Source organism: Oncorhynchus tshawytscha, linkage group LG13 (assembly GCF_018296145.1).
Source record: "Oncorhynchus tshawytscha isolate Ot180627B linkage group LG13, Otsh_v2.0, whole genome shotgun sequence".
Lineage (NCBI taxonomy): Eukaryota > Metazoa > Chordata > Actinopteri > Salmoniformes > Salmonidae > Oncorhynchus > Oncorhynchus tshawytscha.
Window position 1 is genome coordinate 76844901 of NC_056441.1, and position 72089 is coordinate 76916989.

The window sequence follows — 72089 nt, forward strand, 5'->3', positions numbered from 1 at the left end:
GATGACCACAGAGCTTATCCAGAACTCAGTTTGGAAGGTGTGAGCTTGAGAAATCTTGTTGTAACAAATACACAAGTCACATTTTCCATTCACGGAACCAACTTACGTCTAGAGGAAAATTTTTCTGGAACATGCTTATTCCTGACATTGTCTGGAAAAAAAGCTTGGTTGATGCCTTACAAATATTGTATACCAAACAAATTTAAGGAACTGCACTTTTAAGGTTCTACATAAGATATATCCATGTAATTCTATGTTGTCGAAATTTGTTGATATTGATGATATCTGCGTTTTCTGTGAAAAAGACGGTGAATTATCTGACTCACTTGTTCTATGAATGTAAATCTGTGATATATTTTTTGGAAAAACCTTGCAGTGTACTTATTTACCTTTTTTAACACTACCCATGTTTTTAACATGAAGGATATAATATGTTACTATTGCAATGATAACAAGACCATTGAAATGATTGTGATTCTTTTTATTCTTGCTGCCAAATACTTTATACACAAACAAAAATTCCAGAATTCTATACCAAAATTACAAATATCTTGTTAAGACATTAGCCATAGTGAATAACAAAAAGAATAGCATCTTGCTGAATCATTACAATGATACTTTTTTCTGAGTGAATACAATTGCACTAGAATTGTCATATTTTTAAAATATTTTTTGTATATATATTTTTAATGTTATTTATATATATTTTTTGTTGTTGTATGTATTTAGTATTTTCTTGTTTATACCCGTGTTTTGTTTTGTTAGACATGTTTGATGTAGGGATGTAAGTTGATCATTTTGTATAATAATAAATATATACAGTACCAGTCAAAAGTTTGGACACACTCATTCAAGGGTTTTTCTATATTTTTACAATTTTCTACATTGTAGAATAATAGGGAAGACATTAAACTATGAAATAACACATGAAATCATATAGTAACCAAAAGAAGTGTTAAACAAATCAAAATATATATTATATGGGAGACTCAAAGTAGCCTTGATGACAGCTTTGAACACTTTTGGCATTCTCTCAACCAGCTTCACCTGAAATGATTTTCTAACAGTCTTGAAGGAGTTCCCACATATGCCGAGGACCTGTTGGCTGCTTTTCCTTCACTTTGCTGTCCAACTCATCCCAAACCATCTCAACTGGGTTGAGGTCGGGTGATTGTGGAGGACAGGTCATCTGATGCAGCACTCCATCACTCTCCTTGGTCAAATAGCCCTAACACAGCCTGGAGGTGTGTTTTGGGTCATTGTCATGTTGATAAACAAATTATAGTCTCACTAAGCTCAAACCAGATGGGATGGCATATCACTGCAGAATGCTGTGCTAGCCATGCTGGTTAAGTGTGAATTTTTTTTTTTTTTTAAATCACACAGTGTCACCAGCAAACCACCCTCACACCATCACACCTCCTCCTCCATGCTTCACGGTGGGAACCACAGATGTGGAGATCATCCATGCACCTACTCTGCATCTCACAAAGACATTGGAACCAAAAATCTCAAATTTGGACTTATCAGACCAAAGGACAGATTTCCACCGGTCTAATGTAAAAAAAAATATATTTTTTGATTTGTTTAACACTTTTTTGGTTACCACAGTTGAAGCCGGAAGTTTACATACACTTACTTAGGTTGGAGTCATTAAAATGCATTTTTCAACCACTCCACAAATTTCTTGTTAACAAACTATAGTTTCGGCAAGTCGGTTAGGACATCTACATTGTGCATGACACAAGGAATTTTTCCAACAATTGTTTAGAGACAGATTATTTCACTTATCATTCACAGTATCACAATTCCAGTGGGTCAGACGTTTACATACACTAAGTTGACTGTGCCTTTAAACAGATTGAAAAATTCCAGAAAAGTACGTCATCAAATCAAATCAAATCAAATTTATTTATATAGCCCTTCGTACATCAGATGATATCTCAAAGTGCTGTACAGAAACCCAGCCTAAAACCCCAAACAGCAAGCAATGCAGGTGTAGAAGCACGGTGGCTAGGAAAAACTCCCTAGAAAGGCCAAAACCTAGGAAGAAACCTAAGGAGGAACCAGGCTATGTGGGGTGGCCAGTCCTCTTCTGGCTGTGCCGGGTGGAGATTATAACAGAACATGGCCAAGATGTTCAAATGTTCATAAATGACCAACATGATCAAATAATAATAATCACAGGCAGAACAGTTGAAACTGGAGCAGCAGCACGGCCAGGTGGACTGGGGACAGCAAGGAGTCATCATGTCAGGTAGTCCTGAGGCATGGTCCTAGGGCTCAGGTCCTCCGAGAAAGAGAAATAAAGAGAAAGAGAGAATTAGAGAGAGCATACTTAAATTCACACAGGACACCGGATAGGACAGGAGAAGTACTCCACATATAACAAACTGACCCTAGCCCCCCGACACAAACTACTGCAGCTGAGGCTGAGACAGGAGGGGTCAAGAGACACTGTGGCCCCATCCGATGACACCCCCGGACAGGGCCAAACAGGCTTAGACCCTTCATGGCTTTAGACCCTTCTGATAGGCTAATTGACATAATTTGAGTCAATTGGAGGTGTACCTGTGGATGTATTTCAAGGCCTACTTTCAAACTCAGTGCCTCTTTGCTTGGGAAAATCAAAGGAAATCAGCCAAGACCTCAGAAAATAATGGTGGACCTCCACAAGTCTGGTTCATCCTTGGGAGCAATTTCCAAAGGCCTGAAGGTACCACGTTCATTTGTGCAAACAATAGTACGTAAGTATAAACACCATGGGACCACGCAGCCATCATACCGCTCAGGAAGGAGAGGTGTTCCGTCTCCTAGAGATGAACGTACTTTGGTGCGAAAAGTGCAAATCAATCCAAGAACAACAGCAAAGAACCTTGTGAAGATGCTGGAGGAAACAGGTACAAAAGTGTCTACATCCACAGTAAAACGAGTCCTATATCGACATAACCTGAATGGCCGCTCAGCAAGGAAGAAGCCACTGCTCCAAAACCGCCATTAAAAAGAGCCAGACTACGGTTCGCAACTGCACATGGGGACAAATATTGTACTTTTTGGAGAAATGTCCTCTGGTCTGACGAAACAAAAAGAGAACTGTTTGGCCATAATGACCATTGTTATGTATGGAGGAAAAGGGGGAAGCTTGCAAGCCAAAGAACACCATCCCAACCGTGAAGCACAGGGGTGGCAGCATCATGTTGTGGTGTGCTTTGCTGCAGGAGGGACTGGTGCACTTCACAAAATAGATGGCGTCATGAGGATGGAAAATGATGTGGATATTTTGAAGCATCATCTCAAGACATCAGTCAAGAAGTTAAAGCTTGGTCGCAAATGGGTCTTCCAAATGTACAATGACCCCACGCATACTTCCAAAGTGGTGTCAAAATGGCTTCAGGACAACAAAGTCAAGGTATTGGAGTGGCCATCACAAAGCCCTGACCTCAATCCTATAGAAGATTTGTGGGCAGAACTGAAAAAGCGTGTGCGAGCAAAGTGGCCTACAAACCTAACTCAGTTACACCAGCTCTGTCAGCAGGAATTGGCCAAAATTCACTCAACGTATTGTGGGAAGCTTGTGGAAAGCTACCTGAAACATTTGACCCAAGTTAAACAATTTAAAGGCAATGCTGCCAAATACTAATTGAGTGTATGTAAACTTCTGACCCACTGGGAATGTGATGAAATAAAAGCTGAAATAAATAATTCTCTACTATTATTCTGACATTTCACATTCTTAAAATAAAGTGGTGATCCTAACTGAACTAAAACAGGGGATTTTTACTAGGATTAAATGTCAGGGATTGTTAAACTGAGTTTAAATATATTTAGCTAAGGTGAATGTAAACTTCTGACTTCAACTGTACATGATTCCATATGTGTTACATAGTTTTTGAGGTCTTCACTATTATTCTACAATGTAGAAAACTGTAAAACAATAAAGAAAAACTCTGGAATGAGCAGGTGTGTCCAAACTTTTTACTGGTACTGTATATATAAAGCATGCTGCATTCTCTTAACGCACATGTTCCCTCTTTGAGGAATGGGAACAGAGGAAGAAAATGTAAAATAGACAAATGTTGCTTTTGAAATGTAATTTGCCTTTTATTTTCTAAATACAAAATAGATTCTGTGGTTATTCTTATTTCCAATGTGCTTGAATCAGGAGAGACTTGAATGCATCCTCTGCTCAGTTAATACAGAGAGGCTTTCATCCCCCAAGTGTGGAGGTTCTGTCCTGGTCAGTCCTACAACCAAAGAGAATGGGTGCATTTGAGCGGGTGAAATGTATGCAATCAGTCTGGTGTGTGTGTGTTTCAGCAAGTGAGAAAAAGTGTAAATGTATCTCAATGTGCAAATTCATGAGTGAGCTTGTGGCTTTGTATCTCATCCCCATTATGATTGCCTGTAGCCTTGATTTCTGAGGCATAAGATTTTCTAATGTAACACAGTGGAACACCCCTAAACCCCCTGGAGAGAAGGAGACAAGCAGAATGAAATGTCATCTTCTTTACTCTTTCAACTCTTTGAGTGAATCTTAAACATGCTGCAGGCAGCTTGGGGCTCTGGCTCTTCTGCTCATCTGCCTATCATTGTCGAGAAAAGCTGGTTTATACTGTCACCTAGTGAGAAGGATGAGACATTGCATTTACATGTTATTTATTACATACCTCAGCACTTACTCTCAAAGCGTAGAACTTCCTACAATCTTTGCATCCAAGATGCATGGCCACAGCCACAAAAGCTTTTCATCATTAAGTCTGGAGGGTACTTTCACTGTCCTCTCCTCATTCTCTCGTCTTCACCACAGTTGGAGCCCCCCCAGCAGAGACTTCTTTAATGGACATGTTTGTTGTCATGTTGGGTTCGGTGAAATGAAAATATACAGCTAAGCCTAGAATAAAGGTGTCATTAAAACCTGAGAGAAAAACGTGCCCTGGAGGAACGGAAATGAATCTTCACACAGGAAAGAAGTGGCTGTTTTCCGATAGAGGGCGCTAGTATGGGTAATTTGGTAGTGGACGAGGGCAAATATTTTTCCTCCCACGTAAAACTACGGTCAGGGTGTGGACGCTGGGGACGTAGACAATCTGCTTCAATCCCAATCTAGCTAACTCTTTCTGTGTAATAATATATCCTGTTGAATCCATAGGGTAAGTTCAATTCAGTTGGCTTTTTTTTTTTACGCTGATGTATATTCACACTTAGAAATCATAATATGTATTGGGTTTGTTTGCTATCGAGATTGCTAGCTGCAGGCGTCCTTTCTGAAAGAAGAAGAAGAAGAGGAGGAAAAACGGCTCCAACTGTTTTCCCTCTTTACGGGGCTTGATAATGTAACTAAGTATAAATGGTTGTTGAACAAAGTTAAGTACCCTGCGCAGTAACTAGCCACAGTATAACTTTGGACTGAAAACAGTAGCCTATTATCAGTATTCAAAACTGCTGCTAAGTAACGCTAACTATCAAACTAGCTCGAAAGCCAGGTACTGTACTATAGTAGGAGTAGCGGGCCAGCTAACTTAGTTAGTAGCTAGATATGACATTCATGTTGGGCTGCCTTTGGCCAATGATTCCTGATTGTTGCTGTTAGTGTCTACAATGGTAGATACAGTATTTGTACTTTTTGTACATTTTTATTTTTTTACACAATAATACACTTTGCTTCAACACAGTAATTTACACAGCACCGAGTTATATTTGAATTAATCTCAAATAAATCATTCGTCACTAACTACTAGGCTAACTACCTAAATGGCTATAGCTAACTAGCAATTGTATTTTGGGAAAGAACCCTAGCAAGAAAATTTGCTCTAACTAACTGTCAGGTACTATAAATGAGCTAGTTTTATGCGATTAGCTAGTGAAATGTATTGTGGAATGCTCCCTGACAGCCACTGCTCATGCCATGGGTCTCATGGGCTATTTATGTGTGCATGTACGATAATATCCACCAATAGCACTAATATGACCATTGCTTGACTTTACAAATACATTAATCTATGAATTTCAAATCAGTCTAAACTAAACCCAAAATGAAAGTGTATGCCGTTTGTGTTCTAGCCCTGAGAAGCGTTCAGAAAATTGTTCAAACAGGGTTTTAACTCAACTCCGAGTAGTGGATTACTGCAGAGTTTGTCAAGGAGTGAGTCACGACCAGGCATTAGGTCAGGGTATCCCAAACCAGGTAATCGTGTTGGTTTTTGCCCTAGCACAGTACACTGCTGATTCAACTAATCATCAAAGTTTTATAATTTGAATCAGCTGTGTAGTGTTAGGGTAATAACCAAAACGTGCACCCTGCGTTTGGGGAACACTGTATTAGGTAAATCACAAACAACTTGGCTTTACTGCACACCCAATGCAGTTGATTCAGAGTTTGACTGGATTGCCCAATGCCTGAGAGGTCTCCTGTTGCAGTGCAACTAGACAGTCCTTGTGCTGCAGTGCTGTGAAACTAATCAGGGCCCTGAAAGCCTGCTGTGACCTCGTCAAAGTTTTTAGTCTATAGATTACATTGGTTGTTAGTCGGAACAGTGTTCACTGTCATGTTTTAGAATGTATTTAAGAACTGCGAGGAATCTTTGTCTGTAGTTCTGTTTGTCGAGCATCATACTTCTCGTGTTTGTCTTTTCAGGATTGTGTCACTGGAACTCCAGTGTAGCTGAACGTCTCCTGTCGGTGTCCCTGACTGTAGCTGTTGTCTCCTTGCTAAGGGACGAATGCACTCCAGGCCACCCCTGAATTCCTTTGGCTGCCTCCCTTGTGTATCCCAGTCCCATCAACATCTCTCAGAGTGTAAGTTAACAGAAGAAGCAGAGTGAGCCATCATGGATGATATTTTTACCCAGTGCCGGGAAGGCAACGCAGTAGCTGTTCGCCTATGGTTGGACAACACAGAGAATGACCTCAATCAGGGGTGAGTAACTTATCAGCACCTTTTTTTTACATAAACATTTTTGTGTCAGATGTTGAATTGTACATACAAGGATATTAATTCACCTGCTATCAGTATCAAGTCTCAGAATCATGCATGTAGGCAGGAGCTTGTGACCCGCTATCAGGAAGCCATGTCTCTATTGGACACACTCTTCGATGTTAAAATATGATATCACATCCAAATGTTGGACTGCTCAGTCATTATTCTACAGCGCAATACACAAATGATGCAGTTGCTAGGTGGAGTCATTCGATGGATTCAGATATTGGCAATTAATACTTTTACATCTGTTCTTTGCCAATCCCCTGTGATGTTATGACCCTTGAGTTGTGCATACAATTAGTTCCACACAGCTGAAATGGGGAAAACTTCCAGGAATGTACAGATACCCACCACATCATCCCATGTACAATGAGAGGACATGGATGTGTATTGGTTTACTCGTACATCAAAAGCTGATGGGTAACATTGCTGGGTAATTGCGCTGTTATTGTCTTTCTTTTGATGTGGTTGTTGTCTAGGGTTGATTGTTGCTGGAGTCCTAGCCAGCCCGACTCCCCAACTCTGTGTGATTGTGACCTGAGATTTGAATCCACTTCTTTCTGAACATGTGACTTGGCTTGGAATGTGAACTTAAAATGAAGCCAAGGATGGCAAATGTCTTGGAAATATGCACTGCCCTGAACATTTGTTTGGCTTGCCATTTATATCAGGTTACTGGGCAAAGACAGAGAGAAGATAAATAAAAAATAATGGGTGTTTCCTGCCTTAGCTTGTTTATGTGGCAGTTTTCATTTGACTCTATTGTAGACTGCAAAGCTATAGCCTTGCTCTAATGGTTGCATTTGGAGGTCCGTTAGGCTGCGTTTACACAGGCAGCCCAATTCTAACTGTTTTTTTTCTGTCATTTGACCAGTCAGATCAACTCAGAAAAATATCCCATGTGAAAAAATCTGATGTGATTGGTCAAAAGGCCAATTGTGGAAGAAAATATCACAATGGGCTGCCTGTGTGAACACAGCCTTACAAAGCAGGCTACATCATGCGTCCTGGCTTCCTCTCCTGTATGTATCCTTGTCACAACTGCTGGATCTCAGACATTTCTGGAGGAAGGTGACTTAAAAGAAAATGTACAACATTTTTTTTAACCTCATCTGTCCTATATTCAGGCCTGTTATCTCTGCATTCAGGACTATAGAGAGACACAATTGCTGCCCCCAGGGCATGCTGTCTGAAGCTGTTTTTCTCAGTCTCATGCAGAGGCTTGATTGTTGTTGATTACCTTGCTTAGACATTACAGAGCACTATGCATAGATTTTATTTACCAGCGATCATTGTTTCATTTTTAGTTTTGCATTCATACTATTGTGTGTACTTCACTGTAAGTAGCCTATGGGATACACATGCATGGATCTATTGTATTTGTGTGAGTTTGCACAGCCAGCCTAACACGTGTGACCCTTCTCCATTAGCCGATTCCCTGTCAAGTCCCACTTATCGGTTAGGTTGATGTATATTTTCCCAATGGGAGAAACACATCCCTACTGGGCCTTTCAGCCCCTGCAATAACTGTGATTACATGGGTTTTATAGCTGACTGTACAAACACCCACATCCACCCTGTTGAATCCTACCATATCCTATATATTCCTATCCCACACTTTCTCATTGATGGTTTAGTGAAGGTGATTGTGAGCTCGTTTCTCTGTGTGGATGCACAAATGTAAATGTGAGACAAGGACCGTAGTGGAATGCTGAATTCCCTTACAAGGAATAACACGCCAAAAATGAGCAAGAGAAAGGGGGAGGTGTAAACCAGGGAATTGTTGTGGGCTGGACGTAGGGTGTTAGGCAGCGTGTAGACAGGCGGCCCATTTCTGATCTTTTTTTTTCACTAGTTGGTCAATCAGATCAGCTTTGAAAAATATCTGATGTGATTGGTCAAAAGACCAATTAGTGGAAAAAAAGATCAGAACTCGGCTGCCTGGGCAAACGCAGCCTTAGTGTGTGCAAGGATTTGTGTGTGTGCCATTGAAATCCTTGTGTTGGCCGCTTGTGGATTTTCGGGACGCCTAAGTACAAACAGTTTAAAAAATACATTTCTGGGACGGTAAAATGCTTTCTGTGTAAATGACAAAACATATATACAGTATGTAGAAAAGATGATGGACCTATATATTTCTTTGAATAATCTTTGAGAACTAACAATTGCTAAAATAGAAGCTAGACAGTCACCTGACTTTAGCATTATTGTATTTTTTATCCATGGCAAACTGCAAGAAATTGCAGTAATTTTGTTTTTAAAAGGCAAACAATTATCTCTGAGGTAGAGTAGCTGCAAATTGGTTTTAAAATGGCAAGATTTCTCTACACTGCCAAGATGTGGGCCTCTAAATTGTTATCTTAAGCCCCTAAGGTCGATGTTCACGCCCCCGCAGAAGTCTAATTAGCGTAATAAAACAACTCGTCTGAAGGTCCCTGGTACCAGCTGAAAAAATGAATGGAAGTACATATGGAGACCTTTTAGTGCCAAAAATAAAGGGTTAAATACACATTAAATAAATGTAAAGGTTTCCTGATCTTTCCTGTCTCAGATATAGGTCAGACACTGCAGAACACACTTCCTTTAGATTTTGTTGGGGGACAATCTGTTCCATGTTGTGAATCTGTAATTCAATGCGTTTGTCTGGCAGTAAAGCAAACACAATGTTATTCACTTTTTTATATATTTTTGTATAAACTTCAAGGTGTCTTAATTCAATATGAAATAGTAAAATGATCCCTGGTTTGCCCTTGTTAAAACAATTCCATATAACGTAGTTGATGTTGGTTAATAAATCTATTTGTGCATAAAGCTCTTTCCACTGCCTTTTTTTGCATGATGAGATTTACAGACACAAAATGATCCCTCCATGTCGAACAAACTAATTCTGTCGCCATTTATAAAATTGTACCGTAACTTCCTATTTCCATCACAGCTATTGTTTTTTATTTTATACGGAATTACTTGACTATGGATGAAATGTAGTTTTTGAGTTTTTGCAGAAGGAATGCACAGGCAGAGCCATAACACCTTCCTCTCAATCGTTCTTCTGTTTCCTGTACTCCTCTCCCAGTGGTATTAGATGGTGCCACTCATTTCCCCTCAACATTTCCTCACGATGGACCAGCTAATTACAAACGTACGCAAATGAGTGACTTTTTTAAATGCAGCATAAGGCTATTTCTTGAAGTTGAATCTTTCATTTAGGCCAACTCTACCATACTACTTTTTATTTTCTCTTATACCCATCTCTGATTTTAACTGAAACTGTAATTGAACATTTGAGAAAATTCCTACACTGAAGATTGAGGCTCTTAAAGATAGGAATTGGGCTGCCTGTGTAAACGTAGCCAATATTATCTTTTGACCAATTATTGGCAAAAGAGCTGATCAATTTGTCAAAAGACCAGAATAGAGCTGCCTGTGTAAACGCAGGTTTTTCAGACGGTCAGTGTATTTGGTCCACTTAGCATAGAAAAAGCAGACACCAGAACATTACAAATGCGACTCCCCACTCTTGAAAATACCTTGTTTGTGTTGTGGACTGTTCCGCCAGTTTGCTGGGTGGCAAAGGAGTGTGAACCATGGCTGTAGGCGTAGTATAGTCAAAGCACATTCAAGAAGTATAATTCATGTGAAGGATTCTTGCTTTAATTTCTTTAGTCTAGCTGACTACTTCTGTAGATTTCTGCTGTGGGTGAAAAGCTGTCATTAGGCCTATATTAGAGGTCGACCGATTATAATTTTTCAACACTGATACCGATACCGATTTATTGGAGGACCAAAAAAGCCGATACCAATTTAATCGGTCAATTAGAGAGAGAAAAAGGAGTGTAATGACAATTACAACAATACTGAATGAACACTTATTTTAACTTAATATAATACATCAATAAAATCAATTTAGCCTCAAGTAAATAATGAACCATGTTCAATTTGGTTTAAATAATGCAAAAACAAAAAGTAAAAGAAGAAAGTAAAAGTGCAATATGTGCTAACGTTTCAGTTCCTTGCTCAGAACATGTGAAAGCTGGTGGTTCCTTTTAACATGAGTCTTCAATATTCCCAGGTAAGAAGTTTTAAGTTGTAGTTATTATAGGACTATTTCCCTCAATACTATTTGTATTTCATTAACCTTTGACTATTGGATGTTCTTATAGACACTTTAGTATTGCCAGTGTAACATTATAGCTTCCGTCCCTCTCCTCGCTCCTCCCTGGGCTCGAACCAGCAACACAACAACAACATCCACCATCGAAGCAGCGGTTACCCATGCAGAGCAAGGGGAACAGCTACTAGAAGGCTCAGAGCGAGTGACGTTTGAAACGCTATTAGTGCGCGCTAACTAGCTAGCCATTTCACTTCGGTTACACCAGACTCATCTCGGGAGTTGATATGCTTGAAGTCATAAACAGCGCAATGCTTGACGCACAACGAAAAGCTGCTGGCAAAACGCGCGAAAGTGCTGTTTGAATGAATGTTTACAGGCCTGCTTCTGCCTACCATCGCTCAGTCAGATACTTAGATACTTGTATACCTAGTCAGATTATATGCAACGCCTTCAAGGACACGCTAGATATCTTGTAATATCATCAACCATGTGTAGTTAACTAGTGATTATGATTGATTTTTTAAAAGATAAGTTTAATGCTACCTAGCAACTTATCTGCCTTTTACGCAAATGCAGTAAGCCAAGTCTCCTTGTGGAGTGCAACAAGAGAGAGACGGGTCGTTATTGCGTTGGACTAGTTAACAGTAAGATTGGATCCCCCGAGCTGACAAGGTGAAAATCTGTCGTTCTGCCCCTGAACAAGGCAGTTAACCCACCGTTCCTAGGCCGTCATTGAAAATAAGAATGTGTTCTTAATTGACTTGCCTAGTTAAATACAGGCATATTTATTTAAAAAAAATATTTAAAAAAAAATATATATCTGCAAATCGGCGCCCCAAAATACCGATTTACGATTGATATGAATACTTGATATCGGCCTTAATTAATCGGCCATTCCGATTAATCGGTCGACCTCCAGTCTATATTCAGTGCTGTGATATACCATGGTAATGAGTTAGAGGCTCCTTGTTTGGTGAGGAGGCAGGGTGGGTTGTGTATGTTCATGGAGAATGCTGTTTATATTTAATTCCCCAGGGGAGGTTGGTAAATATTGTTCACCCGCCTAGCCCCTGACTGGGCAGATCACATAGGTTGGTGATCCTCCAAGACCACTAACGTTACGTCTGTGTGAGAGGGGCTGGCCCGGGACTGGGGTGTGAACTGTAGAGCCAGCTGTATACTCTGGGCCTTCCCAGCTCCCACTGGAGCCAGCTGCAACCAATCCTACTGTAGGCTACAGTCAGACACGAAACAAGTATGAGATTTCTCAAATCAAGGTCATACCTCTTTAATTGGTAGCTTGACTCTCCTTTCTGTGGCTGTGTGGATGGCGTGTTTCTTGTGTGTTTTAGAGTGTGCAAATAGACTAGTGTGAAAGAGTAAATCCGTATCAGCCTATTGATGTGAGTCATATGATCTCACAGTGAGCTCAGCATAGAGACAGGCAGGGTGTAGATGGGGCTCTTCAGTCTACAAATCTGAGCCCTGTTGGCAGGTGAAACTGCCTGAAATAACCCCACTCAGGGGTTGGGAGGGGGGACAGGCAGGAGAAAGCACCTCTGAAGCCCCCTGGCCTGGGCAACCTTGCTGGGAAAGGTTGGAGACACCCCCACTCCTGGCTCCACTGACTGATTCATTGGCCTGGGGCAGGCCGAAATCAGAAATAACTTCCTTTTAGTAAATCCGTTAGCTTCTCCTCTCTGCATGCACTCTGCTTATTGCGTCTCTGAGTATCCATAGCAACGGCTCTGCTTGGGCTGCTCTGCTCAACGAAGAGACCTTAGAGGGCAGTTAGCTACTTTGTCACTCAACTCAGACAACTAAACAAGCATTATTTTCTGTGAAATAATATCTCCTGCAGTGGTGTAGTGGAGGGTATATGCTGTATACCCACGTATTCTTCAATTGACATTGAGAATACTCACTACTTAATCCCCACACACCGTAACAATTAAGACTGATGGAACCAATCAGAATGTTTATCTTAAAATGTTGATGGTTCTTAACATTTTAGGCATAGAAATGGGCACACGGCGGTAGGTCTACGCCAGTAGATGCTCCTCAAAGGAGGAAGGGTGAATAACATTTTTTTTTTTGTGAAACATTTTAAGTTATCCTTTTTAGATAACTACTAAATATATTCATGTCACCAAATAATAGATAAAACACTGTTTTGCAATGAGGCTACTGTAGACGTTCAACAGCACTGTAGGGTAGCACCATGGTGTAGCCGGGGGACAGCTAGCTTCCATCCTCCTCTGGGTACATTGATTTCAATACAAAACCTAGGAGGTTCATGGTTCTCACCCCCTTCCATAGACTTACACCGAAATTATGACAACTTCTGGAGGATGTCCTCGAACCCTTCAGAGCTCTTGCAGCATGAACTGACATGTTGTCCACCCAATCAAAGGATCTGAGAATGAACCAAGTACTGAAAGCATAAGCTACAGCTAGCTAGAACTGCAGTTCATTGTGAGTAGTTGACTCTGAGAGATGAATACAATAGTTGAACAGTTTTTAAAAATTAATTTATTCTGAAATGAAGGAGCAAGAGATTTCGTCTTTTTTTCCAGTTTCACTTACTTAGGTAGCAAATGCAGCTAGCTAGTTTAGCTTACTCAAACACCTTTCTCAAACAGAGGGATGCTATGTTAGCTAGCTGGCTATAACTATCCAACACAACACTGGAACTCTTCCAAATCATGGTACGTTTTTGGTTTTACTAATTTATTACCGGCAGTGTAAGTGCTAAACGCTTACTGACTGTACTCTGCAATAGAGGTCGAGGTCGACCGATTATGATTTTTCAATACCGATTATTGGAGGACCAAAATCTTTTTTAAAGACATCAATTTGTAATAATGACAATTACAACAATACTGAATTAACACTTATTTTAACTTAATATAAAACATCAATAAAATCAATTTAGCTGTCACGCCCTCGTCTTAGTATTTTGTGTTTATATATTATTTGGTCAGGCCAGGGTGTGACATGGGGTTATTTTGTGTTGTGTTGTGGTATTGGGGGTTTTAGTAGGTATTGGGATTGTGGCTGAGTAGGGGTGTCTAGCATAGTCTATGGCTGCCTGAGGTTCTCAATCAGAGTCAGGTGATTCTCGTTGTCTCTGATTGGGAACCATATTTAGGTAGCCTGGGTTTCACTGTGTGTTTGTGGGTGATTGTTCCTGTCTCAGTGTGTTTGTATTCACCAGACAGGCTGTATTAGGTTTTCACATTCCGTTTGTTGTTTTTGTATTGTTCGTATTCATTAAAGATGTATCGAACTAACCACGCTGCATTTTGGTCCGACTCTCTTTCGACGGAGGAAAGCCGTAACATTAGCCTCAAATAAATAATGAAACATGTTCAATTTGGTTTAAATAATGCAAAAACAAAGTGTTGGAGAAAGTAATATGTGCCATGTAAAAAAGCTAACGTTTAAGTTCCTTGCTCAGAACATGAGAACATATGAAAGATAATGGTTCCTTTTAACATGAAACTTCAATATTCCAAGGTAAGAAGTTTTAGGTTTTAGTTAATATAGTATTTATAGGACTATTTCTCTCAATACCATTTGTATTTCATATACCGTTTATTTCAGTGAAATACGGAACCGTTCGGTATTTTATCTAACGGATGGCATCCCTAAGTCTAAATATTGTTGTTACATTGCACAACCTTCAATGTTATGTCATAATTACGTAAAATTCTGGGAAATTAGTTCTCAATGAGTTAGGCAGCCCAAACTGTTGCATATACCCTGACTCTGCGTGCAATGAACGCAAGAGAAATTACACAATTTCACCTGGTTAATATTGCCTGCTAAACTGGCTCAGTAGTTAACTAGTGATTATGATTGTTTCTTATAAGATAAGTTTAATGCTAGCTAGCAATTTACCTTGGCTTCTACTACATTCGCGTAACAGGCAGGCTACTCGTGGAGTGCAATGGTTAGAGCGTTGGACTGGATAACTGTGCAGTTGCAAGATTGGACCCCTGAGCTGACAAGGTGAAAATCTGTCGTTCTGCCCCTGAACAAGACAGTTAACCCACAGTTCCTAGGCAGTCATTGAAAATAAGAATGTGTTCTTAACTGACTTGCCTAGTTAAATAAAAGGTATAAAAAAACATATATATATTTTTAAATAATCGGAAATCGGCGCCCAAAAATACCAATTTCCGATTGTTGTGAGAACTTGAAATCGGCCCTAATTAATCGGTCGACCTCTACTCTGTAACATCACTGTGTGTTTGTAGCAGGTTAGTTCTATTATAACACGTTAGTTCTATTAGCTATGTTGACCTTAGGTAATATGGTGTCAACGATGTAAGTTGTGTGTAGCAGTTAGGATATGGTTTAGAGGTCGACCGGTTAATCGGAATGGCAGATTAATTGGGTCCGATTTCAGGTTTTCATAACAATTGGAAATAGGTATTTTTGGATGCCAATTTTGACTTTTTAATAAATTATTATGTTTTAACATTTATTTTTACAAGTCAATTAAGAACACTTATTCATTCAGTATTGTTGTAATTGTCATAATTACAAAAAAAAAGGCCTATTAATCGGTAGCAGTTTTTTTTTGGTCCTCCAATAATCGGTATCAGCGTTGAAAAATCATAATCGGTCAACCTCATAAGGTTAGGCTTGGAATTTAAAAAAAAACATTTTTTTGGGGCCTGGTAACACAACTTATGTGTGTTGTGCATTTGATGTCCACAAATGAAGGGAAAGGATCATAAGAGGAGAGCACATAGATGCAAGAAGGAATACAATGTGGCTGCTATGAAAGTGAACTGTGTTTACGTGTGCTCAAGGGTGTATTCATTCTGCTGATTCTGTTGGGGAAATAAAATAAAAAAAATCTTAAATGGAAGTGAATGAAATGGTGTTAAACATTTCTGAATTTGTATAATAGAAACTCTTATGCAGCTGTTTGGACTAATGATTACACCCTAGAACAGCTAGATACAGGAACGAGTGTGTGATGTGTTATTGAATGTGTCACTGTCTGTCCATGTGTCACCTCAATCTTCTCTCGACCTGTGCACCTAGTAAACGTTCATGCATTGTCTAGGCTGTAGCTACCTCATGATGGGTATAAGGAAAATTAGAGTATCATGTAGTAGCCTAAACCTACTGCTGTTATATTGAACTGGGTGAATGGAATATGAATGACAGTCATCCAATATGCTGTAATTGAAATAAGTCCATGCTCATGAAGAGAGAAAAATAATCGTCCTCCCTCAACTTAAACGGCACAATCCGCCACTGGTATACGTGTGAAAGTTCCAAAATGCAATTTGTGGGGAAAAAACATTCTAAAATGCGCACTGTTTATGTGAGCAGTGTCATGGACAGAGATGGAAATATCTGTTAGAAATTTAGAGGAGCTCTTATGATGGAACACTAGGAATAATGACTTTGGCTTCTAGACAAAGAATTTAGAAAACTAATAGAACAAGAGAATGCATATGAGGAAGCCATTATCAAATTATTGCCTCCATGTTTCTATGGTGGGATTTGGGCAATAGGGTACTTTGAAGCAAGTTAAGACATGCCTCATATCAAGTGAAACGTCCAGATTTCAAACAATTAAGGAACAGTAAAAATATAGCAATGCTAATGATGGGCCTAACAGTCTTCTGGTAGAGGGGAAGGCTTTCCGAAAAACCTCAATTAAATGTTAACTAAGCTACAAAGACGCCATGATTATTTGCGTCAATCCAGTGGCCATTTGTTTAGCAACCTCCATCTCATGTGCTAGAGACACCCCATTAACCAAACAACAGTTCTAGGTGCCTGTGCACTAGAATTAAAGGGTAACTAACTACAGACCTCAAGTGTTGTGGTTTAAGCATTGTTATGGACTTCGACAACAGAATTGTTTTTTTTCTATAAAAAAAAAGTGACTGGGGAAAAAAAGAATCTGAAACCTGTGAATTTCTGGATCAGTTGACACTCTTTTTACAGCTTGGGTAGGCCTTACTGTGAGAGACCAATATTTGATTGATCATTTTAGGTCATTCAGAGGGTATGTCACTGTTTCGCATTACATTTTTTCACGGGGGTTATCTTCGCCTGGTGGGCAATTTGGGAAATGTTTTGCTAAATTTGAGTATATCCATTTCTCCAAGCACCATTACACCGCTGCTTTCCTTAGTGACCAACTGAGGGGTTGATAGGTCGCTTTAAATGGCCTGTATTTACTATGGCTGCACAATTAATCAAATTCACATTGAAATCGTAATATTGACGCTCAATATCTATATCGCATGCAATATTTTGAAATGCATCTCCATTTATTGTTTACTCTGTTTCTTCTCCTTGTGGCTGCTTCCCACACACACCAAGCTCCGCCCCCTGTCACTCAAAGAGTGCGGTTCCTCCTCCCCGCTGTTGAGATTCAATATAAATGTGCATGCTGTTCTGTTATGTCAAATGCGGTCAACCGATTGTTCCAAACTAGAACGATGCTGCTTTCCACTTTACGTCTTAATACAAGTCATTACATTTCTTTGATTCCAACAGTTCATCTAAGTGTTTTGCTTCATATTGTGTGTCAAATCACAATATTTGGTGAAAACAAATTGCAATTAGATTTTTTGGGGCCCATATTGTACAGCCATAGTATTCATCCTGAATGAATTCTGCTGGGATCATTGATTTACAATTACTGTCCTACTTGATATCATTGTCTGCTGGAGAGGGCTGCTGTATGAGTACATTGGGCTAAATCTGTTCTGAGCACATCTACAGGTCATCCACCCAGGTTTCTGGATGGTGTGTGTTAGGGGAGGCAGGGTCTCTGTGGGCCTCATTGATGCTGTTTTTCCTGGAACACTGTCTCCTGTTTGTGTGTTGTTGTGGAAGTGGAGGGTTAGAACTCCATAAAGGGGGCTGTTTTCATCACAATACCCCCTCAGTTCTCAACTTCCAGATCGAAACATTCAGCACTTTTCTCTAACTGTCGTGTTTCCTGCAAGTGCAGCATGATTTAATTTATACACAGAGCGTCACACATCTTGGCACAAATCATAAGCACATCAGAGCCCTATGGAATTCTTCTGACATTCAGGAATGAGTGGAGAATGGAACATTTCATCGTCAAATTCCTCTCCATTTGTTGACAGGCTGTGAGAGAGAGCGAAGGAAAGAGGGAGGGAGCTAGTGGTAGAAGGGAGAGTGGTGGGGAAGTTTTGGCGTGTGCGGGAACAATCTGGAGGGGGGGGGCTGAGGTGATGAAGGCCAGTGACAGGATAAAGCAGCAGAGGCCCGAGAAATGCAGCAGGACGTAACACATAGCAGCTGGGGAGTCGTGTGTGTGTGTGTGTGTGTGTGTGTGTGCCCCTGGTGAAGGAAGTCTCCCCGACCCTTATAAGGCCTGCAGAGAATGCTTGTCCTGTTGTTCTTTTAGTCCCCCTTTCGTGACTGCCTCACTACTATACGCCAGCCAGCTCCGTCTGTCCCCACTGCCTCACTACTATACGCCAGCCTGCTCTGTCTGCCCCCACTGCCTCACTACTATACGCCAGCCAGCTCTGTCTGTCTGTCCCCACTGCCTCACTACTATACGCCAGCCAGCTCTGTCTGCCCCCACTGCCTCACTACTATACGCCAGCCAGCTCTGTCTGTCCCCACTGCCTCACTACTATACCAAATCAAATTTTAGTAGTCATGTGCGCTGAATACAACTGGTGTTGACCTTACAGTGAAATGCTTACTTACGAGCCCTTAACCAACAATGCCGTTAAAAAAAATACAAAAGAAATAGAAGTAACAAGTAATTAAAGAGCAGCAGTAAAATGACAATAGCGTGACTATATACATGGGGGTACCGGTTAGTCGAGGTAATTGAGGAAATATGTACATGTAGGTAGAGTTATTAAAGTGACTATGCATAGATGATAACAGAGTAGCAGCGGTATAAAAGGGGGAGCAATGCAAATAGTCTGGGTAGCCATTTGATTAGATGTTCAGGAGTCTTACGGCTTGGGGGTAGAAGCTGTTTAGAAGCCTCTTGGACCTAGACTTGGCGCTCCGGTGCTGCTTGCCGTGCGGTAGCTGAGAGACTAGTCTTTGACTAGGGTGGCTGGAGTCTTTGACACATTTTAGGGCCTTCCTCTGACACCGCCTGGTATTAGAGGTCCTGGATGTCAGGAAGCTTGGCCCCAGTGATGTACTGGGCCATTCGCACTACTTCCTGTAGTGCCTTGCGGTCGGAGGCCGAGCAGTTGCCATACCAGGCAGGGATGAAACCAGTCAGGATGGTGCAGCTGTAGAACCTTTTGAGGATCTGAGGACCCATGCCAAATCTTTTTAGTCTCCTGAGATGGAATAGGCATTGTCGTGCCCTCTTCTCAACTGTCTTGGTGTGCTTGGACCATGTTCGTTTGTTGATGTGGACACCAAGGAACCTCAACTCAACTCTCAACCTGCTCCACTGCAGCCCCGTCGATGAGAATGGAGGCGTGCTCAGTCCTCTCTTTCCTGTAGTCCACAATCATCATCTTTGTCTTGATCACGTTGAGGGAGAGGCTGTTGTCCTGGCGCCACACGGCCAGGTCTCTGACCTTCCTATAGGCTGTCTTGTCGTTGTTGGTGATCAGGCCTACCATGCCGGCCAGCTCTCGGTCTGTCTCCACTGCCTCTCCACCATACGCCGGCCAGCTCTCGGTCTGTCTCCACTGCCTCTCTACCATACGCCGGCCAGCTCTCGGTCTGTCTCCACTGCCTCTCTACCATACGCCGGCCAGCTCTCGGTCTGTCTCCACTGCCTCTCTACCATACGCCGGCCAGCTCTCGGTCTGTCTCCACTGCCTCTCTACCATACGCCGGCCAGCTCTCGGTCTGTCTCCACTGCCTCTCTACCATACGCCGGCCAGCTCTCGGTCTGTCTCCACTGCCATCTCCACCATACGCCGGCCACTTGGTCTGTCTCCACTGCCTCTCTACCATACGCCGGCCAGCTCTCGGTCTGTCTCCACTGCCTCTCCACCATACGCCGGCCAGCTCTCGGTCTGTCTCCACTGCCTCTCCACCATACGCCGGCCAGCTCTGTTTGTCCACATTTCTACTTCGCTTTCCTTTTCATGCACACATTCTCTGCCTGGGCTGGGTTCAGTATGAAGAAGAAAATGTGACATTTTCATTTTAACAGTTCCTGTGAAGAAGGTTTTGGAGAAACATGTTGTTCAGTGCAAAGCGTTATGCAACGTACCAAACGTTCAATTGGACTGAACGCACTAACCATGCTCTCTTGCCCCTCTGTCTGACTCATTGTCACTGTTATGGTTGTTAAGGTCATCGCGGGGACGCTGTCATGAGGTGTCACTCCTGTCCTGTCAGAGGCCAGTCAGGCCACTGTCCTAACATGTGTTTCTGTCAATGTGACTAAGGCAGAGTGGGACGGGTTGCCACTGCCAGCAGCACATCTCCTCTGTTGCTCTGTGACTGACTGCAGGGCAGGCTGAGTTCCTATTAAGTTCCTGTTTCCTGGCTGGATGTTGACAGAATTTCACTATCAGTCATGATCATCTGTTTTCATAATTTCTCTGTTCTTAGCTCAAAGCTGTGCATTGCTGCACTGCATTCCCCTGCCTACTGCCAAACTCTGCTGTTTTAACTAGATAGGCTTAAAGGCACTTCATGCTTCTATAAGCCATTACGCCAAGCAGGCACAGGGAGTTTTTGCTTACCTCTCAGTTACGAACAAGGCTATGCTGTAGGTAGCAGGATCTCATGTCATTTAGTACTGAGAATCCAGATAGGCCTACACCATTAGTCAGACAGAGTCCTGCTAGGTGCTTTCAGTTCTATACTGCTGTTATATGACAGGGTTGGGTGGTCGTTGTTAAATGACCAGGGGCTAGTAGTTTCCTCCTTGCTAGTAGTAAACGGTCCGTGGTGTGAAAGCAGTGTGGTGTGATGTTATTCTGTCCTCAGTGATGACCATGGCTTCAGTCCTCTCCACTGGGCATGCAGGGAAGGCCGCTCCAGCGTGGTGGACATGCTCATCATGAGAGGGGCTCGCATCAACGTCATGAACAGAGGAGATGATACGCCCCTGCACCTGGCCTCCAGCCACGGCCACAGAGACATCGTGGGCAAGGTGGGGCTGAGTGGAGACACTGCACAAAAACGACTTGCATATATACACACTGCACTTACTACACACACAAACACTTGATGTCAATTATATCATTGGGTTGATACAGCTTCTCTTTAGGTTGATATAGCTTCAGCTATTAAAGGCCAGGAAGGAACTTAAGAAACCAGAGTTGATGGCTGCCCAACACCCCAACTCACTGCATGTTTAAAACTTGTCTGCTCTTGTTGCAGTGCTGACTGACATCAGTCGCAGTTTCTGGTTTGGTAGCGCTGCATAACCATGGTTATGATTTGGTTTAATATTAGACATGTCACGATACCTCTGGAATGTGTGAGCAGACAGGAGATATCCTTTACCAGGCCTGCCAGTTGGATCACTAGCATCACTGTATATAATCCAAACAGGATCTGGACAGCCTTGTGTTGTGTCTAATCTAATCTTGTGGTTCGGTCTCCTAGCTGATCCAGTGCAAAGCAGACACCAACACTGCCAATGAGCACGGCAACACACCATTGCATTACGCCTGCTTCTGGGGACAGGAGTTAGTGGCTGAGGTCAGTATGCCCCCTGGTGGCCTACTCTGGCTACTGTCTCTGTTTTCTGTGTGAACAACAGCTTTTTTACCACTAGAGTTACATTGATGTCTGTCTTCCTCAGGACCTGGTGACTAACGGAGCTCAGGTGAACATCTGTAATAAGTATGGAGAAACTCCCCTGGACAAAGCCAAACCTCACCTGCGTGAAGCCCTCCAAGGTATTCAACATCCCATTACTCTGCAATGTTGCCAAGAAAAAGGTGATTATTATCTGTGTGTTAGCCCTGTTACCTAATCAATGCGTGCTTTGTGTTCGCCCCCCTCTCAGAGAAAGCAGAGAAGTTGGGCCAGAGTTTGACCAAGGTCCCCTTCAAGGACACGTTCTGGAAAGGCACCACCAGAACTCGACCCCGTAAGTCCCACAGCCACAAAGCCATTTACTAGCAAGAAGAGAAGTGAATATCGGGTACAGTTTGTAGGAATGAATATCCAGTAAATGTCTCACTGAGGTCTCTGGTTGTCCCCAAGGTGCCTGATGACATTTCCACTGCCTTTCAGTGTGCTAAATTGTGCAGAAATAGTAAGGCTTTTTGCCAGACCTCGGGCTTTAGCTATCCTCTTCAACTCTGTCCTCTGTGTGTCAATGCCTACAGGTAACGGCACGTTGAACAAAGCCGCGGGCATCGACTTCAAACAGCTCTCCCTCCTGGCTAAGATCAATGAGAACCAGTCTGGAGAGGTATGGAGCTGTTGTTTCTACATGACTGTTGTTTTATCTGTTACTGATGTCCACAATAAGGCATGTTACAAAGTGATCAATCTCACACCAGCATATGTTTTTGTTTTGCATAGGTATACTGTATATTGTCATATTGTGGAGGTTATGCTGGAACTTTGTCTCAATGCTTCTTTCTTCTTTAGTTGTGGCAAGGCCGCTGGCAGGGGAATGAGGTTGTGGTGAAAGTGTTGAAGGTTCGTGACTGGTCCACCAGAAAAAGCAGAGACTTCAATGAGGAATATCCCAAACTCCGGTAATAACGGTTTACCTGCTTACTGTTCATTGTAGGTGTAATTTCTCCTGTTGAGTGGATATCATGTCTGTCTTCCTCTTGTACCTTTTTTATTTATTGGATTGTCCCTCATATGTCCCATCCTATATGCATATTTGTCTGTCTCCTCCCCCCTGTCCCTCTTCCTCGGGGCCCATCCCAGGATATTCTCCCACCCCAATGTGCTGCCCATGTTGGGAGCGTGTCAGTCTCCTCCTGCCCCTCACCCCATCATCATCACACACTGGATGCCCTATGGCTCCCTCTACAACGTGCTTCACGAGGGCACCAGTGAGTACCACATTAACCTGCACTGTACTGAAGACTTCCAATAAGGTCATTGATTCATAGAATATTCCTGGACGTCTTTTGGAAGTGCAGGCTTAAGTATTGGAAAAGAGAGCAATTCATATTACTGTACTAGAGACTGAGTACAATGTTACAGCTGTTGATGACGTGTGAAAATGCCTGACATGGCTCTGTTGTCTTCTGTCAGACTTTGTGGTTGACCAGACACAGGCGGTGAAGTTTGCTTTGGACATTGCCTGTGGGATGGCCTTCCTCCACACGCTCGAGCCCATGATCTCGCGGCACTCTCTCAACAGCAAGAGTGTCATGGTGAGAGATGACCTCACATTAACATTACATATTCACTACAGTGATGTACTGTAGTTATCATGTGTTTCACTCATGCTTCTTATGCCTTGGTGGATGACTGACTTTGTGTTCGAACCCCACTGTTATAATGCCCTGATATTCCTTGACAGATCGACGAGGACATGACAGCCAGGATCAGCATGTCAGACGTCAAGTTCTCCTTCCAGTGTCCTGGCAGGATGTACTCCCCAGCATGGGTAGCCCCTGAAGGTACATTACACACTCAGCAACTTTTTTTCTGCTTCCCGCTTTTCACCGTTGAGAATGTAAATATTTGCTTTATGTAACTATAAGGCACACAACTCCTACAGCTATGAACGTGTGTGTGATCCTCTTTCTCTGTCTGTCCTGTGCCCATGCAGCCCTGCAGAAGAAGCCTGAGGAGATCAACCGGCGGTCAGCAGACATGTGGAGCTTCGCTGTGTTGCTGTGGGAGCTGGTGACCAGGGAGGTGCCCTTCGCTGACCTCTCCAACATGGAGATAGGCATGAAGGTGAGACCGCTGGAGTTCAGGGTGCTAGAAGTTATAGGATTCGTTACAACAGGAATCTCAAAACACATGTCTCAGTTTAGTCTTGTCCTTCCCAGTGTCTCTGACATGGTTCTATCTCTGTTCTGCCCTCAGGTGGCCCTGGAAGGCCTACGACCCACAATTCCTCCGGGCATCTCACCCCACATCTGCAAGCTCATGAAGATCTGTATGAACGAAGATCCAGCCAAGAGGCCTAAATTTGACATGATCGTACCCATCCTAGAGAAAATGCAGGACAAGTGAACTGCTTTTTTGCTCTGCCTTGAGCAGAGTAAAACCCCAGATATCTTGCCCCAGATATCATCCAGAGATGTGGTGCTTACCAGTGTTGCCTTAGACCTACTCTCACTACTTACCGCTGCCCTCAATGTCACTAACTTAAGCCTCTGAAACCGGCGACAGCCAATTATTCTATTCTTGATTATGATTTTTACTTGACTTATCAAGACACGTTTTTATCAGTACTTTCATCTACGTCACTGTCTTATCGCGTCCATGCTGGAGCTAAGAACTGACACTTACGACTGTTGTGTTCTAATCATGTGGATTGAGTACAAGCCTCTGTGACTGAATAACCTGTGGAGGTCAGGATGACAATCTGTCTTTCGCACTGCTTCCTTTCTTTACCTTTGGAGGAGGTCTCACTAACTAGGGGTCAGACGCTGTAAAGTGACTTGCAACCTATTATTCCTGATAATGAAAGCTCTTACGAAAACAACACGTAGCTGTATTATCCTGAAGCTTGTCGTGTGGAACTGAGTGTGTACTATATGGCTTGTTTCCTTTGTGCAAGTAGTATGTATGCAAACAGGGTTACAGGACTGCTCCTGCTGTTAGACTATTTATCCAACAAAGCATTTCCATGTCCAGTATTCTTCAGGAAGTGCAGGGGAATGAGTGGAACCACTTTTTTACACGTGCGCTACTTTGTGTTAATTGTTCATCTTTGATTCCAATGGATGTTGAAAGAGGGAACTACCCTCTGAGTGGGAAGTCAGAAGTATAGTATCTGACTTTATAAGGCATCCGCATGCTAGGTTCGGTTTGATCCTAGCATAACTTGTTTAGGCGACGGGAATGTCTGTGCCTTGCATACTTCATTAAGACATTTGCTTGAAAAACGAGAAAGAAGCGTCAATATTACTTTAGCCCGCATCAGAAGCCGTACAACAACACAGCCATAATACTTCCTCAAAATTGCCTGAATTAATCTAACATAAATCAAGGAATCTGTAATCAATATAGACCTTTTTGCTGAGGTCTTAGTTGCACAATTTTACATCTAAGCTGCATGTTGCAGTATTTCTCAAGTTAACAAAATGTGTGTGTGAACTTCTCATAGAATGACAGCATGTAATTGAAGAATTCCTGTTGACCAATCACTGATGAAAGGGCGTGGTCTTATGGCTACCAAACTTCAGCTTGCATCAAGGAAGAGAAGTGTGCTGTAACAGGTGAAAAAACCACCTGTCGAATGCTGCTGAACACCAAAACAAATGACAACATTTTGTCTATATGCACAAACTTTTTCGACTGGGAAGCATACCTCTCTGTGCACTGCATCAGACAGTTTGGTATATTTTATCCACAGTATTTTCTGCCCTCAGATCATTGGGATTTGTTTTCTTCAACTCTCATCTTCGTTGAATTCTGTGGCTATGTTTATGCCTGAGGCAATTCTCAACTTTTCACAGGTGAGTGAAGAGGAAATGGACAATAAGGGGATAACATTAACATTCTGCTATCTGTTACTTTGTTTCCGCTTGCTTTTTGACTTCACTGCATTGTTGTGCTCTGATATGAGTTCTGTCTTTATTGGCCAATACTTATGTTTTTGAACATAAGTTCTTTGTGCCTCCACCAGCTTGCTTATTTCTGCTGAATCACTGGGGTAAAAGTCAAAACCAAGCATGTCTTATACAAATGTATGTAATTTATAAGTATATTAATAAAAAAAATGTTGGTATCTAGTCCGAAAGATCTTGTTTTGGTGTTTTTCTCAGACTAGTGCATGATAGTGGAGGTTAATTCATGCAGGTAGGCACAGACAGGAAAGTATCTGGCAGAATTACCAGCATTTACTACAAAGTTTGTCAAATCAAATTTTATTGGTCACATACACATTTAGCAGATATTATTGTGGGTGTAGCAAAATGCTTGTCCTCAATTATCTGACTTTAAAAAAAAATATTAGGTCTACTATACTGAACACAAGGAAATCCATGAACTTGCATAAATTAGAGCCTAATGAATTTATTTCATATGACTGGACAGGGGCGCAGCCATGGGAGGGCATAGGCCCACCCACTGGGGAGCCAGGCCCAGCCAATGAGTTTTTCCCCACAAAAGGGCATTATTACAGTCAAATACTCCTCAGTTTCATCAGCTTTCGGGGTGGCTGGTCTCGGACGATACTGCAAGTGAAGAAGCTGGATATGCAGGTCCTGGGCTGGTGTGGTTGTGAGGCCGGTTGGACGTAAATAAAATTTGATTTGATTTGACGTACTGCCAAATTCTCTAAATCGACATTGAAAAAGCATCTTATGGAAGAGAAATTAACTTAAAATTCTCTGGCAACAACTGTGGTGGAAATTCCTGCATGCCAATTGCACGCTCCCTCAACTTGAGACATCTCTGGCATTGCGTTGTGTGGCAAAACTGCACATTTTAGATTTGTTTTTTTGTCACCAGCACAAGGTTCTTGATATGCCATATCTGTCAGGTGGATGGATTATATTGGCAAAGGAGAAATGCTCACTAACAGGGATGAAAACAAATTTGTGCATACATTTTGAGAGAAATAAGCTTTTGTATGGAAAGTTTCTGGGATCTTTAATTTCAGCTCATGAAACATGGGGCCAACACTTTACATGTTGCGTTTATATTTTTGTTCATCAGGGGTTCCAAACCTTTTCACTTGGGGGCCCCCCCTTTCCAGCATTGGGGGAAAACATTAGCTGACAGGCTAGTTTATCTGGACATTTCTGACACGTTATAGATAGCTCTAAGGTATGCAATGATTAACAGACAAGAGGAACTGATGATGCACTACCCCATTTCTGAATTGTACCTTGTGCATTTTACGATTCCAACTTTCAAGAGTAATTTTAAACCCGGACTTCCTTTTTCCTTTTAATATATATATATATATATATATATCTGCAAAACACCAGTCTCAACGTCAACAGGTGACTCCAGGATGCTGGCTTTCTAGGCAGAGTTCCTCTGTCCCGTGTCTGTTTTCTTTTGCCCATCTTAAAACTTTTATTTTTATTGTCCAGTCTGAGATATGGCTTTTTCTTTGCAACTCTGCCTAGAAGGCCAGCATCCCGGAGTCACCTCTTCACTGTTGACGTTGAGACTGGTGTTTTGCGGGTATTCTGTGAAGGGAGTAGTACCCAGCGCTGTACGAGATCTTCAGTTTCTTAGCAATTTCTCGCATGGAAAGTCCTTCATTTCTAGGAACAAGAATAGACTGACGAGTTTCAGAAGAAAGTTGTTTGTTTCTGGCCGTTTTGAGCCTGTAACCGAACTCACAAATGCTGAGGCTCCAGATACTAATTTAGTTTAAAGAAGGCCAGTTTTATTGTTTCTTTAATCAGAACAACAGTTTTCACCTGTGCTAACATAATTGCAAAAGGGTTTTCTACTGATCAATTAGCCTTTTTAAAACGATTAACTTGGATTAGCTAACACAATGTGCCATTGGAACACAGGAGTGATGGTTGCTGATAATGGGCCTCTATACGCCTTTGTAAATATTCCATAAAAAATCTGCCGATTCCAGCTACAATAGTCATTTACAACATTAACAACGTCTACACTGTATTTCTGATCAATTTGATGTTATTTTAATGGACAAAAATTAGCTTTTTCAAAAACAAGGACATTTCTTTTTGAGCGGTAGTGTACATATGAGATGAGTAATGCAAGATATGCAAACATCATTAAAGTGGCATTATTAAAGTGGCTTGTGTTCCATTTATTAAAGTGGCCAATGAGTTCAAGTCTGTATGAAGGCAGCAGCCTCTGTGCTAGTGATTGCTGTTCAAATGTCTGATGGCCTTGAGATAGATGTTTTTCAGTCTTTCGGTCCCAGCTTTGATGCATCTGTACTGACCCTGCCTTCTGGATGGTAGCGGGGTGAACAGGCAGTGGCTCGGGTGGTTGTTGTCCTTGATCTTTTTGGCCTTCCTGTGACATCGGGTGCTGTAGGTGTCCTGGAGGGCAGGTAGTTTGCCCCCGTTGATGTGTTGTGCAGACCGCACCACCCTCTGGAGAGCCCTGCAGTTGTGGGCGGTGCAGTTGTCATACCAGGCAGTGATACAGCCCGACAGGATGCTCTCAATTGTGCATCTGTAAATGTTTGTGAGGGTTTTAAGTGACAAGCCAAATTTCTTCAGCTTCCTTAGGTTGAAGAGGTACTGTTGCGCCTTCACCACACTGTCTGTGTGGGTGGACCATTTCAGTTTGTCCGTGATGTGTACACCGAAGAACCTAAAACTTTCCACCTTCTCCACTACTATCCCGTCTATGTGGATAGGGTGCTCCCTTTCTGTTTCCTGAAGTCCACGATCATCTCCTTTGTTTGGTTGACGTTGAGTGAGAGGTTATTTTCCTGACACCACACTCTGAGAGCCCTCACCTCCTCCCTGTAGGCTGTCTTGTCGTCGTTGGTAATCAAGCCTACTACTGTTGTGTTGTCTGCAAACCTGATTGAGTTGGAGGCGTCATTGGTGAACATGGAGTACCAGAGGTGGCTGAGCACGCACCCTTGTGGGGCCCCAGTGTTGACGATCAGCGAAGTGGAGATGTTGTTTCCTACCTTCACCACCTGGGGGAGGCCCGCAAGGAAGTCCAGGACCCAATTGCACAAGGCGGGGTTGAGACCCTGGGCCGCAAGGTTAAGTTAGATTACTTGCTCGTTATTACTGCATTGTCGGAACTAGAAGCACAAGCATTTCGCTACACTCGCATTAACATCTGCTAACCATGTGTATGTGACAAATAAAATTTGATTTGATTTGATTTGATTCAATGATGAACTTGGAGGGTACTATGGTGTTGAATGCTGAGCTATAGTCAATGAACAACATTCGTAAATAGGTATTCCTCTTGTCCAGATGGGATAGGGCAATGTGCAGTGTGATGGAGATTGCATTGTCTGTGGAGCTATTGGGGTGGTAAGCAAATTGAAGTGGGTCTAGGGTGACAGGTAAAGTGGAGGTGATATGATCCTTGACTAGTTTCAAAGCACTAAATGATGACAGGAGTGAGTGCTATGGGGCGATAGTCATTTAGTTCATACCACTGTACTATGGCACTGATTTAGTACGAAAACACCTCTATAAATCTATTTTGATAATGTATTCTGTGGACTCCGATCAGCGATCGTAAGAGGGTTGAGGCAGAGAACCTCGAGGCAACACAGAGCGACAAATTCTTGACGTTCGCCGCCTCCCCTTCCCATCTTTCATCATCACTATACACAACAGCGCAGCATCAGTATTGCCTGGGAATCCAGATAAACGACCCCTCTATACGTGTGGAAATATGTAACAATAACGAGAACATATTTAATCGAAGACACACTGACAGCACAAGTAAGTATATTTAGTAGTTAATGGCGCACATTTTAAAGTGCCGTCCTTTGTGTTCGTGTACCAATTCTGGCTATATTATGGGATGATGATGGCGGATGATGCCCGTTTTTTCAGATGGTCACCTAGCTATTTTCTGTAGCTTGCTAGCACGGAGGCTAACGAATCCGCGTACCTTGCCTTTTAGTTGACTTAACGTTAGCTAACCCACATTGCTGGTATGCTAAATTAGCAATAATACAGTAGCTAGCGCTTGACATTGTCATGGCATTTATTGTTATTGATTGCTTGCTAAATTAGCAACTAGCAAGCTAGCTAGAGAGGCCTAGCCAACTATCGTTATCTAGTAACGATTTGTGTCATCATGGATAATGTACTGTAGCTAGCTAATGGCGCAGTTAACATTAGCTACCTAGCTTACTACTTTAATATGTCAACGTTAGTTAGCGAACTAGTTAGGCTGGGTAGCTAGCTACCTGGCTAGCTTGCTAACATTACATTTACCTCGCTGGCAAGTTAACTAATGTTAGTTAACCTTACAATGTCAAACAGTTGACTCGCCAGCCAGGTCACTTTCTCTCATTACTAAACTGACACACCTCTCAATAGTTATTTTTCTGGACATTCGAGTGATCAGATGGGCAAAGGCATGTATTTTCTCTCAAACCATACCCCCCTGTATTCCCCTCAGAGCTGCTGTATAGTACCATGGGTGGCCATGATGATGATGATGATATGTCTTATCATGTAGCCAACAACCATCATCAAGATGAAGTGCTGAAAAACAAATTGAATGACAGTGGCCTTTGGAGTGACCAAGAATCCACTGGCGGCAACAATGCTAAGTGGGTCAAGGAGGGCCAGAACCAGCTGAGGAAAGTTGCTGAGAAACATCAGGACCAGAATGGGAACCAAGAGGACTTCTCCCCTCATAACACCACTGAGGAGGAGCAGAGGAACGAGGAGCAGACCAAATCTCCCAAGACTGCCAAGACCATCCTCAAGGAGCCAGTACTCATTGATACTCTACTGTCTGCCGAGGATAAAGAGGGCGAGGGCGAAGAAAATGACAAAGAAAAGGAAGATCCATCTGAGGCAGATGAAGAGGCCTGCAGTTTTAAAGAGGAAGATAGGGAGTCCGAACAGAGTAATGTGGAGGCTGAAAGAGAGGGAGGTGGGGTGGCTAGAAATCCCTGTCTGCTGTTTTCTAATGTGAATGGAACACCAAGTGATGAAGAAACCAACTGGCCTGCACTGTCTCAGGAAAGCACTGCTGAAATCCCTCCAAATGGAAACAAAGGTAAGGGCGAGTTGTTGAAATCAGTCGTGTGACTGTTTTGTTGGAGCAATGATGATTATAGTCTAGTCTAACATAACAAGTGCTTCTCAGGTTGCAAGCAACGTTGGCGGACTCCTCGTTCTAACCCTCCCCTTCTCTCCACACAGAGTCCTTCTGGGACTCGGAGGCCTTTGAGGCGGACACAGACCTGCCCTCTGGGTGGATGCGGGTTCGAGACACCTCAGGCACCTACTACTGGCACATCCCTACTGGCACTACTCAGTGGGAGCCCCCCTCCCCTCTGGACAAGGTGGGAGACTCTATGATGTCCTCCAGTATGTCCCTGGAGACAACACCCTGTGAGGAAGAGCAGGAGGTGAGCTCTTACTCATAGGCCTTAGGGATGATTTGTGACATGTTCTGTTCTTAGAAGACTTATATCTATGCTCTCCCAATTTAGAATAAAAACGGCATCATGTTTTTGTCTGACTCCTAGGAAACATGGGGAGACCTCTCTAACCCAGATGAAGGGACTAGTGATGGAGAGTTGTGGAAGGTAAGAGACAGAGGGAATATTAAGAAGTATTAATGAGAATCTTGACATGGCTAAGACCTCACATTTAGGATATCTTATACCAAAAGGTCAACACTGACAGTTAAAATATGTTCTATTTATTTGAATGAGTATGGGAAACGTAATTTTTATGTCTCCGATTATTAATTGAAAAACAATTTGTAATATACATTCAACATAAACTCTTACCACAGACTCTGTGGATAAATCATTATTATGTGGAAAATAGTTGACATGGGAAAAAGTAGGCTTACGTTTTTTTTTTACTGTCTTGGCGTGTACTAAGGGACAGAAGCAGAGCATTACGCTTCAATAGCCAAAATAATAATACAATAACAGAGCACACAACCTTTTCCAGCTTCAACCCTCAATATTTCAGTTTTAGAAACAGTGGAGTTTAGAAGGCAACACATCTGGATGTTGATCAACTTGGTGATAATGAATTGACAAATTCTTCGTATTTTTCGTGATTGCAGGAGGGAGAGGTGGCTTCTGATCAGAGCCTGAAGGAGTTTGAAGGGGCAACCCTGCGCTATGCATCCATCAACCTGAAGTAAGTGGTGTGGTGGTAGTACATTATGTGATAAGCTTTCTCATTCTCAGCCAAAACAGTTTCTCTTAAACCCTTCTCTTGTTCTTTCTCAAACTCTACCTGCCTGGTAACTAGCTGTTCCCAATCTGAGGAAGAGGAGAACCTTGATCCCCATGGCACTGACTTGGAAGCTAAGGTACATTCAAATTCACTTTCATTTACACTCACTAATGCACTGAGGCAGGAAGACTGTAGTCATCTGTCTGTCCCTTCCCTGTCAACATACAACTACTCTTCCCTTTCCTAATTGGACTGCATCTGTCGGTTTATCCCTCTCCCTCTCTCCGGACCATCCTGTGTTCTCTCCTGCCTCAATTTGCTATTCCAGTATTTTGCTGTGCGCTCTCTGGGCTGGGTGGAGATGTCTGAAGAGGACATGGCACCAGCGAAGAGCAGCGTGGCTGTCAACAACTGCATTAGACAGCTGTCCTACCATAAACACAACCTCCATGACACTGCTGGCATCTGGGGAGAGGTGAGTCTGAGGAGCAGGGCTACAGTAAGGGATTGGGGTGGGCTCTTCCTGTTTGGGGGAAGAGCCTGGGCATGGGGTTGATGTCTGGACAACACCCTCTGTTTACCTTGCTTGGTCTATTTTTACCCAGCAACCTCTCACATTTACTGCTATTCCCTGCAGCTCCTCTGTGTTGAATAATGTTGAACATCAGAGTAATTATAGTCATCCATATGCACCAATGCTTGGGAATGTCTCCATCTAAAACGGGACCAAGTCTAACAGGTGTTTGCTAGAATATTATCAGTTGTAGAACAGATGGCACATTCAAATGTAATTTGGTTCAATTTGCTGTGCATGGTGGTGCTTCAGCAGGATCGTGATATGTTTGTGTTGTGTTACCAGGGTAAGGACATGCTGATGGTCCTGGAGAATGACACTATGAATCTGATCGACCCACTGGGCCAGACTCTGCTGCACTCCCAGCCTATTGCCAGCATCCGCGTGTGGGGTGTGGGCCGAGACAACGGCAGGTCAGTGTCTACTAGTTAGTCACCGTTTGGCACCACATCTGGAGGTTGTAAAGCACTGCACAACTGTTGCAGTCCGATTAAGTGGTGTAGCTACTTTTACAGGAACAGAAAATGCTGTTTAACTCTTTGGAATTTGTACTATTTTATATAGTGTTTATTTAGCACAATCTATTAGTAAATTGTTTATCTAGTCTTAGCCGTCACTTAACTATTACTTCATCATGACCCATCCACACCTAATTAAGAGATATTAGACACTGGGAATTACATAATATCTGGTCATTTGTTCCATTTTCTTAAAGATGCACACTGTGGAAATTGCTACTCCATTTCCTGGTTGCAAAAATTCTAATAGTTTACCAAATTTCAGTTTGTGACAAAACAAGCAAGTTTAAGTGTAGAGAATGTTTGTACCTTCTAAACCGCTGTGAAATATATTTTGCATAACTAAAAATATTGTATTTTCAGCTGTTTGAATTTGGTATACACAAAAAATGTTCATTCTCATTGAAGCATAGAAATAGTGCACATAGAATAGATCTACCACTTCTTAGACTTGCTTTCAATGATTGACAGATCTATAACTCTCATTTGTATGTGAATTTGGTCGGGCCCCCCCAAAACGTTACATATTGCAGCATTACATTTTTCTAGGTAAAACCCCGCCTTATCTCAGTTTACTGGTCACCATAGCAGCACCCATCCACAGCACGATCTCCAAGCTGGGGACTCTTATCTCCCTCACTAACTTCAACCACCAGCTGTCAGAGCAGCTCACAGATCATTGCACCTGTACATAGCCCATCCAACTACCTCATCCCCATACTGTATTTATTTATTTATTTATTTTGTTCCTTTGCACCCCAGTATCTCTACTTGCACATTCATCTTCTGCACATCTATCACTCCAGTGTTTAATTACTATATTGTAATTACCTTGCCACTATGGCCTACTTTATTGCCTTACCTCATTTGCACACACTGTATATATACTTTTTTCTACTGTATTATTGACTGTATGTTTGTTTATTCCATGTGTAACTCTGTGTTGTTGTATGTGTCGAACAGCTTTGCTTTATCTTGGCCAGGTTGCCTACCTGGTTAAATAAAGGTAAAATAAAGAAGTGTTATTAAAACATGTTCATCTTCATGCCTTAGGGTAGTGTTTTCCCATCCTAGACCTGTGGATATGGGTTTGTTTTCCTGCTGAATTTGCACATAGCAGTTCTTTGCCCAGCTGTGTGAGTCATTACAGCTGCATTTGCACAGGCAGCCCAATTCTGATATTTTTTCCACATTTTGATCTTTTGACCAATCACATCAGATTTTTTTCACATTAGAATTTTTTAGAGCTGAACTGATTAGTCAAAAGTCCAATTAGTGAAAAAAATATCTGAATTGGGCTGGCTTTGTAAATGCGGCCTATGGTTCCAAACAGGATTTGAACCCAATTTGGCAATGGCATGCTTGAATACAGAACTTCACCCATGAGACAACACTGCCCTCTGGTGGGTTGTCCATGGTGTTGCAATGATACAGCTGCCCTCTGGTGGGTTGTCTCTGGTGGGTTGTCCATGGTGTTGCAATGATACAGCTGCCCTCTGGTGGGTTGTCTCTGGTGGGTTGTCCATACAGCTGCCCTCTGGTGGGTTGTCCATACAGCTGCCCTCTGGTGGGTTGTCCATACAGCTGCCCTCTGGTGGGTTGTCCATACAGCTGCCCTCTGGTGGGTTGTCCATACAGCTGCCCTCTGGTGGGTTGTCTCTGGTGGGTTGTCCATACAGCTGCCCTCTGGTGGGTTGTCCATGGTATTGCAATAACATTTCCTTTCAATGACATTCACTATGAATCTGATTTGAATTTTCTGCTAGTGTTTTTGTAATAACTGTGATTAACTGATCATTATTTATTTTCATGCTGCATTTCGCTGCCCTATACAGGGAAAGGTATTGTACAGATATGATTATTTGCAGTTTTTCTTTTAGAAATGTATTCTCCAATGTTGTTTATCCTACATATAGTTACATTTATTGTATTGTCATATCTAACATGATTGCATGCAATCATTTTTGTTTTGCCAGTTTTTTTCTTGTGGGTTGTTATCATTAAAGTTGGAGAAATGCATGGGTTCATGTACCAGTATGTAAATGGTGTACTTTTCTGTATTTGTTACAACAGAGACTTTGCTTATGTAGCGCGAGACAACCTGACCCAGGTACTCAAGTGTCACGTGTTCCGCTGTGACTCACCTGCCAAGAACATCGCCACCAGTCTGCATGAGATGTGCTCCAGGGTGAGACTCCCATGTCTTCTACAGTTGAAGTTGGAAGTTTACATACACTTAGGTTGGAGTCATTACAACTAATTTTTCAACCACTACGCACATTTCTTGTTAACAAACTATAGTTTTGGCAAGTCGGTTTGGACATCTACTTTGTGCACAACACAAGTAATTTTTCCAACAATTGTTTACAGACAGATTATTTCACTTATAATTCACTGTATCAAAATTCTATTGGGTCAGAAGTTTAAATACTCTAATTTGACTCTGCCTTTAAACAGCTTGGAAAATTCCAGAAAATTATGTCATGACTTTAGACGCTTCTGATAGGCTAATTGACATCATTTGAGTCAATTGGTGGTGTACCTGTGGATGTATTTCAAGGCCTACCTTCAAACTCAGTGCCTCTTTGCTTGACATCATGGGAAAATCAAAAGAAATCAGCCAAGACCTCAGAAAAAAATGGTGGTTCATCCTTGGGAGCAATTTCCAAAGGCCTGAAGGTACCGCGTTCATCTGTACAAACAATAGTACGCAAGTATAAACACCATGGGACCACACAGCTGTCATACCGCTCAGGAAGGAGACGTGTTCTGTCTCCTAGAGATGAACGTACTTTGGTGTCAATGTGCAAATCAATCCCAGAACAACAGAAAAGTACCTTGTGAAGATGCTGGAGGAAACCGGTACAAAAGTATCTATATCCACAGTAAAATTAGTCCTACATCGACATAACCTGGAAGGCCGCTCAGCAAGGAAGAAGCCACTGCTCATAAACCGCCATTAAGAAAAACACTATGGTTTGCAACTGCACATGGGGACAAAGATTGTACTTTTTGGAGAAATGTCCTCTGGTCTGATGAAACAAAAATGGAACTGTTTGGCCATAATGACCATCGTTATGTTTGGAGGAAAAGGGGGAGGCTTGCAAGCTGAAGAACACTATCCCAACCATGAAGCACGGGGTGGCAGCATCATGTTGTGGGGGTGCTTTGCTGCAGGAGGGACTGGTGCACTTCACAAAATAGATGGCATCATGAGGGAGGAAAATTATGTGGACATATTGAAGCAACATCTCAAGACATCATTCAGGAAGTTAAAGCTTGGTCGCAAATGGGTCTTCCAAATGTACAATGACCCCAAGCATACTTCCAAAGTTGTGGCAAAATGGCTTAAGGACAACAAAGGCAAGGTATTGGAGTGGCCATCACAAAGCCCTGACCTCAATCCTATAGAAAATGTGTGGTTAGAACTGAAAAAGCGTGTGCGAGCAAGGAGGCCTAGAAATCTGACTCAGTTACACCAGCTCTGCCAGGAGGAATTGGCCAAAATTCACCCAACTTATTGTGGGAAGCTTGTGGAAAGCTACCTGGAATGTTTGACCCCAAGTTAAACAATTTAAAGGCAATGCTACCAAATACTAATTGAGTGTATATGAACTTCTGACTCACTGGGAATGTGATGAAATAAATAAAAGCTTAAATAAATCACTCTCTACTATTATTCGGACATTTCACATTCTTAAAATAAAGTGGTGATCCTAATTGATCTAAAACAGGGATTTTTTACTAGGATTAAATGTCAGGAATTGTGAAAAACTGAGTTTTAAATGCATTTGGCTAAGGTGTATGTAAACTTACAACTTCCACTGTATGTCACATATCTAATATACTATTTCCTGTGGAATCTTGTTTCACAATGAGCTGAACATGTCTCTCTTTACATTCAGATAATGACAGAGAGGAAACTATCCAAGCCATTTCTGAGCAGGTACAATTCTGACCAGTGCAAAGCCATGGAGATTCCTACTCAAGGTAACCCCTGTGATAGTTCTACAGTTCATTTTAGAACAGAAGTAAAACACCAGACACTAACTCCATCCCTATCTTCTTCCTCTGCAGAGTTTCCCGTTCCAAAAAATGAGAATTTCCAACGTTTTCTTGTGTATTACCTTGGTAACGTACCTGTGACCAAGCCTGTAGGTAAGGGACGCATGGGTAAGGAAATCTTTTATTTACTTAGTAGTTAGGTAAATATATCTAGCTGTGCAATAAAGCATATGGCTGTGCTTTGTGTGGGACTGTGTTTTGCTTCACTTCACATGTGGCTAGCTAGCTACTCCCATGCAGTTTACCTTGCCTTGTGGATACTGTTAACAGCCAAACTTTCTCGTCTCCTAGGTGTGGACACAATCAATGATGCTTTGGAGGCTGCAATGAACAGCACAAGGAAGCAGGATTGGACCCCCGTCTCTGTCAACGTGGCCCCTGCCACTCTCACCATCCTCACCAGAGAGGTAGTTACTAACTAACCCATCCACAACATCATCTCCGTTACACACAGACATTTGGTAGCAGTCATGTCAGTATGGCTCTCTCCTGACCATGCTGTGTCCTCTGTCCTCCCCAGACTGAGGAGGTGATGTCAGAGTGCCGGGTGCGGTTCCTGTCGTTCATGGGTGTGGGAAAGGACATCCACACCTTTGCCTTCATCATGGCCAAGGGCCCCGGGGACTTCATCTGTCACATGTTCTGGTGTGAGCCCAACGCTGCCAGCCTGAGTGAGGCGGTGCAGGCCGCCTGCATGGTGAGTCAACAGACTGATTATTGATTAATCAGTGGTCTAGAGAGACGGGCTGAAGGATGATATGGCCGTGCTGCTGCTCCAGTTTCAACTGTTCTGCCTGTGATTATTATTAGACCCTGCTGGTAATTTATGAACATTTGAACATCTTGGCCATGTTCTGTTATAATCTCCACCCGGCACAGCCAGAAGAGGACTGGCCACCCCACATAGCCTGGTTCCTCTCTAGGTTTTTTCCTAGGTTTTGGCCTTTCTAGGGAGTTTTTCCTAGCCACTGTGCTTCTACACCTGCATTGCTTGCTGTTTGGGGTTTTAGGCTGGGTTTCTGTACAGCACTTTGAGATATCAGCTGATGTACGAAGGGCTATATAAATACATTTGAAATTTGAATATGTTGTCTATAGTATAGAACATTTTATTAATAAACTGGAATGGTATTGATGTGTTTCAGTGTCTGTACTGATGGATTCCTGCTGTGTGTGTGTGTGTGTGTGTGTTCTGTCCACAGCTGCGCTACCAGAAGTGTCTGGACGCGAGGCCTCCCAGCCTGGGCTCCTGCTTGCCCACTCCGCCTGCTGACTCCATGGCCCGCCGGGTCAGGATGGGGGTCCAGAGTCTGCTGGGAAGCTTCAAGCAGTACAGGTCAGGGTCCCAGTCCCCCTGAGCAGAAGAGAGAAGATCTCCTCCCCACCAACACTAACCCATCACAGCAGCTCCAGCTCACTCCTCCACTCCTCTTTCTCTCTCGCTTTCTGCCGTTTCTGTCGGCCTTACACTCCTTTTGGCCTTCCTTAGAGAGAGTCCTTTCATTAGTGCATGGAGTTATATGTAACTGAGGAAATGCTTACTTACTAGTGATTGCAAAGTGTTTTTCTATACATCTACTGTATAACTCTCCTTTAGCTTTGTACTCAAACTGAATGAGCCCTGACAACGGCCCATTGTTTGTTCTGTTTTTGGGATTTAATCTGTTTGTCACTATTTTTGTGTTTTAGCAGAAACCATGTCTGGCAGGAAGCGTTCATATTATGGGATGTAACTACATGTTTCTTCACTGTAGGAAGCTAGGGGGATTCCACAGAAATACATCTAATTTCTTTGCAACTATGGTTGAGTCATGGGGCCGTGCTCTTCCCCAAACAGTAACAGCACCTCTTTTTAAAAATGTTCTACTGGTGTCTGAAGAAGGTCATGCAGTCACTGTCGAGCCTAGTAGAGTCTCCTGATGTTTGTTTTCTACCGTGTCATTACCCTGTACACTCCTCAGCCTCTACTCCTGTCCAACTGAGGTTCTAAGAGCCCAAGGAGAGGGTCACCTAGAGAGCTTCATGTTCCCCACTGCAAACAGTGTGTTTTAGTCTTCCATTAAAGAAGTGAATAATCATGTCACGTCGTAGTGAACAACCAGTGATTTCAGAGTGTACTGTAGTTGCGTTTCCCCTACATTTGCATGAACATTTGCAAGTTCAGTGCTTCTGTGCAATAATCAGACTTTCCTGTATGTGGTGTTGGTAGAATGGCTTCCAAACGGTTATATAGCAGCACACACTGTGCTGTGGGTTCTTTAATGTAGGGGCCTGGCTATATCTGACTAGGGCTTAGCCAACAAAAAGAGGCACTGGTGAAAATAGACTTCTGATCATGGAAAAGTGACTTAGAAAACACAACAGCTCAAGGCCTGAGTTTTCTATCTGAGTCAGTCAACCGCAGCTGGTAACCACCACCACCAAATAGTAGTGTAGGACCTCACCACACACTGCATGTTTTAATAGCTTAGAGGAATAACCAGGTTCATATCTGCCTGCAGCGGTTTAGTGCTGAACTCTTAGTTATTGTAACATACTAGATGTGTGCTACTTCATGGTAAAGAGGCCTGAATTCTGTACCTGTTAATAAGTGTTTGTAAGGCATGTCACTAGCCTGTATCCGTGTCTATCAATATATAAGCTAGCTAGTAGTAGATTAGTTGTCACTGTCAGGTCCTTTCCACTGAGTAGCTGAGAGCAGGTCAGTATCTGTCTCCCTTAGTCAGTGCCCTGGGACAGGGATAACATTGAGAGAATGATTTATGATTTTATTTATTTACATTTTTTTGTACCACTTTTTGCTCTGTTTGGGCCATGGTCCCTCTAAGTAATGTATTTTGTATTGTTTTCACTATAATGGACACTACTGAGGAGCAGTTGCACAGTTTCTCATTATTGATTGTATTATAGAACAAATCAGACTAGTTGTGGTTTTTATGTAAAAAATAAATAAAAAATACAGATGAAATGTGTTTGTCAGAAGTATTTAGTGCAATAGTTATTTGACTAACAAAATTAAAGATGTAAAATATAGAAACACTATCTGACATAATTAGACTGGATTGAATTGTATAATACTATACTGTATCTCATGTCACTGTTCACTTATCATTGTGCTCCTTTTTTCTAATTCTGTTATGTCAGTACTTCCAAAGTCAACTTTAAAAATTAGGAATATTGGAACACTAGCTGATACATTTATTTCACAATTCATGTAAATTAGGTGTATAAAATGTATCTGTATATAAAAGTCCCTGCACAAGAAATAAATGTCAACATATCTTATTTTTGGCGTTGCATTTATTTTTCACCCGCTTAATGGAATAATTTTCATGGTTTTGGTGTGACGTGTTTGAGTGAAGCCATGTGGATTGGTGAGATTGTATTCCAAAAGGCAGTTGTGGATTAGTCTGTAAATTGTCTCCTTTCGTAACCGGTGGTAGAACCACATAAATCCTCAATTTTCAATCAATGTTTTTTTTATCTGACATTCCTGGTAATCCCATTAAAATGGAAGCGAAGCCAGACCGTGCAGGCTGTCTAGTCCTTTGCATATCTATGAAACCTGCTGACATTGGTTTTACCAAATGTATTGTGAGAGGTGCAAGCATAGAGATAGATAGAGGACTACTCTTTATCTGTGCCATTGTAGCGTATGTGACAGCATGGGCAGCGCCATTGAGGATCATTTTTAAGTAGTCAATCTTCATGATTGGCTGATCCCTCCTGATGACCCGGTTGGACATGACTCCAACAGGGTCACCAGGAGGGATCAGCCAATGAATTTGGAAGTCCCACCCAGTTGACTAGATTAAAATGGTGGAAGCCCTCAAAGGCCTCTCATTCTCTATTGGTGCAAGGCCCATGTGTGAATAACATGCAGAGGTCACCCCATGTCACCTGTTCATTCATGTCTATGCTTTCCCCCTCCTGTTGTATTGAAAAGGCCCAGGGAGGGATGAAATCAAAAGGCCCAGGGAGGGATGAAATCAAAAGGCCCAGGGAGGGATGCTGTATATAGGCTGGTTATTGTTTCCATAGGAGATGGCTTTGGGGGGAAAGGTGCACATCAAGTGGTCCAGGCCCAGACGTGTAATGGACACTCCTTCACGAGGATATCTCTCCTATTCCCTGCCAGCGGGACTGCACTGCTGTGCTGTGGGACACATCAAGGGCTTGGCTGTAATCAGGTCCTTTATAAGGGATCGGCCAGCTCCCCGCCCCATTCAGACTGGGTTGGTTGTGTGTTTGGGGTTTTGCTTGTGTTCCCGCGTCCCTCATTCCTACTGTAGTTTGATTAATTTGAGGCCTGCTGGCTCACAGTGGGAGGGTGTCTGAGTTCAGTGCGTTGTTGATGGAGGTGATCCATATCAATGTCCTGCTCCCCTCCCATACTTCCACCCACAACTGAGTTTTTTTAGCCTATACATCTGTATGCTTAAACAACATGCTATAGATTTGATCTTGGTTATTATCTCTATTAGAAAATGATGTACTTGAAAATGTGCTCTTCAAAAGCAAGGAAATATAATTATTTCTGTCTCTGATTTTCCTGTATCCTCAAATGTATTCATACTGTTCCATATAATTATGAATGAGCGGTGGTGTTTAGCCATCCATGCTGAGTCCCATTGTTATGTTTCTTTATTCTACTGTTTGCCATCACGCTGAAACACATTTCTAAAGCATATTCAACGTGTGTGAGTGTATGTGACTAGATTTATTTATTCACATGTGCCTGTGTTAGTCTTTCACACTATGTGTCAATCACAATTTAAAGGAGTTCGGCTCACGGAGGAAATAATCACAACTATAATTATTTCTATAATTATGCATACGGCATTTGTGTAATGGAGATTTATTTTGAGTAATGAATGTGTAGTCTTGTGGAACATTGCTTTTCCTCTAAGAGCTGTGGAGCTGTGGAGTGGGCTCATATCTTCACTGCTGGGCACTTTAATCTAATCACACATCTAGAGAACAGCCTGGATAAAGGAAGTGAACAGCAGCTTCATCTTAAACCTGGTATCAAGTTTGGGAGAGATGGTAGAAATCCCTGTAGGATGCATCCTCCTTTTGGTTCTCATGGTGTGAATATATCCACTTCACTGAATGAGGCTTTCTGGTGGAAATGTGCGTTTATTGAGAAGGTTACTTTTGTTTTTCCTCTTTTTTGGAGATCTGTAGTTTCTGGTAATCAGGAAAGACACTGTTGGGCTCTGAGTCAGTCAGGTCATAGTGAATCAATCACAACCACAGGAGGGGAGTTTGCACAACACAGATGTAGATCAACTTCACACGAATCAGGAGGGAAGGAAACAATGGATGAACCGCGCCAGACAGCCTCTCCTGCTGAGCTAGAAAACTAGGATGTACTGGAGAGATGGAAAAAGGGAAAGACAAGAAGCTGTTGCGTTGTAGGAATTCATCATGTGGGCTTATTGATGTTCATCATGTGGGCTTATTGATGTTCATCATGTGGGCGTATTGATGTTCATCATGTGGGCGTATTGATGTTCATCATGTGGGCGTATTGATGTTCATCATGTGGGCGTATTGATGTTCATCATGTGGGCTTATTGATGTTCATCATGTGGGCTTATTGATGTTCATCATGTGGCGTATTGATGTTCATCATGTGGGCGTATTGATGTTCATCATGTGATGTTCATCATGTGGGCGTATTGATGTTCATCATGTGGGCGTATTGATGTTCATCATGTGGGCGTATTGATGTTTATCATGTGGGCGTATTGATGTTCATCATGTGGGCTTATTGATGTTCATCATGTGGGCGTATTGATGTTCATCATGTGGGCGTATTGATGTTCATCATGTGGGCGTATTGATGTTCATCATGTGGACTTATTGATGTTCATCATGTGGGCGTATTGATGTTCATCATGTGGGCGTATTGATGTTCATCATGTGGGCGTATTGATGTTCATCATGTGGGCGTATTGATGTTCATCATGTGGGCGTATTGATGTTCATCATGTGGGCGTATTGATGTTCATCATGTGGGCGTATTGATGTTCATCATGTGGGCGTATTGATGTATTGATGTTCATCATGTGGGCGTATTGATGTTCATCATGTGGGCTTATTGATGTTCATCATGTGGGCGTATTGATGTTCATCATGTGGGCGTATTGATGTTCATCATGTGGGCGTATTGATGTTCATCATGTGGGCTTATTGATGTTCATTGATGATGTTCATCATGTCGTATTGATGTTCATCATGTGGGCGTATTGATGTTCATTGGGCGTATTGATGTTCATCATGTGGGCGTATTGATGTTCATCATGTGGGTATTGATGTTCATCATGTGGGCGTATTGATGTTCATCATGTGGGCGTATTGATGTTCATCATTCGTATTGATGTTCATCATGTGGGCGTATTGATGTTCATCATGTGGGCGTATTGATGTTCATCATGTGGGCGTATTGATGTTCATCATGTGGGCGTATTGATGTTCATCATGTGGGCGTATTGATGTTCATCATGTGGGCGTATTGATGTTCATCATGTGGGCGTATTGATGTTCATCATGTGGGCGTATTGATGTTCATCATGTGGGCGTATTGATGTTCATCATGTGGGCGTATTGATGTTCATCATGTGGGCGTATTGATGTTCATCATGTGGGCGTATTGATTTTGGCTTTCAGATGTTTTGTTTACATTTCTAGCCTTTCATGGCAAAATTAAAATGCAACTATCTTTCGACATCCTATGTGTCAAAAGGTTTTTAGTATTTTGAGGTAGTATTATACATAATGAAGATAAATGTACGCCACAAATAATGCCAGAGTTTTTCTATTACATTTTCTCTTCAGGGCTGATGGGTTTATGTCAATGTTTCCTTTGTCATGTCTCCTATAACACTTTGGTTAAAAAAAAATGTGCACAATATTCAGAGCACATAAAATGTAATGTGACTGAAAATGGTTGATTGATTCAGTTTGATTTTGGGGATGTTCATGGGGAATATATTATGCAAATACATGTGTCTGGTCCTATTAGTGGAAGGTTCCTTCGGTGTCTTTTGTTTCTCATCCCATGTGCATTGAGTGAAAGGTTCAAAGGGCATATTCCTTAACCCTCTCTCCTCTGGTAGCCACGTTAGTGGGCGTGACATACCACTAAGAGGTGTTAGAAGCTGAATTTCCCCCTTGGTTTTATCCTGCTTTGCAGGAAGCTGACTTTAATTTGTGCTCGCTGGTATGGAGGGTGAATATTTTCTTCAATCAGAGAGTGTTCATTTTAGACATGGATTCATCAAAATGACAGCATATGCTTTCTGGACACGTAAAACATCTCCACAGCATGCACTGTAATTATCCTTATTGAATGCATCATTGTCAGAGGAAAAGGTTGGAGATAGGGAAGAAAATAAAAGTGCATATTTGGAAATTGACATCTATGTGCCCTCTGATTTTGATTTCTCTGACACTTATCTTAAATCCCAGCTTGTATTGCCTCAGACATAGCGTATATATACACCTGTTGTAAAACACAGCGGATGTAGAATGCATGTACATGTATGTACTACCAGAATGCACACACAGCCTCTGAACCTGTCGCAAGTCTTTTACAAAAGACATTGGCCTTTTATTTCCAGACAAATATATTCTCCTCTCCCTCACCTTGGTCCTCTCCTCCTTCACCTCTTCTGTATTAAAACTGGTCCAAGTCTATTACAGAGTAATTACTTCGGAGAATAGGAAGTGTCATGTTCATGAGTGGATGGCAGGCCATTTTTCTTTAGCGCTCTACTGTCTCCCTGGAATGTTTCATCGTTAGCCTAAGATGACAGACCAATTCCTATTCCCATATCAAACCTGTTCAGAGAGCACTGTCAGTCTGTTATGGTCAGTGATTATAGTTCATAGAAATGACACATCTTATTAGTTTGAAGGAAACACTCTGAAACTGTGTCTGAGATGTTTCTAAATACAACAGAATCCTGGCAACACACCTTGTCTGTGAGCTCAAAGAACTGAGACACATACATCATTTAAGTCATGATTCCTCACCACTCTTCAGAGTCTTAGTGAAGCAGAGCCCATGCTTAAATGAACTTGTTGATTGGTTTACAGGTGTACTCACCAAGAGTAAGAATAATCTACTGAAAACACGAGTCCCTTTGAGAAAGAGATGACTTCTCCATCCCATTCTTGCTCCAGAGATCCTCCCAGTTTCATAGACCCAAATCCTTCAGTGGCGCACAGCAACAAATTGCATTGTTACTTTGTAAATTTGTTCAAGCAATGAACTCAATCTCACTTGGGGTACCAATCTGACAACAGACATGATTATAATCCTGGGCGGCTCACTGGCTGTCTCCAGGGGGAGGAATGAGAGAAGCATGAAGATGAGGCTTGAAATGGTTTATTATTATTATTATATTTCCACCTTTCCCTATTTTCTCTGTCCTTCCTCAGCCTAGGCCCAATGCTGCTCCATCCCAATGTTTCAGCACACCCAAACTACCACCATAATGGCACACACCACTGTGATAGGGTCTTGCATGTAATCTTTATGGGCTTGGGGACTGAACACAGCGGCAGTATGTTCAATTAAAGACCTGCCATTGGCAGAAAGGATCATCTGTGATGTTTTGGGATGAGGAATAGACCTATGTTAAATCAAAGATTAGCTATGGATTAGAACTGATGATGAGTGCCCCTTAAAGTGGCTGTGGATGGAGTGTGGCTGTGGATGGAGTGTGGCTGTGGATGATGAGTGAGTGTGGTAGGGACTATTCTAAATATACACTAAAACCTTCAAATCTAGTCTTTCCATGTAAATACACCAAGAGAGACTGCAGGTCTATTTGAGTTTGGACCAAGTACATTAAATTGACCTGAGGAATGTCTGAGTCAGTTGCTTTGTATTTATATGTTTCTTTTCACATGTTGCCATGGAGGTGTAGCAGGAGGAGATGAAATGACCTGATGGGAGGTTGGAGAGGAGGGGTCCCAGGCTGTTGATTCTCATTTCACCGCCCGTCCTCATGTCCCAGTAGGGTTGTCTGAGACAGAGATAAATACTGCCAGCACTGTGATTTATAAGAATTCCACCCGTTACCTGACTGGACAAGACACACAGGGCTACACAGAGTCTACTGCATACAGACTAGGGTGCTTCCAGACTCTCTCTCCCTCTCTCTCCTTCGCCCTCTCTCCCGCTATCCTCCCTTCTTCTCCCTCGTCCACACCACAGAATGACAATCTCCTCCCCGCTGATCCAGTCCTGCTCTGGTTTGAAATTTTACTGTGTGAGAACAACGTTAATTCTGTTTCAGAAATAATAGAGATGATGTATTGGGGTGTGTGATAGTGTTGTAACATTCATTACCATGAAAGCATAAACATAATATATGCCCCAAAATAAATATGATGAAACTATAAACCATTACCTTCAAACTCAGTGCCTCTTTGCTTGACATCATGGGGAAATCAAAAGAAATCAGAAAAGACCTCAGAAAAACATTGTAGACCTCCACAAGTCTGGTTCATCATTGGGAACGATTTCCAAACGCCTGAAGGTGACACATTCATCTGTTTAAACAATAGTACGTAAGAAAAAACACCATGTGACCACGCAGCCGTCATACCGCTCAGGAAGGAGACGCGCTCTGTCTCCTAGAGATGAACGTACTTTGGAGCGAAAGGTGCAAATCAATCCCAGAACAACAGAAAAATACCTTTTGAAGATGCTGGAGGAAACAGGTACAAACGTATCTATATCCACAGTAAAACGTGTCCTATATCTACATAACCTGGAAGGCTTATAGACTCAGTCTATAAAAAAGTTGTCAGATGAAGCAGATGCTAAACTACAGGAATGTTTTGCTATCACAGACTGGAACATGTTTCGGGATTCTTCCGATGGCATTGAGTAGTACACCACACCAGTCACTGGCTTTATCAATAAGTGCATCGAGGACGTCGTCCCCACAGTGACTGTACGTACATACCCCAACCAGAAGCCATGGATTACAGGCAACATTCGCACTGAGCTAAAGGGTAGCTCAGTGTTCACCGGACGTGCTACCTGTCCCAGACCTGCTGTTTTCAACTCTCTAGAGACAGCAGGAGCGGTAGAGATACTCTTAATGATCGGCTATGAAAAGCCAACTGACATTTACTCCTGAGGTGCTGACTTGTTGCACACTCAACAACTACTGTGATCATTATTATTTGACCATTCTGGTCATTTATGAACATTTGAACATCTTGGCCATGTTCTGTTATAATCTCCACCCGGCACAGCCAGAAGAGGACTGGCCACCCCACATAGCCTGGTTCCTCTCTAGGGTTCTTCCTAGGTTTTGGCCTTTCTAGGGAGTTTTTCCTAGCCACCGTGCTTCTACACCTGCATTGCTTGCTGTTTGGGGTTTTAGGCTGGGTTTCTGTACAGCACTTTGAGATATCAGCTGATGTAAGGAGGGCTATATAAATACATTTGATTTGATTTGATTTGATTTGATTTAGAGCTGCCACTTTCAGGGTGCGGGACTCTAACCCGGAAGCTTACAAGAAATCCTGTTATGCCCTGTGACGAAACATCAAACAGGTAAAGCGTCAATACAGGGCTAAGATCGAATCATACTACACCGGCTCCGATGCTCGTCATATTGAGCAGGGCTTGCAAACTATTACAGACTACAAAGAGAAGTACAGCCGTGAGCTGCCCAGTGACACGAGCCTACCAGACGAGCTAAATCACTTCTATGCTTGCTTCGAGGCAAGCAACACTGAGGCATGCATGAGAGCATCAGCTGTTCCGGACGACTGTGTGATCACGCTCTCCGTAGCCGACGGGAGTAAGACCTTTAAACAGGTCAAGATACACAAGGCCAGACGGATTACCAGGACGTGGGCTCTGGGCATGTGCTGACCAGCTGGCAGGTGTCTTCACTGACATTTTCAACATGTCCCTGATTGAGTCTGTAATACCAACATGTTTCAAGCAGACCGCCATAGTCCCTGTGCCCAAGAACACAAAGGCAACCTGCCTAAATGACTACAGACCCGTAGCACTCACGTCCGTAGCCAAGAAGTGCTTTGAAAGGCTAGTAATGGCTGACAACACCATTATCCCAGAAACCCTAGACCCACTCCAATTTGCATACCGCCCAAACAAATCCACAGATGATGCAATCTCTATTGCACTCCACACTGTCCTTTCCGACGTGGACAAAAGGAACACTTATGTGAGAATGCTATTCATTGACTACAGCTCAGCGTTCTACACCATAGTGCCCTCAAAGCTCATCACTAAGCTAAGGATCCTGGGACTAAACACCTCCCTCTGCAACTGGATCCTGGACTTCCTGACGGGCCGCCCTCTGGTGGTGAGGGTAGGTAGCAACACATCTGCCACGCTGATTCTCAACACTGGAGCCCCCCAGGGGTGCGTGCTCAGTCCCCTTCTGTACTCCCTGTTCATTCACAACTGCATGGCTGGGCCAACACCATCATTAAGTTTGCAGACGACACAACAGTGGTAGACCTGATCACCGACAACGACGAGACAGCCTATAGGGAAGAGGTCAGAGACCTGGCTGGGTGGTGCCAGTATAACAACCTATCCCTCAACGTAACCAAGACTAAGGAGATGATTTTGGGCTACAGGAAATGGAGGACCGAGCACGCCCCCATTCTCATCGACAGGGCTGTAGTGGAGCAGGTTTGAGAGCTTCAAGTTCCTTGGTGTCCACATCACCAACAAATTAGAATGGTCCAAACACACCAAGATGGTCATGAAGAAGGCACAACAAAGCCTATTCACCCTCAGGAAACTAAAAAGATTTGGCATGGGTCCTGAGATCCTCAAAAGGTTCTACAGCTGCACCATCGAGAGCCTCCTGACTGGTTGTATCACTGCCGGGTATGGCAATTGCTCTGCCTCTGACCACAAGGCACTACAGGGGGTAGTGCGAATGGCCCAATACATCACTGGGGCTAAGCTGTCCAGGACCTCTACACCAGGCGATGTCAGAGGAAGGCCCTAAAAATTGTCAACGACCCCAGCCACCCCAGTCATAGACTGTTCTCTCTACTACCGCATGGCAAGTGGTACCCGAGTGCCAAGTCTAGGGCAAAAAGGCTTCTCAACAGTTTTTACCACCAAGCCATAAGACTGAACAGGTAATCAAATAGCTACCCAGACTATTTGCATTGTGTGGCCCCCCCAACCCCTCTTTTACGCTGCTGTTACTCTGTTACTGTTACTCCCGACCAACCAGTGCTCCCGCACATTGTCTAACCGGGCTATCTGCATTGTGTCCCGCCACCCGCCACCCACCCACCCCTCTTTTACGCTACTGCTACTCTCTGTCTATCATATATGCATTGTCACTTTAACCATATCTACATGTACATACTACCTCAATCAGCCTGACTAACCGGTGTCTGTATTTAGCCTCGCTACTTGTATAGCCTCGCTACTGTATATAGCCCCACTACTGTATATAGCCTCACTACTGTATATAGCCTCACTACTGTATATAGCCTCACTACTGTATATAGCCTCACTACTGTATATAGCCTCGCAACTGTATATAGCCTCACTACTGTATATAGCCTCGCTACTTGTATAGCCTCACTACTGTATATAGCCTCACTACTGTATATAGCCTCGCAACTGTTATTTTTCACTGTCTTTTTTAATTTTGACTTACCTATTGTTCACCTAATACCTTTTTTTCACTATTGGTTAGAGCCTGTAAGTAAGCATTTCACTGTAAGGTCTACTGTTGTATTCAGCTCACGTGACAAGTAAACTTTTATTTTATTTTATTTGATTCACTATCACACAGTGGTATGCCGGTATTTACGTCATGTTATGAATGCAGCATAAGGCCACAGGCATGGGTGCGGTTGGAGGCTTGTCCAACTCACAGGTGCCATTTTGAAATAAGCTACAAACCAATTGTTTGGAGAGCATTGTATTCTATTAAGGAAAACAAGAGCTAAGAAACAGAATATGGAAGACAGAGTGGGAGGGTCATCATAATATTGACCTCATTCCATCAGTAGAGGATGCCTGGTTATTCTTTAAAAGTGCTTTCCTCACCATCTTAAATAAGCATGCCCCATTCAACTAAGAACAGATATAGCCCTTGGTTCACTCCAGACTTGACTGCCCTTGACCAGCGTACTGCATTAGCATCGAATAGCCCCCACAATATGCAACTTTTCAGGGAAGTTAGGAACCAATATACACAGGCAGTTAGGAAAGCAAAGGCTAGCTTTTTCAAACAGAAATGTGCATCCTGCAGCACAAACTCCAAAACGTTCTGGGACACTGTAAAGTCCATGGAGAATAAGAGCACCTCCTCCCAGCTTCCCACTGCACTGAGGGTAGGAAACACAATCACCACCGATAAATCTACGATAATCGAGAATTTCAATAAGCATTTTTCCATGCTTTCCACCTGGCTACCCCTACCCCGATTAACAGCTTTGCACCCCCTACAGCAACTTGACCAAGCCTACCCCTTTTTTCCTTCATCCAAATCCAGATAGCTGATGTTCTGAAAGAGCTGGAAAATCTGGACCCATACAAATAAGCTGGGCAAGACAATTTGGACCCTCTCTTTCTAAAATTATCCGCCACAATTTTTGCAACCCCATTTACTAGCCTGTTCAACCTCTCTTTCGTATTGTCTGAGATCCCTAAAGATTGGAAAGCTGCCGCGGTCATCCCCCTCTTCAAAGGGGGAGACACTCTAGACCCAAACTGTTACAGACCTATATCTATCCTACCTTTCTAAAGTCTTTGAAAGCCAAGTTAAACAGATTACCGACCATTTCGAATCCCACCGTACCGTCTCCGCTATGCAATCTGGTTTCCGAGCTGGTAATGGGTGCACCTCAGCCACGCTCAAGGTCCTAAACGATATTATGACCGCCACCGATAAAAGACAATACTGTGCAGCCGTATTCATCGACCTGGCCCAAGGCTTTCGACTCTGTCAACCACCGCATTCTTATTGGCAGACTCAGCAGCGTTGGTTTCTCAAGGGACTTCCTCACCTGGTTCACCAACTACTTCTCAGACAGATTTCAGTGTGTCAAATTGGAGGGCCTGTTGTCCGGACCTCTGGCAGTCTCTATGGGAGTGCCACAGGGTTCAATTCTCAGGCCAACTCTTTTCTCTGTATACATCAATGATGTCGCTCTTGTGGCTGGTGATTCTCTGATCCACGTCTACGCAGACGAACCATTCTGTATACTTCTGGCCCTTCTTAGGACACTGTGTTAACAAACCTCCAGACGAGCTTCAATGCCATACAACACTCCTTCCGTGGCCTCCAACTGCTCTTAAATGCAAGTAAAACTAAATGTATGCTCTTCAACGGATCTGTCACGGCTGCGGAAAGGAGCGGACCAAGGTGCAGCATGGTGAGCGTTCATGTTCTTTAATTAAGAAAAAGATGCTGAACAAAACAATACACACTACAAAACAAAACCGTGAAACTTAAGGCTAAGTGCCATAAAGAAAGTCAACTTCCCACAAACACAGGTATGGTTCCCAATCAGAGACAACGATAGACAGCTGTCCCTGATTGAGAACCATACCCGGCCAAAACATGAAGATAGAAAATCATAGAAACACAAAACATAGAAATGCCCACCCCAACTCACGCCCTGACTAAACCAAAATAGAGACAATAAAAGGATCTCCAAGGACAGGATGTGACCTGGACTCCGGCCGCACCGTTGGTGTGACAAGATCGCTGCCCGCACCCGCCCGCCCATCTAGCGTCACTATTTAGAATAATATCTGACTTAGAATATGTGGACAACTACAAATACCTAGCTGTCTAGTTAGCCTGTAAACTCTCCTTCCAGACTCACATTAAGCATCTCCAATCCAAAATTAAATCTAGAATTGGCTTCCTATTTCACAACAAAGCATCCTTCACTCATGCTGCCAAACACACCCTCGTAAAACTGACTACCCTACTGATCCTTGACACTGTGTTGTTTGAGTCGCACTGCTTTGCTTTATCTTGGTCAGGTCGCAGTTGTAAATGAGAACTTGTTCTCAACTGGCCTACCTGGTTAAAAAATGTTAAATAAATCTTTTTTAATTTTTTATCCACCACGAAGTGAGGCGTGCAAAGCTGTCATCAAGGCAAAGGGGGGCCATTTGAAGAATCTCAAATATAAAATATATTTTGATTTGTTTACCACTTTTTTGGTTACTACATGATTCCATATTTGTTATTTCATGGTGTTGATGTCTTCACTATTATTCTACAATGTAGAAAATAGTCTAAATAAAAAAAACTTGAATGAGTAGGTGTTCTAAAACTTTTGACCGGTACTGTACATGCACCTTGAGAAGAAGCTAAACACAGAGGTCAGAGGTGAGTCCCAGTAGACCTCCCATTCATCATGGTGTAATTTAGTCTACAGTGGCAAAGTGTGTGTGGCCTCCATTTTCTCCTCATGATCAGACCAATAAAGCCCTGGGTCGGAGTCTGAGGGTGAGGAGCCCTCTGCTCAGTTGAATCACTTAATTCAGCATTTGGCCAGAGATTCCACACCAACCACCCTGCCTGGGGGGGCTCTTCACAGCATCGGACCAGACAGTGATGGAGGGTCTGGCCCACTGAGGTTAGGGACAAGCACAGAGAATAGCCTACTAAGACAATGGCTTTCCACAGTAGCCATCCTATCAGACACTTCTAAAGTCTACTTTCTCTGTTTGATTGGAAGCATGTGATTTAATGCAGGTCTTTCCTCAACCCCATTTACACTCCAAGAAAAAGGGGTTCCAAAAGGGTTGTTCGGCTGCCCCCATAGGATAACCCATTTCGAGATCCAGGTAGAACCCTTTTTGGTTCATGTAGAATCCTCTGTGGAAAGGGTTCTACATGGAACCCAATAGGGTTCTTCAAAAGATTATCTAATGAGGACAGCCAAAGACACTTCTAAAAGGTTCTAGATAACACCTTTTTTCTAAGAGTGTAGAAATAATAAGTACGACATGGGGGTGGTTTCTAGAATGGAACAGATTGATGATACAATAGGGTCCTATGGGATGTTATGCTTGCTCAGCCCTAGTGCATGGCTATTAGGAGCCACGTCCACAGGAGCACAGGACCTGTCTGTATGATGTATAGGGGCAGTGAGGGGAGACAGACGAAAGGGAGAGGATAACAGCTCACTGGAAGGCCATGCTACATACAGACACTACCCTTCTCTAAATCTGACACTCTGACTCTCTAACTCTGGCCCTCTGACTCTGACTCTCTGACTCTGAATGACACACTGCAGTTCTCCACATCACTGTGGATATCTGGACAACGCAAGGTGTGGCTGAGGGTGCTAAAATAGACAAATGTACTGTACGTGTTGTCTATAAGCTGTTTGTAACATTCAGAAGTAATTGTACATTGTCACCATTATTTAGAACTATACTGTATGTGTGTGTGTGTGTGTGTGTCATCATAAATCTGTCATTATAAAATGCACCTCCTTTGATTTTAAACATGCAATTATTGAATTAAATATGGAAAAGAGATTGATGAAATTGTAAGAGAATACCATCACATTTCCCATTGAAAGTGAACAGAACTATTAAAGGAGATGCATATGGCCTCCCCTCTACTCCACTGTACAGACTGGCAGGTCACGACAAACTGTGATGATTGCCAACAGGAGATTGTGGCTATGAGTATACACTCCACTGCTCTAACTATATGAGGGGGCTTTCGGCTGCCTCTGGCTTAACGGATCAACCCTATTGGGAGATCCAGGCAAGGTGTGCACATGCATTCCATTCTGTGTGTGCCACTTGAGAACCCTCAGACAGACCTGTATACAAGGTTACCCGCTCCACATCCAGCCCAGGAGTGGGCCAGGCCTCCCATGGCTGCGCGTGACAGTGCCGGGCGGAGCAGAGCGTCGCCCATGTCACGCTCCGATAGCTCAATTTAAATGGAAATTGGATGAACTGTTGGAAGTGATCCAACCATCCAGAACAATTAACCCATATTACCGGCAGGCCTAGAAGGAGAGATTTGGCTTTGAATGAGTATGGGGGGAGAGCCAGTGCTATTTAACACTGGTGGAAACACAGTAGCCTGCAGTGCATAAATGATTTTGTTTTATACTTTCTGCTATGGGATGCTAAACACAGGCTAACTTTGTTTCTAAGCTTCTCTTTTCAAAACATGGTGACACTAAGCTACTGTTTACAGCTAGCGAGTACTGTATAATAAACAGCTGGGATATGTTCAATGGCATATTGCCCAATCCTTTTTGTGACTGACTCATTGTGATAGTTGGTGTGATCTGACATGTATGTGTGTGAGTACGTCATTTACCATTTCTGCATTTTAGTCCACGAAAAGGGGATCCATGTATTGCTACATACACAACAATATGTATACATGCAGGTACTATCTATAATAGAAGTACACATTCAGTCATCCACTTTGAACCAGACCAATTGTATACACATTAACATAATTGGAGAGAGAGAGAATATAGAAAGAGTTCCCAATATTCTCTCAGATACAGGTAGTTTATTATACAGCTGTCTCAGAGAAGCCCTCCTTATCACTGATTTATAAAAAAGCATGCCGGCATGTGTCAAAAGAAAGTCACCCACGAATCATCAAGCTCCATCTCGATTTCAGAATCGATTGACATGGTGTAATACACTCGACAGGCGGCAATTCAGACAGAAGCCTAATATCACAGAGGTTACAGTGGAGGGCACCCAGACAGACACTGGTCATGTTTTAGAGATGGGAGGAATGAAACATGACATGGAGTCTCACATCAACTCTCTCCATAACAAGAAAATAACTGATAGTGGGTGACTGAAAGGCAATGTACAAATGCCCGTTTTGCTTTTGTTTTTTTGGTGGCTTGGTGTTCAACCCCTGAACAAAAGAGGCATGTCAAGAACCGAAAACATAAGGGGCCAAATAAAAACCGGGTAGACAATGTTCCATCAATATTGAGTTAGGTGACATTTGACACACTCACACACACACGCATGAACTCTCTCACACACATACTGTAAAGACACACAAGCACCAACTAAAACAGACACTGTAACTTGCATAAAAAACACAAACTTGCCAGAAATAAAAGATTGGGGAACTTGGAGTGCAGTAATAGTGTATTCTTTAAAGGAAAATGATAGGGTTTAACATACGCAACAAAACAATGATTAAATAATCAACAAATAAATAAATCTGTCAGAGCCAACAGTCCAAAGACAATATCCACAGTAGGTTTGAGTCCTTAAATCCAAGTCCAAATCCAAGGAAGTATACTGTATATAATCCAATGACAACGGATGTCTAATTTGTACATAGAGTTAGTTAGAGGACCTATTTTGCATGGACATTGCCATTGAGGGCTTTCGCCATTTTAAAGTAGTCAACTGGGTGGCGATTACTATGGCTTGGGAGCGATCAGCCCATGATCTGAGCGTTGTATTCTTCAAATCTGGTTGATTGGTTTGTAAATGACTTTAAGCTAAATCACTGCCATCTAGTGGCCACAATAAATAAATGAAACACAAGATTTGGTTCAGGACTTCGGTACTGCAGGTGGCGGTAAATCACCAATATTAGATTGATGCTTTTCTTAACAACAAAAAAATGGACTACTTCAAAATGGAGATAGTCTCAATGGCACTGCCCATGCTCTTACATATGCCGTAATGGGACAGATACAAAGATGAGTCCTCTAATTAGCTCTATGATTTTCTACCAAAACAGTGTGAAATGATGGTTGAAAAGAGGCCTGAAGTCTGATGTCAGTGGGCGGAGCCGGGAGGGTCGTCAGCAAAATGGGACACACTTGAGCTCGGGTGTGTCTCAGGATAAATACACCTCTTCCCCATTCATTGGGGAGACTCTCTCCATGCAGATTTTGGTTGTGGCTGTTTTTGGTTTGCAGTGGCACCGGTCAACACCCCTCATTATCACATGTATGCACGCAACCACTCACTTACACTACTGATTACATACACCCTTGTTAATTATCTTTAGTTTACTTTAGTTAAATATGTTTTGTTATTCCTTATCTCCACATTGTCTCCTTTTTTGTTACGGATTTTGAGCCTGTTCGTGACAAGTGGGGGCTCATCCAGGATAATAAGGTTGGTTCCTAGACATTTTGGCGTATAGCACTTTGTTGCATTATGAAGCACTAATACTAGTGTTGTTTGGTTTACTAGTATGTGTGTTGTGTTTGGGAGAAAACATGGAGTTAATGTTAAACTCTGTAGTTGCTTTGTTTGCATCAGCTTGTTTGAGTTGTAATGTTTGGTGCCCAGTACAGGTTGCCTTTGTTTGTTTGGTAAACTTGCCGCTGCGGTAGGTAGTTTGTTGTGTGCTGTGTTGGAGAAAGTACATTTGTTAGATCCCAGGCCCCTGCCCTGGCTGGAGACTCTTGCTCTACTTGCTGTTGGGACATCGGTCCGAGGAGGTGAGTACAATCAACTGTGTACCTCAGTGGGAGATTTGGGTAGGGTAGTGACACTAGCTACCCGGAGCTATAGCCTTTTTCCTCTGTTAGGCTTAGCAATGTGTTTCACTTTGAAATATGTTGGGCATGGTTATTTAGTTATTTTTGTGTGGTGTCTGTGGACTGAGCAGTTGTCTCGGGCACATCCGTGGCTTTGGGCATCTGCAGTGTTACCCACTGCAAATCTGCACGAAGGCTAGGGTTGAGTTACTGTAGGTTTTGGGGAAGCTCCATATATCTCATCTCTCTTCTGTGGGGCCCAGTGTGATTGTCATTTCTCTGGTTTTGGTCTGGCGTGCTCAGCAGAGGGGAAGAGTGAGATTTTTATTTTGTATTTTCTTGTGGCTATGGTGTCTTACGTAGCTGAGTTCATTCGCTTTCCATCAGAGGAACTGTTAGAATTATGTACTAAAGAACAACTGTTGAAGGTTGCTGAACACAAAGGTTGAAATGAGTGATAAATGTCTAAAATTCTATTAGGTTAATATTGAAGGCCAATCTGATGGAGAGGTATTCTTGAAGTTACCACTGGGGCAGCCTCTGCTGAGGAGTCGCTGTCTCCCTGTAACGTTACAATGGCCGCTCCATCGGTTAGTTCCAGTAGTCGTACCGCCAACAATTTAGAACTTTAAAAAGGGATGATAAACAGACTCATGTTGAGTTTGCGTGAGAATTATCTTCAGTTTAATCGCTGGTGTTCCCCCTCTGAGGTTATGACTTTCCAAGGGCTGTGTAATCTGATTATACTAGAGCAATTTAAGGACACAATCCCTGATCAAATAGCCACGTACATGAGCAAAAAGTAAAGACTGTCGCTGTAGTTTTGGCGGACGAGTATGTTTTGACTCACAAGTGTCTTTGCAGAGCCCCGTATTCAGAGTGAGTGGGGACGTTCGGAGAGATTTGGGCCTCGCTCACCGAGATACTTTGGTTCACGGGTGAAGTTTCATTCACCTAGGGTTGAGCCTGACTCCCGTGGTGAAGCTGACTTTGGTCAAGAGTGTCACTACTGTCAAGGTTCGGGTCATTGGAAAAACGAATGTCCGGTTCTCAGGGCTTAGGGTAAATTCAGTACTTGTGCTTACGTTAAATCTAAGCCTACGGCATTAGTTGTGCCTGTTCCACATCCGTTCACTGACACATTGTCTCATGCACAGGGACATGTGAAAGTCCATACTGACCCAGACTATTTACCTTTCATTACAGAAGGTTTTGTATCTGTTAGGAAGTAAAGACCTGGTGCCAGTGAAGATCCTGAGACACAAGTGCCTCTGAATCATTTGTGTTGGTGTCTGTTACCCTTCTTTGCTGACACTGATTTGGGGACTAGTGTTCTAATTAGGGGAATAGGTTTGAACACTCTGTCAGTTCCATTGCATAAACTGATGTTGGATTGCGGACTGGTGAAAGGTGAGGTTGTTGTGGGGGTGCGTCCTTCGTTGCCTATTGAGGGTATCGACGTTATCCTTGGGAATAACTTGGCTGGTGAGCGTGTATGGCCTGTCGTTTTTCCATCTCTAGTGGTTTCCGCTAAGCCGTCATTTGTAGGGATTCCTGATGAGAGTGCGCTGAGTTTCCCAGAGGTGATCTCTGCGTGTGCAGTGACTCGTTCTATGAACCGTGGCGACCTGGTCACTGTGCCGGCTAACGAGAATACCATGTTATCTGTATCCCACTCCGATCTAATCAAGGCGTAACGGGCTGACCCCACATTAGAAGAGTTGCATGACCAAATTGTGCCTGTGGAACAGTTGGGAGATGTGGCCCATGGCTATTTTCTCCAAGAGGATGTCCTGATGAAAAAGTGGGTGTGTCATAGTCTGGAGTCCAAATTGGAAATTGTTTTTCCAACCGCTGTGTCTTTGTGAGATGCGGTGTGGGTGAATGGATGATCTCCGCATGTATATTTCCCACCTTAAAGCATGGAGGAGGTGTGGCGGTGCTTTGCTGGTGACACTGTCTGTGATTTATTTAGAATTCAAGGCACTTAACCAGCATGGCTACCACAGAATTCTGCAGCGATATGCCATCCCATCTGGTTTGGGCTTAGTGGGACTATCATTTATTTATCAACAGGACAATGACCCAACACACCTCCAGGCTGTGTAAGGGCTATTTTACCAAGGAGAGTGATGGAGTGCTGCATCAGATGACCTGGCCTCCAATCCCCAGACCTCAACCAAATTGAGATGGTTTGGGATGAGTCAGTGTAACATCTGTTTTCAACTCACACCATCACAGGTAGATCCCCTGAACGCAGCCCACTTTCCAGCTCACACTCTCAAACACCTAGATTCCCCGAACACAGCTCACTCTCCAGATCCCAATCACCTGTTCACACACCTGTATGTCATTATCACACACTATTTAGTTATTTCTTTACACCCCATAAATGTGAGGTATTACTTGTTTTGTGACACACTTCTTCAGAGCTGTTTTTCCCGTGATTTACTCCTGTGTATGATAGTTTTTGCCTGCCTCACTAACGACGCCTTTTGCCTATTCCCTGCCTGTAATTTAGCCTTTCGGATTTCCTATTGCCTGATATTGCCTGATCTCCAGGACTACGTTATAGCCTTTTCTCTGCCTGTACTGTTGTCCTTCTGGACCCCCTGTGTACAGTGTCGTGCAATAGTAGTCATCCCCCTCTGCGTCTTTCTTATTTTGTTGCATTACAACCTGTAATTTAAATTGATTTGATTTGGATTTCATGTCATGGAAATATGCAAAATAATCCAAATTGGTGAAGTGAAATTAAAAAAGTAACTTGTTTAAAAAAAATCTCAAATTAAACAGAAAAGTGGTGTGCCCATATGTATTCACCCCCTTTGCTATGAAGCCCTTAAATAAGATCTGGTGCAACCAATTACCTTCAGAAGTCACATAATTAGTTAAGTACAGTCCACCAGTGTGCAATCTAAGTGTCACATGAAATTGTCACATTATCTCAGGATATATACACCTGTTCTGAAAGGACCCAGAGTCTGCAACACCATTAAGCAAGTGGCACCACCAAGCAAGTGGCACCATGAAGACCAAGGAGCTCTCCAAACAGGTCAGGGACAAAGTTGTGGAGAAGTACAGATCAGGGTTGGGTTATAAGAAAATATCAGAAAATGTGATCCTCCCACGGGGCACCATTAAATCCATTTATTACAAAATGGAAAGAATATGGCACCACAACAAACCTGCCAAGAGAGGGCCACCTACCCAACTCACAGACCAGGCAAGGAAGGCATTAATCTGAGAGGAAACAAAGCGACCAAAGATAAGCTCCACAGCGGAGATTGGAGTATCTGTCCATAGGACCATTTTAAGCCATACACTCCACAGAGCTGGGCTTTACGGAAGAGTGGCAAGAAAAAAAGCCATTGCTCAAAGAAACAAATAAGCAAATCTGTTTGTTGTTCGCCAAAAGGCATGTGGGAGACTCTGTGTCTGGTGCAAACACAACACCTTTCATCACCCTGAGAACCGCATCCCAGTTTGATGCTGCCACCACCATGCTGTGGGGATGTTTTTCATCAGCAGGGACTGGGAAACTGCTCAGAATTGACAGAATGATGGGTGGTGCTAAATACAGGGAAATCATTGAGGGAAACCTGTTTCAGTCTTCCAGAGATTTGAGACTGGGACGGAGGTTCACCTTCCAGCAGGACAATTACCCTAAGCATACTGCTAAAGCAACACTCAAGTGGTTTAAGGGGAAACATTTAAATGTCTTGGAGTGGCCTAGTCAAAGCCCAGAAGTCAATCCAATTGAGAATCTGTGGTATGACTTAAAGATTGCTATACACCAGCGGAACCCATCCAACTTGAAGGAGCTGGAGCAGTTTAGCCTTGAAGAATGGGCAAAAATCCCATTGGCTATATGTGCCAAGCTTATAGAAACACCCCAAGAGACTTGCAGCTGTAATTACTGCAAAAGGTGGCTCTACAAAGTTTTGACTTTCGGGGTTATGCACGATCAAGTGTTCCGTTTTTTTTGGTCTTATTTCTTGTTTGTTTCAAAAAGATATATTTTGCATCTTCAAAGTGGTAGCCACAAATCAAATAATCAAATCAACACCACCAAAAATCTATTTTAATTCCAGGTTGTAAGTTAACAAAATAGGAAATATGCCAAGGGGGTGAATACTTTCTTAAACCACTGTATGACCTTCTGCCTGCCCCTGGACCCAGCTACCTGCCTTCTATGGTCCTTTGCAATAAACACCTGCTGCGCCCTGCATTTGAAACCAGTTCTCTGTCCCCCCTTGTGTTCATTACAGTCGGACCGCAGAGTAAAGGAACATCAGCCAACAAGCGCTCAGCATATGTGGGAACTCCTTCAAGAATGTTGGAAAAGCATTCCAGGTGAAGCTGGTTGAGAGAATGCCAATAGTGTGGAAAGCTGTCATCAAGGCAAAGGGTGGCTATTTGAAGAATCTCAAATATAAAATATGTTTTGATTTGTTTAACACTTTTTAGGTTACTACATGATTACATATGACTACATGATTACTAGTGAAGACATCAAAACTATTTCATAGTTTTGATGTCTAAACTAGTTTTCTCCAATGTAGAAAATGGTACAAAATAAAGAAAATCCCTTTAATGAGCAGGTGTTCTAAAACTTTTGACCGGTAGTGTAGGTTTATTAAAACACTTTGGAATTATTATAACTGTAATTTTATTTTGAGTGGTTGCAAGTCTCATTTTTCTCCCTTTTTGTTATTGTGTAAGGTTCAATGTATGTTTATCTGTGTGTTTTGGTACAAGTTTGTATTCATGCAGTGTGTATGTGTGCACTCACCTACCATATGTTTACATAAGCTTGTGTTGTGTGTTTGCATGGTGTGATGCGGGAGTACTTTCACTACACGGCTGTCTGCCAACCCACTGAGTGACTCATTGGAATCTGGTCCCCTTGAGGTGCCCTTCACTCTAACACACTGAGACGGGCTGGGGCCCCTCAATACTCCCCTCCCGCAGTGAAGCTCTGCAGGTTCTCCACAGAAAATACATGTCCAGATATGTCTATTGTTCTGCTGTCTGATATTCACAGTGTTCTAAAACAAAGCCCTGGTATGAATATTTATAACTCCTCTGATGAGATCAATGGGAAGAGAGAGCCTGAATAATCATCCATCTATACTTCCAGACCCTTCTCTTATCTCCTCTCCATCTCTCTGAAATACTCTCTGTTTATTGTCTATGCATAGTCACTTTACAAATGACCTGGACTAACTTGTACCCCCCGCACATTGACTCGATACCACTACCCCTGTACGTATATAGCCTTGTTATTGTTATGCAAATGTATATTGTTACTTTTTGATTACTTAAAAAAAAAACTTGTAGTTTATTTAGTCAATATTTTGTTAATGCTTTCTTAACTGCATTGTTGGTTAAGGGCTTGTAAGTAAAATGTTATTTGATTTCAAAGAGAACTAGAGAAGGACAAAAAGAGCATGTTGGCTTGGTATTGCTACCTTGACAGGGATCATGTAGAGTTATTCCTGTTGCAGCTTCTAGGAATTATTGATAGAATAAGAATAAAGCTATGCTAGTTTGTTCCCTGCATTCTAAATCTAGGCATCCACTTCTGGATCCACAACCTTCCTAACACCTCAGCTTATTTTGTTTTTGTTTTTTCACATCCCATGACTCTCACACTCCCTCTCTTACCTCAGCATCTCTGACTAAACTTATTTGTGTGTGTGTGTGTGTGAGAGGGACAGAGCACTCAAGTTCTGGTTTTGACTTGGAACAGACCCCTGGTGTCTTCATTAGCATGCCCAGCATGGACGATCTCAGAGATAAAAGTCAGACAGGCTCAGACTTTCTGCTCTGTGTCTTCAGTGGGTGGTGGGCACACTGCCCGGTGCTCAGTAAGTCAATTAGGTCGGCACTGTGCCCACCACTAGCCCTCCCTGACAGACAGTAGCCCTGCCACAAGCTCTTTAACTGCACAAGGAGAAAACCATTCATCAGAGGTGCTTGCATCTCCCAGCTTTTACTGTTCTGCAGAGAGGGGAGCAGTGGACGAGCCCTGAGTCCTTGGTGATGAATGCCCTAGCTTCCACACCTTTTAAAAGTACACTTTATCAATGAGGAATGGAGCAGTGTGTTCAGGTGGCTGAGGGGAAATTGGCTTTTTCCTTTCACCTGCAGCCAATGGTGAAGAAGTGAATGGAAAGGGATGGGAGGCCGGGTGCCCTCTGAGCTGATGTATATGGGGAAAATGAGAGGAGCAGACCTTTCAATCTCTCTCTCTCTCTCTCTCTCTCTCTCTCTCTCTCTACTGCCTCTTTTCTTCTCATTGTTTATTTTTGATTCCTCTACTCCCTCTCTACCCCCATTCCCCCATGTGTTGACAGGGAGGTCCTGAGGGTGAGGGCAGCATTTGCGAATTGGGGACAGAAACCTGAGACAGCAAGGCCCTGTCTGAGAACACAGTGTGCAGAACCAATACCGAGGCCAGACAGAGTAAAACAGAACAGTGTGCAGCATCAATACTGAGCCCAGAGCAGAACAGAACAGTGTGCAGCACCAATACTAAGGCCAGAGCAGAACAGAACAGTGTGCAGTACCAATACTGAGGCCAGCCAGAGCAGAATGGTGTGCAGCACCAACGCCGAGGCCAGAGCAGAGCAGAGTAAAACAAAACAGAACAGTGTGCAGCATCAATACCGAGGCCAGACAGAGCAGAGCAGTGTGCAGCACCAATACCGAGGCCAGACAGAGCAGAGCAGTGTGCAGCACCAATACCGAGAACAGTGTACAGCATCAATACTGAGGCCAGACAGAGCAGAACAGTGTACTGGACCAATATTGAGGACAGACAGAGCAGAGCAATGTACAGCACCAATACCGAGGCCAGACAGAGCAGAACAGTGTGCAGCACCAATACTGAGGCCAGACAGAGCAGAACAGTGTACTGCACCAATACTGAGGTCAGACAGAGCAGAACAGTGTACAGCACCAATACCGTGGCCAGGGAAGAACAGAGCAGAACCACGACCTTGAGCCGTGAGTCGAAAACTTGCACACAAATGCATATCCCACTGTGGAGGTGGGCTCCCAGGCCCGCCTGCCCAGGGTACTAGGCCACTGATTGGCATATGGTGTTTTGCTCAAACTGGATTAAATTCAGCCCCTCATGAATTACTGTGAATGCCCAGAATATTGGCTGCAGCATTGAGAGAAGCGAATTTGTGTTTTTTTTCATATCCTTCCCTAATTGATATTCATGGATGCAGTAACTTATATGCCACAAAGGATATTGTGCAATGAAAACCATTTAGATGTTGATTATTGTACACTATGATAACCCAACCATCCCATGGGTTACTGCTCTGTGTGTGTGTGTGTGTGTGTGTGTGTGTGTGTGTGTGTGTGTGTGTGTGTGTGTGTGAATAAATCTTTGGTTGGGCCCATTTGACTGAATTAGGTTCAACATCAGTCATTTTGCCCTGCAGCCTTCCCTATCAATGGGACTGGTGGTGGTTTGTCTTTTGGGCTTTTGTATGTCAAGCAAATAATAGAGTGGTGCTCCCAGCCACTGGGAATAGAAAGGCAAGGCTCACTGTAGGGACACGGGACAAGGCTCTCTGTAAGGACACGGGACAAGGCTCTCTGTAAGGACACGGGACAAGGCTCTCTGTAAGGACACGGGACAAGGCTCTCTGTAAGGACAGGACAAGGCTCTCTGTAAGGACGGGACAAGGCTCTCTGTAAGGACACGGGACAAGGCTCTCTGTAAGGACACGGGACAAGGCTCTCTGTAAGGACACGGGACAAGGCTCTCTGTAAGGACACGGGACAAGGCTCTCTGTAGGCTCTCTGGGACACGGGACAAGGCTCTCTGTAAGGACACGGGACAAGGCTCTCTGTAAGGACATGGGACAAGGCTCTCTGTAAGGAACGGGACAAGGCTCTCTGTAAGGACACTCTCTGTAAGGGGACAAGGCTCTGTAAGGACTGTAGGGACATGGGACAAGGCTCTGTAAGGACACGGGACAAGGCTTCTCTGTAGGGACACGGGACAAGGCTCTCTGTAAGGACACGGGACAATGTTCTCTGTAGGGATACGGGACAAGGACAAGGCTCTCTGTAAGGACATGGGACAAGGCTCTCTGTAAGGACATGGGACAAGGCTCACTGTAGGGACAGGGACAAGGCTCTCTGTAAGGACACGGGACAAGGCTCTCTGTAGGGACACGGGACAAGGCTCTCTGTAAGGACACGGGACAAGGCTCTCTGTAAGGACACGGGACAAGGCTCTCTGTAAGGACACGGGACAAGGCTCTCTGTAAGGACACGGGACAAGGGGACAAGGCTCTCGACAAGGCTCTCTGTAAGGACACGGGAGGCTCTCTGTAAGGACACGGGACAAGGCTCTCTGTAAGGACACGGGACAAGGCTCTCTGTAAGGACACGGGACAAGGCTCTCTGTAAGGAAGGACACGGGACAAGGCTCTCTGTAAGGACACGGGACAGGCTCTCTGTAAGGGGACAAGGCTCTCTGTAAGGACACGGGACAAGGCTCTCTGTAAGGACACGGGACAAGGCTCTCTGTAAGGACACGGGACAAGGCTCTCTGTAAGGACACGGGACAAGGCTCTCTGTAAGGACACGGGACAAGGCTCTCTGTAAGGACACGGGGGACAAGGCTCTCTGTAAGGAAGGACACTGTAAGGACAAGGCTCTCTGTAAGGACACGGGACAAGGCTCTCTGTAAGGACACGGGACAAGGCTCTCTGTAGGGAAGGACACGGGACAAGGCTCTCTGGACATGGGACAAAGGACACAGGCTCTCTGTAAGGGGACAAGGCTAGGGACTCTGTAAGGACACGGGACAAGGCTCTCTGCAAGGACACGGGACAAGGCTCTCTGTAAGGACACGGGACAAGGCTCTCTGCAAGGACACGGGACAAGGCTCTCTGCTCTCTGCAAGGACACGGGACAAGGCTCTCTGCAAGGACACGGGACAAGGCTCTCTAGGGACACGGGACAAGGCTCTCTGTAGGGACATGGGACAAGGCTCTCTGTAGGGACATGGGACAAGGCTCTCTGTAGGGACATGGGACAAGGCTCTCTGTAGGGACATGGGACAAGGCTCTCTGTAGGGACATGGGACAAGGCTCTCTGTAGGGACATGGGACAAGGCTCTGTAAGGACATGGGACAAGGCTCTGTAAGGACACAGGACAAGGCTTACTCTAGGGACACGGGACAAGGCTCTCTGCAAGGACACGGGACAAGGCTCTCTGCAAGGACACGGGACAAGGCTCTCTGCAAGGACACGGGACAAGGCTCTCTGCAAGGACACGGGACAAGGCTCTCTGTAGGGACATGGGACAAGGCTCTCTGTAGGGACATGGGACAAGGCTCTCTGTAGGGACATGGGACAAGGCTCTCTCCCTGAAGTGCTTGTTTACTTCAACCATCTGCCCACAAAGGAACTCTCTGCCTTAATGTCTGCAGACAGGACACACCAGGTCCAACAGAAACAGGGACATTTCCCTCAGGGATGTGTTTACTCTGTACTGAACAGGATCAAAGAGAGATCGTTCACTATGTGAGCTTCATGGCATATTCATTGTTGAGGCTTTTGAAAAGGAGTTTTCAGCTTTGTTTATAGGGTTTCTGTCCTGCTCCAAAGCAGCTGAGCTTACATTACGCCCTGAGCTAACTGATGTTGGAGAATGTAGGTACACAGTTCAATAATTTAGCAGAAGCTCTGATCCAGAGAGACTTACAGGAGCAATTAGGAGTACGTGCCTTGCTCAAGGGCACATCGGCAGATTTTTCACCTAGTTGGCTTAGGGATTCAAGCAACCTTTTGGTTATTGGCCCAACACTCTTAACGACAAGGCTACCTGCCTCTAGGCTACCTTCCCCCTTAAACAGAAGGAAGTGCAACTGTAATGAACTTTCAAACATGTAATTGGAGAGTAGTTTTAGACAATATACTATATCAGTCCCTCTACCACCCCTCTACCTCTCCTCTCTATCTCCCCTGCATGCTTACAGAGAGGGCTATTCAAGGTTGGCCTCTGTAAGCTGTGATAAGCACATCAGTGTGTGTCAGAGAGCAGTACTGCAACTGAAAGGGGTATGAATTGTTGTATCTCTGTGGTGTTGTGGAGAAAAACATTAACCTCCTGGAGTCTACTGAAGCCTCCTCTTCCCCTCCACCGCCACCATAATGCTCCACTGCTGGGTCTATTTACATATGTATCCTTTCCGGCAGCTGACTCTATCAAATGCTGCCGATTCCCCTGTTATCGCCGACATGTGTGTTCATTCTTGAAGTGGATCTGTCCCCATTTCACCCTGATGTCAGTCTTAAGAATGGAAGAGGAGTACGGATAGATGGGTTCTATATACCAGGATGTGTTTCTCCCTCCGTCCCTCCCCAGTCATGGGGATGAGTGTGTTTTCATGCAGAGTGATTGAATGATTCAGTGCTCTTGGCGCTGTGTATGTCCCTAGCTATAGCCACTCACTGGCAGGCAGTGGTGAGAGATGATGTATAGCTCTCTGCTGGGTAACCGCCTCCCTGGGACATGTCGCGGATTTTCAGGATTTCATATGAATATGTGCAGGAAAGATTGGAGTTTGATGATGATTTCTGGTCAACAAGGAAGATGCTGCCTGGTGGTGAATGAGGAGAACAGGACATTTCCCCCATGGCTGTTAACACTATAGTGGTAGCCAACAAGAGCCAATATAATGATCTCCATATAAAAAGGTAGAGCGAGTGACGGCGTCACTATAGTCACCTACTCCCACAGGATTTGATGGGGGACTTATTTAGACATTACCTGTGAATCTGGTTTTGTTACAAAAAGTCATACACACTTTTCCATTATTGCCACTCAGACGTGGGTCATTTCACAAATGTAAATTTAAGTGGTCATTACTGTGTCATCAGTGGTCCAAAAATGGTATTTTACATTGTGCTTTGTAGCTAGACACTGTCCATTAGTCTTAGCTGTTTGTGATCAGGCTATGTGACACACACTGCATCTGTGTTGGACAGGGACCTAGTCTCCTGCCTCACCACCTGAGGGCTAAAGAAAAGAGACAGACAGACACAGGAAATGGAGGGCATTTCGTCATCCTGACACACACAAAATGTTGGTCAGAGAGTGGTTCCATATATCACTGAAATTAATTTGGTTTCATCAGTTGCTAGATTTCAGACAATTCATCTATTTGAGTTATGGTTGCCTTCAGACGAGGAAGAGAATCAAGCCAGCTGTATTTTCTACCTGTACTGTCTCAGCCTCCAGCCTCAGTATAAGTGCACATCTCTCACGTACTGTTCTTCTGGGCTTGCTTTGTGAACATGTACTGTACACACCCATAGGGACTCCCATAGACGCGGGAAGTAGTTTGGGGGTGCTGTGATCGTCGATAGGGAGGTTGGGCAGCGCTACAGAAGTTTATATTGTTCTACTAATACAGGACTAGTAAAGACCCAGTGCACTACTTTTGTAAAACAATTTAAACTAAATGTATTTGAGTGTTAACCAGCATTTGTTCCTTGAGTCTGATAATTATCTGTGCCAAACAGTTAATCTGATAATACTTGTGGAACATACAAATGATCCAATTTCTTGAAACGTTTTCCTATTTGAAGTGGTCTGTACATTCCTTTTATATTTTAGTAAGCACACTTATCCAGAGCAACTTACAGTAGTGAGTGCATACCTTTTCACTCTGGTCCCCCATGGGATTCAAACCCACAATCTTAGTGTTGCAAGCACCATGCTCTTCCAACTGAGCCACATAATCACATCACATCATCACAAACTGCTTGATGTCTCAATGTACTCAGTTACTGTATTGGTCATTGTTTTTCTTCATGCTGATGGAAAGTGTACAGGTACAAACCTAGATGACCAGCCTATGTACAATACAGTAATGTACATTTACATTAAGTGGTTTGTAAGGATGGTAAATTAATACCACACAAAAAGTGATTGTTTTCCATGTTTGATCAAGAAAAATATTTGGGTTCTTTGCCAATAACTTTGCACCTTTTGATGTAAATGTTTGAGTACAGGGTTTTGTTCTTTCTGGATTCAACAGACCAACTATTGAATCCTACCAGATACTGTTCTAAATTATACAACCTTTTTTTTTTTGCCAAATCAGAGATGCAGATGATTTTTTTCTATATTGGTCCGCTAACACAGGACTAGCAAAGGCCCAGTTCACTACTTTTGTGAAACAATATTTGTTTTATTGTTCTGATTTTTTAGGGGGTGCTGCAGCACCATCAGCAACCCTACTTCTCATGGCTATGGGGACTCCAGGCATGAGGGTAAAGCAAGGCAGTGTGGAAGAATTTGGCCCATGCTTTGGCACCAGTGAGAAATGGGCTGAGACACGCATGGGTAGTCTACCAGATGACAATGAATCTGTAAGCAGAATTATCTGGTGAGAAAATGGAGGACTGGTGGAATGCAGTCTTGTCTCCATGTCAAACGGCACTCTCTCAAGTCTTTGTTTATCTGGCCAAAGGTTGACTAATCTTCTATGGAGAAATGTCCTTTATGTCAATCTCTGAAGGGTAATAATGAATTTCATAAAAATCCATAGAACAACATAACACTACAGGTGTTAGTGTACCTTCAGATTGATTTCATACCCACCTCATTACATTAATATTACCACCAGACAGACAAAGACAGCTAAACCTGCATAGAAATAGGATGGTCTCATAATGGCTCCCAATAGGACAGGTGGGTAGCTGGGCCTCCTCTCCCCTCATTAGAGGGACTCATCCATGATTTAAACCCGTTACCCATGTGACAGGTAGGGTGGCACCATGACAGCCAGCGCTTTCCCCCTCCCTGGTGACCCCAGATGGCCTCGCTCCCCCAGTAGGGTGCATAATTGTCTAATTAAACGGCGAGAGAGACAGCGGCCCCAGCCCCATCATTAAAGACAGCGCTCCATCAGCTCCTGCCACGCAGGGCAGCCTCCTCTAAACACCCCCATCCTGGCAGTAAAGGTCAAACACAGACCGAAGGTGTTGGCAGCTGCTGATACTCTTTGCCAGGCAGTATAGTAACTCCGTTTTCTGTCTCTGCTTCAGTCATATATTTAAAAATTAACAAAAACTGAAAAGATAAACCTAATCTCCTGTAGGAGATTCCTCAGTGCAGGTATTGTAGGACGTCATCTATAGCCATACCCCATCTAAACATCACAATCATGTGTGATAGTCTCTGCTGTCAAACTGATGGATTCTGCTTGACCTTTCAAAGTCAAGTTATTTATGGGGAACACAAACACCTTTCCCCACCACCTCTCTTCCACCAATGCACGCGCGCGCACACACACACGCACACACTTCATAAATATTTCAGCAGACGGATGGCTTTGTGTCAGAGACAAAGGGTTAACACAGTCCCTTCTGAAATGTCAGACATGCCAAAAAAATGCCCAGCATGCTGTTGTGTTGCCAGCATGGGCGGACTGGCCATCTGGCATTTCGGGCAAATGCCAGATGGGCTGGTCCATTTTTAGCCCAGTGGGCTTGTCTGACTTGTTTTTTTTTGTGCAAAAATTATATTACCTGGCTAATAATGGGGGCCACAAAGAAAAAAAAACGGTCTGTTGTGTTAGAAATGCCAGGGCCTATTTCAGGTCCCAGTCGGACCCTGGTTGACAGAGAACCCAACACCACCTGTTTGTCTGGGATTCCAGACTCCATTAAGTCTGCCTGCTTAATCTCCCAGTCATACATGATCACATGTGCCATGGATATTTACTGGATACGTACTGGACATGTACTGGTTATGTACTGGTTACGTACGGGACATGTACTGGACATGTACTGGTTATGTATTGGTTACGTACAGGATATGTACTGGACATGTACTGGACATGTATTGGTTACGTATGGGATATGTACTGGTTATGTATTGGTTACGTACGGGATATGTACTCGTTATGTACTGGATATGTGCTTGAATTGTTCTGGAATCTATGCAGTATTTAGTTTTTTTTATGTGTTATTTCTTACAATTTTACCCCAGGTTATGGTTATGGTTATGTACTGGTTACGTACGGGATATGTACTGGACATGTACTGGTTATGTATTGGTTACGTACGGGATATGTACTGGTTATGTATTGGTTACGTACGGGATATGTACTCGTTATGTACTGGATATGTGCTTGAATTGTTCTGGAATCTATGCAGTATTTAGTTTTTTTTACGTGTTATTTCTTACAATTTTACCCCAGGACATCTTAGGTTTTATTACATACAGTCTAGAGGAACTATTGGACATAAGAGCAACGTCAGCTCACCAACATTAAGACCAGGAATATGACTTTCCCGAAGCGAATCCTCTGTTTGGCCCACCACCCAGAACAATGGATCGGATCCCAGCCGGCGACCAAAAACAATGACTCCATAGAAGGGGCAGACGGAGCGGTCTTCTGGTCAGGCTCCGTAGACGGGCATATCGCGAACATACTACTCGCCAATGTCCAGTCTCTTGACAACAAGGTAGACAGAATCCGAGCAAGAGTTGCCTTCCAGAGAGACATCAGAGACTAACGTTCTTTGTTTCACGGAAACATGGCTCACTCGAGACACACTATTGGAGTCGGTACAGCCACCTGGTTTCTTCACGCATTGCGCCGACAGAAACAAGCATCTCTCTGGTAAGAAGAAGGGCGGGGGTGTATACCTTATGATTAACGAGACATCCTTTTGTTCACCTGACTTAGAATTCCTCACAATCAAATGCCGACTGCATTATCTACCTAGAGAATTCTCTTCGATCATAATCACAGTCGTGTATATTCCCCCCCAAGCAGACACATCAAAGGCCCTGAAAGAACTTCATTTGACTCTATGTAAACTGGAAACCACATATCCTGAGGCTGCATTCATTGTAGCTGGGGATTTTAACAAGGCTAATCTGAAAACAATCTGAAAACAAGGCTCCCTAAATTCACCCTACTTGACACCCTAGACCCACTCCAATCTGCATACCGCCCCAATAGGTCCACAGATGACGCAATCGCAATCACACTGCACACTGCCCTAACCTATCTGGACAAGAGGAATACCTATGTAAGAATGCTGTTCATCGATTACAGCTCAGCATTTAACACCAAAGTACCCTCCAAACTCGTAATTAAGCTCGAGACCCTGGGTCTCTACCCCACCCTGTGCACCTGGGTCCTAGACTTCCTGACGGGCCTCCCCCAGGTGGTGAGGGTAGGTAACAACATCTCCACCTTGCTGATTCTCAACACTGGGGCCCCACAAGGGTGCATTCTCAGCCCTTTCCTGTACTCCCTGTTCACCCACGACTGCGTGACCATGCACGCCTCCAACTCAATCATCAAGTTTGCAG

At 43.3% G+C, this 72089-nt stretch overlaps 2 protein-coding genes across 5 annotated transcripts; both read left to right on the forward strand.

Moving 5' to 3' along the window:
• Window positions 1–5004: 5004 nt before the first annotated feature.
• On the forward strand, window positions 5005–25959 carry LOC112265713 (integrin-linked protein kinase). Its single transcript, XM_024443274.2, has 13 exons — window positions 5005–5150; window positions 6635–6916; window positions 21042–21207; window positions 21666–21761; window positions 21865–21961; window positions 22072–22155; window positions 22397–22482; window positions 22665–22774; window positions 22956–23083; window positions 23289–23410; window positions 23560–23659; window positions 23812–23942; window positions 24075–25959. The coding sequence occupies exons 2-13, from the start codon at window positions 6828–6830 to the stop codon at window positions 24222–24224; spliced, it is 1359 nt and encodes a 452-aa protein (XP_024299042.1). The 5' UTR covers window positions 5005–5150; window positions 6635–6827; the 3' UTR covers window positions 24225–25959.
• A 3344-nt stretch (window positions 25960–29303) lies between these two features.
• LOC112266195 (amyloid-beta A4 precursor protein-binding family B member 1-like) lies at window positions 29304–40468 on the forward strand. Of its 4 annotated transcripts, none has more exons than XM_042296379.1 (15): window positions 29304–29584; window positions 30273–30881; window positions 31028–31236; window positions 31357–31416; window positions 31911–31987; window positions 32102–32162; window positions 32355–32501; window positions 32886–33013; window positions 34954–34959; window positions 35192–35306; window positions 37024–37108; window positions 37196–37276; window positions 37475–37590; window positions 37704–37880; window positions 38386–40468. In XM_042296379.1, the coding sequence occupies exons 2-15, from the start codon at window positions 30290–30292 to the stop codon at window positions 38539–38541; spliced, it is 2010 nt and encodes a 669-aa protein (XP_042152313.1). In that variant the 5' UTR covers window positions 29304–29584; window positions 30273–30289; the 3' UTR covers window positions 38542–40468. The 4 variants fall into 4 exon arrangements, with proteins under 4 accessions (XP_042152313.1, XP_042152314.1, XP_042152311.1 ...); XM_042296377.1 differs by having other exon boundaries at window positions 29321–29584; window positions 37196–37291; XM_042296380.1 differs by lacking the exon at window positions 34954–34959 and having other exon boundaries at window positions 29320–29584.
• Window positions 40469–72089: the final 31621 nt, after the last annotated feature.

Excerpts from the sequence above, each read along its gene's own strand:
- LOC112266195 (XM_042296377.1), top strand. The coding sequence starts at position 30,290 with ATGGGTGGCCATGATGATGATGATGATATGTCTTATCATGTAGCCAAC. Across the intron at positions 32,502-32,885 it reads CTGCTGGCATCTGGGGAGAG|GGTAAGGACATGCTGATGGT; the intron begins GTGAGTCTGAGG and ends TTGTGTTACCAG. Across the intron at positions 37,292-37,474 it reads TGTAGGTAAGGGACGCATGG|GTGTGGACACAATCAATGAT; the intron begins GTAAGGAAATCT and ends CTCGTCTCCTAG.
- LOC112265713 (XM_024443274.2), top strand. The coding sequence starts at position 6,828 with ATGGATGATATTTTTACCCAGTGCCGGGAAGGCAACGCAGTAGCTGTT. Across the intron at positions 23,411-23,559 it reads TCAACAGCAAGAGTGTCATG|ATCGACGAGGACATGACAGC; the intron begins GTGAGAGATGAC and ends ATTCCTTGACAG. Across the intron at positions 23,660-23,811 it reads AGCATGGGTAGCCCCTGAAG|CCCTGCAGAAGAAGCCTGAG; the intron begins GTACATTACACA and ends GTGCCCATGCAG.